Below are 70,350 nucleotides of genomic sequence, written 5' to 3'. Positions count from 1 at the left end.
ATGTGGAGGAGGAACAAGGGCATAGTTTTAGGAATGCAGGGTGAATTATCTCACGACAGAGAAACGAGATCAGTTTGGATAGGATGGACTGTTCATGCAGAAACGGAGAGAGAGATAAGGTACATAAGATTGTAAAAGGCACTGAACCAATTTTTAGGACAACTTTTATAATTTTCTAAGAATGAAAGAGACAAAGCCATTGGTATTTGGTACAATTAACCTAATTATTTGACATTATAGTCACGGATATACTGGAATGACTCGGGGAAAGACAAGATTAAAGTAGACTCACTAAAATCTAGTTTGATAGCAGTAAGTAAGACATATTTGAGAGGCATTTTTAAGGAGGTAGATAGATTCAGAGGACAAGGAAGAAGAAATAAAAAAATATAGTTCAGTGATCAAACTTTTAAAAGTTGGAATAAAAGAGTAGTAAAGATGGGAATAGGGAAGTTATGAGACAGAATCGGTTTTGGGGAAAAGGTAACATTCAGCTTAAATATGCAAATTTGGGTTGATATTAGTGTCCAAGTGAAAATATCTGGCAAACAGATGGAAATGTGGCACTAATGATTAGGAAAATTGCCAACCTAGAGATAAACTTGCAATTGTCATACGCACAGAAGGAATAATTAATTTTGCTTTAAAAATCTCATGATGTCATCTAAATGCACAGGGGAAGTGGTGTAATGTAGCTAAAAGTGTTAGTTCTAGAGCAGAGCCGTCCAATAGAACTTTCTGCAATAATAGAGATATTCTCCACACATCCAATATCCCAGCCACTACACATATGTGGCTATTAAGCGCTTTCAACGTGCCTAGTGAGGGAGCTGAATTTCAAATTTTATATAATTTTAATTAATTTATTTTATTTCTTCAGCTTTAATATGTATAATTGACAAATACGATTGTCTATATTTAAGGTTTACAACATGATGATGTGATATACATATACACTGTGAAATGATTACTGCAGTTAGCACATCCATCACTTCACATATTTAGGTGTGTGTGTGTGTGTGTGTCTGTGTCTGGTGAGAACGCTTAAGATCTACTCTCTGAGCAAATTTCAAATATACAATACAGAATTATTAACTGTAGTCACCATCCTGTACTTTAGACCCCCACAACGTATCCATCTTATAACTGGAAGTTTGTACCCTTTGACCAACATCTCCCCATTTCCTCCACCTCCTAGTCTCTGTTGTAACCACCATGCTGCTGTCTGCTTCTATGAGTTTGACTCTTTTAGATTTCACACATATCTCTGGCTTATTTCACAGAGCATAATGTCTTCCAGGTCCATCCATGTTGTCACAAATGACAAGGTTCCCTTCTTTTTCATAACTGAATAATATTGCTTTTCTCTATCGATTCATGTGTCAACAGACACTTTGGTTGTTTCAATATATTGGCTGGTGAGAATAACGCTGCAATGAACAGGGGAGTGAAGATACCTCTTCGAAATACTGATTTCATTTCCCTAGGGTATACACCTAGAAGTGAGATTGCTGGATCAGATGACAATTCTGTTTTTAATTTTTTTAGGAAACTTGATGCTGTTTTCCGTAATGGCAGTACCAATTGACATTCCCACCAAAAGTACACAAGGTTCCCTTTTTCCATAACCCCTGTTACCTCTTATCTTTTTTATAATAGCCATTCTAAAGTTGGAAGGTGATATCCCATTGTGTTTTTTATTTGTATTTTTCTGATGTTGAGCAGCTTTTCATGTACCTGTTGGCTGTTTATATGTCTTACTTGGGAAAAATATATCTATTTGGGTCTTGCCTACTTTTAAATGGAATTATTTGTCTTTTTGTTATTGAGTTGTATGAGTTTCTTATATATTTTGGGTGTTAACATGTTATTCAAAATGTGGTTTGCAAATATTTTCTTCCATTGTGTACATTGCCTTTTCTTTTCTTGTTTTTGAAATGGAGTCTTTCTCTGTTGCCCAGGCAGAGTATCTCACTCAGTAGAGATGGGTTTCACCATGTTGGCCAGGATGGTCTCGAACTCCTGACCTCATGTAATCTGCCGGCCTCAGTGTCCCAAAGTGCTGGAATTACAGGTGTGAGCCACCGCGCTTGGCCCCTCTTCATTTTGTTCCTTGCTTTCTTTGCTGTGCAGAGCTTTTAAGTTTGATGTAGTCCCACTTGTTTGCCTTTGTTGCCTGTGCTTTTGGTGTTATATTCAAAACATCACTGCCAAGATCAATGTCAAGGAGTTTTTCTCTATGTTTTCTTCTAGGACTTTTATAGTTTTAGGTTTTAACTTAAGTCTTAATTCATTTTGAGTTAGTTTCTGTGAGTGGTGTAAAATTGGGGTCTAATTTCATTACTTTGCATGAGAATATCTGTTTTCTCAAGACTGTGTATTGAAGAGATTCTCTTTCCTCCACTGTGTATTCTTGGCATCTTGTTAAAGATCAATTGACCATTTGCATGTGGATTTATATGTAGTTGTAGTTTGTTCATTGTAATTGTTGAATAATATTTCATCTTGTGAATATACTACCATTTAATTTTTCATTCTACTACTGTTGGTGGACATTTGGGTCATTTCTGGGCTTGGAGTATTAGGAAGAGTGCTGTTATGAATACTATCATGCATGATTTTTGGTAAACATATTATTTTTGTTGGATATATACAAAGGTGAAATTGCTAGGTCATAGGATATGTACGTGTTTAACTTTAGCTGAAGGAGCCAAATAGTTTGTCAAAGTGCTTGCACACTCTATGTGCTCACCAGCAGTGCATGAGATATCCACTTGCTCCACATTCTCAACGATGTTTGGCATAATGATTCTTTTCAATAGTCATTATGGTGGGTGCAGTGGTGTATGGTTTTGCTGTGTCCCCACCGAAATCTCATCTTGAATTGTAATCCCCACGTGTTGAGGGAGGGACCTGTAATCCCAACATATTGAGGGAGGGAGGTGATTGGATCATGGGGAAGGTTTCCCCCATTATCTTCTCATGATAGTGAGTCCTCATGAGAACTGATGGTTTTATAATTGTTTGGAAGTTCCTACTTCATTCTTCTCTCTCTCCTGCCACCCTGTGAAGGTGCCTGCTTCCCCTTCCACCATGATTGTAAGTTTCCTGAGGCCTCTCCAGCCAGGTGGAACTGTAAGTCAATTAAACCTCTTTTTTTTTTTTTTTTTTTTTTTTTTTTTTTTTTTTTGAGACGGAGTCTCGCTCTGTCGCCCAGACTGGAGTGCAGTGGCCGGATCTCAGCTCACTGCAAGCTCCGCCTCCCGGGTTTACGCTATTCTCCTGCCTCAGCCTCCCGAGTAGCTGGGACTACAGGCGCCAGCCACCTCGCCCGGCTAGTTTTTTGTATTTTTTAGTAGAGACGGGGTTTCACCGTGTTAGCCAGGATGGTCTCCATCTCCTGACCTCGTGATCCGCCCGTCTCGGCCTCCCAAAGTGCTGGGATTACAGGCTTGAGCCACCGCGCCCGGCCAATTAAACCTCTTTCCTTTATAAATTACCCAGTCTCAGGTAGTTCTTTATAGGAGTGTGAAAATGGACTAATACAAGTGGTATTTACATTGAAGTTTTGTTGCTTTCCTTGGTAATTTATAAAGTTAAGCACTCTTTCATGTATTTATTATTGGCTGTTTGGATATCTTTTTGTGCGGTGCCTGTTCAATCAGTCTTCTGCTCATTACTATATTGTGCTACTGGAGATTTTCTTATTGATTTGTAGGAGTATTTTAAGTGGACCCTATATGATTTCTTTGTTGGAAATATGAATTGCAAATGTTTTTCCAATTCTGTGGAGTACATTACTTTTCTCTTGATGTTTTTATCTTGATGAATATATATTCTCCAACAATATAGTGCTATATGTTATTTTTTTCTCTTACAGTTAGCCCCTTTTTTTTCCTGTTAAAGAAATCTTTGTTTATTCCAAGGTCACCAAGATGTTATCTTACATTTTCTTGTATAGGTTCATGTTTGAGCGTTCACATTTTGATCTAAAATCCATCCAAAATTAATTTTTGTGTGAGGTAGATACTTTTTTCCTCAATAAGAATATTCAGTTGACCCAACACCTTTTATGACAGAGATTCTTCTTTCCTAACTACCTTAATATGTCATCTTTGTTACAAGTGATACATATGTGTGGGCTGGCTTTGTTCTATTGCTCTATTTCTCTGTCCTTGTCCTGTCTTCATTACTATAGCTTTGTAATAGGTCTTCGCTTCTGTTGTTTAAGTTCTACAGTTGTGTTCTTCTTTAGATTGCCTCGATTATGCTTGGTCTCTTTGTTTTCAATATAAATTTTAAGATGAAACACTCCTTTTCCACAAATAAATTACTTCTGGCATTTTAACTGAATTAAATTTGTAGATATGTTTAAAAAATTGATATATGTATAATATAGCATTTTTCAATCCATAAACATAATGTATTTTTTCATTTATTTAAGTCTTCTGTACTTTTCTAAGTAACGCTTTATAGTTTTGACTGTAGCTGTCTTACACATACATCGTTAGATTTTCCCATAGGTATCTGATATTCTTTGATGTTGGCTTATGTGTTTTTTCTTAAAAATTATTTTCTGATTGTGGTTGGCACACAGAACTAATTGATTTCTATAATACAGAAAATTTTTAAATTGATTTTTATGTTAACTTTGTATCTAGTAATTCAGTTACTGTATCTAACAGTTCGCTGATTTTTTTTATTTTCTGTAATGCCAATTTTGTTTATTAACTATAAAATCCTATGTTTTGATTTTTTGCATTATTACATTTGGTAGGTTGTTCTGTTTAATTTTTAATAGAACTGATGATAGCAAGTATCTTGTCTCAAGCTTTTTTCTCAGAGAGATAGCTTATAATATTTTATAATTAAATGTAACTTTTACTGTAACTTTTGGGAACTATCCTTTCCCAGATTAAGAAAGTTTCCTTTCATTTCTAATTTGCTAAGAGTTTCAAATTATAATTGTATGGTAAAATTCATCCAATTCTTTTTCTGCCTCTATGGATATAACCACATATTATTTTTCTCCTTTATTCTTTCGATGCGGTAAATTATAACATTTGATTTTTAAAATATCCTTTTTATTTTGTAATATGTTTAGATTTACAAAAGAAATTGTGAAGATAGGATAGAGAGTTCCTATAGGATAGAGAATTCCTATATAACCCTTTCCCCACATGCACACAATTTCCCATTATTATTTTTAGCATTGTTTTCCAATCTTATCCTTACTTTTTACAAACTTTATTTCTTGAAAAAATTTTAATTTTTTTTTGACAAATTATAACCGTATATAATTATGGGGTACACAGTGATGTTATGATATATGTATACATTTAATTTAATTTTTGGAGTGATTGAAGCAAGCTAATTAACATAGCCATCACCTTAAATACTTGTCATTTATTCCTCCTAACTGCAACTTTGCATCCTTTGATCAATATCTCCCCATTTCTCCTTATCCCCATAGCCTCTGATAACCACCATTCTACTCTTTGGTTCTATGAGTTTGGTCGTTTTATAATTCACATGAGATTCCTCATGTAAGGTTTTTGTCTTTCTGTGCCTGGCCTATTTTACTTCGCATAATGTCCTCCAGGTTTCTCCATGTTGTTTTAAATGACAGAACTCCTTTTTAAATGACAGAACTTCTTTTTCAAAAAGACTGAATAGTATTCCCTTGTATACATACCACATAGTCTTTATCCATTCATCTGATGATGGATATTTAGGTTGATTTCATCACTTGGTTATTGTGAATAATGCTACAATGAACATGGGAGTGCAAATATCTGTTTGACATACTGATTTGAAGTCCTTGGGATATATCTCCAACAGTGAAATTGCTGGATCATATAGTAATTCTATCATTAGTTTTTTTTTAATCATACCATTTTCCATAATGGTTGTACTAATTTGCATTACCACCAATAGTGTACAGGCATTCCTTTTTCTCCACCCCACTATTATTAACATCTTACATTACAGCAATTGATTTTTGATTGTTAAACATCTCTGCATTTCCAGAATAAACCATGCTTGGTCAAGATATTTATCTTTTTTTTTTTTTTTTTTTTTTTTTTTGAGACGGAGTCTCACTCTGTCGCCCAGGCTGGAGTGCAGTGGCGCCATCTCGGCTCACTGCAAGCTCCGCCTCCCGGGTTCACGCCATTCTCCTGCCTCAGCCTCCCGAGTAGCTGGGACTACAGGCGCCCACAACCGCGCCCGGCTAATTTTTTGTATTTTTAGTAGAGACGGGGTTTCACCGTGGTCTCGATCTCCTGACCTTGTGATCCGCCCGCCTCGGCCTCCCAAAGTGCTGGGATTACAGGCGTGAGCCACCGCGCCCGGCAAGATATTTATCTTTTTTATGTACGGTTAATTTTCAAATATTTTCTTTATATATGTTTTCCTTGTATTTTCTTTATATATGGTTATGTTTCATATGCTATTATTTTGTTTATGATTTTTGCATCTATGCTCACAAGAAATTTGTCTGTAAATTTTCTTTTGGTGATGTTTTTATCTAATTATAATGGTTTCATAAAAAGAGTTGGGAAATATTCCCTCTTTACTCCCTGAAAAAGTTTATAGGTTATAGGAAAAAAAAAAAGTTTATAGGAAAAACAGTGTTATTTCTTTCTTAAATATTTGGAAGAGTGTAGTAACGAGGTCCTGTGGGTCTGGAGGTGTTTTGTTGAAGTTTTTTAACACTGGATTTCAACTCTTTAGTAAGAATTTGGTTATTCAAATTTTCTGTTTCTTCTTGTGTCAGTTTTTGGTGAGATGCATTTCAAAAGGAATTTCTCCAAATTTTGAATTTTATCTTTTAAATTACTTATAATATCCTGTTTTTATCTTTTTAATGTATAAAGGATACTTTTTAAATTTCTAACATTGGTGACTTGTACTATAAGGCGAATCACTTGAACCCAGGAGGTAGAGACTGCAGTGAGCTGAGATCATGCCACTGCATTCCAGCCTGGGTGACAGAGCGAAATTCCAACTGAAAAAAAAAATTGTTACTTGATTGAAAGATACAGTAAAATACAAACAAAATGGTATTATTCTTTTAAATTTTATAAAGTTATTGGATATAAAAATTAAGAATGTTAACTTCATTATTATAAACATACTGAACTTTTAAGTTTTAAACTATATTTGGGCCATGATTTCATCCAAGAAAATGTCCCACTTGGAATTCTTCACAATGCATGAAAAAGAATTAAGAGCAGGGTATGTTTGTGACCTAAAATATTCCTAAAGATTAGAAACCCCAAAATCATATATATTTTTAGATGTAATAAAAATAGAAAAGCTATGAAGAAAATAAGAAAATACTAGAGAAACAAGTTTTTGTCTTCCACTTATCTCAGATAAATATCTGTTTAATAAAGCAGATAAGTTGTATAGTGACTGCAGGAGCTATTAGCAGCTGGCAGTGTTTGAAAATTGTGATTGTTCACTTTATATTAGACTTTTAAATTTTTACTACCCTGTCAACAACAATATGTAGATATTCTTTGATACTGAAAGCTCATTTTATGATTTGACATTCAGCAAAACATCAATTTGATCACACAGTATTTTGGCATTGATACAAAGAATGTATATATATATGCATACAAAGTATGTATGTATATACACTTAAATGTATATACACTATATGTATTTTCAAGTATATATATACACTACCTATTTGAAGCATATACTATACTATATATACCTTGAATGTATTATAGTATATACTTTATACAAAGTATATGTAGTATATACTTTATACAAAGCATATATATATAAATACATTCAATGTGTGTGTATATATACACTTTGAATGTATGGGTGTGTATGTATATGTGTATATATAGATAGAAACTATCCATGTGTTAATATATTCAAAACAACTCTAATATTATGGGAACATAAAGGAGTAAAAAATTTTTTAAATGTCTTTGTGAGAAAGTTTCTTTTAATGTCACCATAGTCCTACTACCACTTTATGGCCCACAATATCAAGCAAATTCTCCGTAGACTCTGCCTACCACATTTCCTCTGAATTCTAACCCTTGTCTTGCTAAAAATCTATGGGAATAGGATGGTCAGTTTACTTTGGTTTGAGCCTAAACAAGCTCTTTAAAGAATCCCTTTAAAGAAACCCATTAAAAACTCTCCCACCCACCCTGAAGTGTTCTGCCAAGACTAACTCAAAGCCACAACAGATTTAGGGTTGTTTCTAAATTGGAACCTATAAGAACTGTGTGGGCCTTTAACTCAGCAAAAATCCATCTTTAACAGAAATGCAGAATATTAAACATAAGAACACAAAGCAATTTTCCAGACTCAAGAGAATTTGGGACAAAACCATGAAACTCTGCAAGGGAATTCCCCAAATGAAAGTTTTTTATTTTAAGTGAAATGAAAGAATCATAGTGATCTCTGGAGGAGGGTTGGGTCTTGGACAGGGCAGAAATCCAACTATGCCACAGAGTCATTTTGTGATCTGAACCTAGCTACGTAGTCTATTCATGTTTACTCTGTTTCTTAATAAAGTAAGCAAGTATGATGATGACTAATCATTTATCCATTAGCTCTCTGTTTACATTAGGAAAAAATTTATTGCTTTCCTGTTAAAGTTAACAATAATAATAATGATTCCCACTAGAAGCACTTACTCTGAGTTATGTACTGTGAAAAAATTTTATAGATGCTTCAATAAATATTAAATATTATTACTATTATGCCAGTGCTGTCATTAATCATTGATTTATTAGCTCCATTGTTACAAGAGGCAATTGAGGCTTAGATGACTTAAGTAGTGTTGCCTAGTTAACACAACTATTAAAGTAGCAGAACCAAATTTGTCTACTTTAAAAATCAAAGCTCTTGGCCAGGCGCGGTGGCTCATGCCTGTAATCCCAGCACTTTGGGAGGCCAAGGTGGGCAGATCACCTGAGGTCAGGAGTTTAAGACCTGCCCGACCAACATGGCGAAACCCGGTATCTACTAAAAATATAAAAATTAGCCAGGCATGGTGGTGGGTGCCTGTAATCCCAGCTACTCAGGAGGCTGAGGCAGGAGAATTGCTTGAACCTAGGAGATGGAGATTGCAGTGAGCCAAGATGGTGCCACTGTACTCCAGCCTGGGTGACAGAGCAAGACTCCGTCTCTAAATAAATAAATAATAAAATAAAATAACCCAGGACTTGCTTTAATCAGATGTGGTAAGACACACAGAACTAAAAATGGCTATCATGAAGGAAGAAGTTTATACTTACAGATCCCTGGAAACAGAAAGCATGGCCACCACGTAGAGCCACATGGGCAACCACTGGGGTTTGTCAGGAGGCAGAGTAAATGGGGAAAACTTGAGCAAGAACCTTTATTGTGCTTTCCTCTGGAAAGGCAGGGCAAGGTAAACAGGTTTAGGATCGGCTAGTTTGAATAATGTCTCCAGTTGCCTGGTAACTGGCCCTGCAGTGATTAGGGCAGGGGGATAGTGTGAAAGCCTGATAAAGGATGTGGTTGAGAATATAGGCTCTGGATTGGTTGGCTTCCATATAAAAGGTATATTCCTGGGGAATGAGTTGTTTTCTATCTCTAGGCCCTAGGATAGCGAAGCATCAGAAAACACAGAAAATAAAAAACCTAATTAGTACAAGGGGAAGCTCCTGTGCTGTCACTATAAAACAGGACAAATGCTTGAATTCATACATTAGATGTACTTGTTGCGTGTGTGTGTGTGCTGGGGATGGGGGTTGGTGGTTTCTTATACACTAGCCTTATTCTGATGTAATATGTTAATATTCTATCACTTTTTTTTAGGAATTAAAAGGCACTCTTTAGCAGCTTTAAATTCTTGATAGACTAAGTATTATAAAGGCATTTTAAATTTGGAGCCAGAAAAAATTGAACTCTATGGCAACATCTGGCATCCAAGTCCATGTGTTCTGCAATTCCATGTGTGGCCAAAGAGAAGTAATAATTGGTTTTCTTCCTTGGAACACCAAGCACTCAAATATCGTGAGTGGAGACCTGAGAAAATTTATAAATGAAGAACTGTATCCCAACAGTTGCCACTACAGGCATGGAAGCAGGAGGTTAGCTAAGATCTCACTGGTTCCTGATAAAAACGATAATTTTCCACACAGACCTAATACTGTCTAGTGAGCCTCTGAGAAAAGTGGGTCTGGGTAGAGGCCCCAGCTATAGGGTAGAAGTGATCAGGATACAGACAAAAGAGGAGGGAGGGGTCAGAGAATGGAATGCCAAGAAGGAAGGCTCTTTGAGCACAGCCATTATCCCATTTTTCAAATGGCCTCATCTGATCAGAATGGTGGTTTTCCTTTTACCTCCCCCAACACCTATGGTAGATTTTCTGCTTCTTGGAATTCTGGCTTCTAGAACTACAGAAACATGTATAGGTGACTGAAAGGCTTCAACATGAAGGGCAGCAGAGGTATGGCATGACTTGTTTTAGCATTTGTGTAAATGAAGTTAACCTATATGTTTTAGAAAGACTCTCTTGACAGATGGGATGGCTAATTGGTGCAGCCACAGGACAAGATGTACCCATATCAGTAATACGACTTTTGCCAAGAATCTTAGGAATGTTTGCTTGAAATTATTTTTAAAATATTTTGAGCCATAGAATTGTGATAGTCACCTCACATCTCTAAGCTTTGATTTGCTCATCAGCAAAATAAGGAAGTTGCCTGTATGTCAGTGGGCCCTTACAAATTCTATGATTCTAAAATTCTATGACGTAAAATTCTAAAATTCAATGTTCCATTGCAGTCTCAGGGGTGCAATGGATCACACACCATGTTAGTCATAAGATCTGGGTCAGAACATATTTTCTACTTGTTTGCCGCATCACTTTATGTCCACAGTTCTTAGCTAGAAGTTACTCTGTCCCCCAGCAGAGGATATCTGGAAAAGTCTGGAGACATTTTAGGTTGTTATAATTGGCAGGGGCTGAGGAGAAGGTGCACTAGTGGTAGAATAAAAAGATGCTGCTAAACATGCCACATTGCACAGGACAGAGCCCACAACAAAGAATTATCCAGCACAATAATGCCGAAGTTAGGAAACCCTAATTTAGATAAATCAGCTCAATTTTTATGATTCTTGGCTTTTGTATTAAATACTTGTGTTTTTGAGGATAGTAAATGAGATTGCTATGAAAGCACAAAGTAAGTGATAAAGCATGGTGACATCTGTGGTCATTGATCTAGGGTGTTGCCTCTGCAGGGATAATAGCAGAGAGGGAGGTCTGCTGGTGGGGCAGAGCTGGCTGGCACACAGCAGTGAGGGGTAACCACTGACATTTTGCAACTTGGGAGGTGTTACAAAGTGAAATTTATTGCTTCCTTGACACTTTTATTATCATTGGCTTTTCCTCTTTCTTTTCCTATGGTCTTTTTGATGGAATTTCCTGGAAGGCTTAGGGAACACTGATGTCTGGACAGTGTAGTGGCTGAGATCCCGAGCTTTGAAGTTAGGCAGATGTAAGCATGAATCCTACTTTATCATTTCTGGGCTGTGTAATTTAACTTTTCTGGCACCTAGATCTTTCATCATTAAGGTGGTTGCAACATTTCCTACATTATTAGGCTGTCCTGAAGATTCAAAGAGATATTTCATGTTAAACCAAGTATTTGATCACAGAATAAATGGGAGCCTTCATCATCACCACCGTCATCACTATTGTCCGCAGTTAGTGCTATATAGTCACTTGAAGCACCTTTGCTCTTTACTTTTCTGTCACCTAACTCTTTCTCCAGTGGAGAAAATTTTCCTTGGTTTACTTGTGAGCAAGTCAGTACCCACTCCTTTTCCCTGGTAAAATTAGCCATCTAAATTTGTATTAGATTGGAATACAAATAATAGTTTCAAATATAAAGTTGCACAAGCAATGCAACAAAAATTCCTCTGTGGAGGCTAAAGTGACTCCATCTTGCTGCTAATCCGCCATGTTGACTTCTGGGAATGCCTAAAGATTTCTATTTTCCTGTACTTACTGTAAATCCTGCTTTTAGGTCAAAACAACCTTGATATTATCCTAAAGACATACTTGCCATAAATTCTGTCCTTAACTAAATTCTTGCCATTCTGATTCTTACCAGTTGAAGAGATTGACTTTGATTGTCATATACATTCCTTTGCTACTCTATATAAGCCCTGGTTCTCAGTGCTAACAGTATGGGTGGGAATCCAGCATCTTGTCTCTCAGCTGCCTGTGACATGGCCTCTGTTCATAAGCCCCCATTAAATGTTTCTTTCTGAGAAACCAGATATGTCAGCCTCTTTCTTTGGCCTCTCAGCTTCTGTGGACTTTGTGGTGAAGTTTGCATAGATGTGCTCACCAAAGAACACCCTTCCTCCCTGCAAAAACAACAGAAAGAGGCGGGAAGGGGGGAAGTTACTGACTATAAGTTACAGAATTTTGTTGCTAAAAAGAATCCTATAGCACAGGGATTCCCTACCTAGTTTTACATCAGAATCTCCTGGGGATCTTTTTTAAAATGCAGAATCTGGAACTCTAACCAAGCCCTGCTGAATCAGAATCTTTGGGATAAGACCAAGAAGTGTGCACTTTCTGAGAGTTTTCTGGGTTTCTGAGTGACTAGGTTTGGAAACCATTGATCAGAACTTAACCAGAGTGCCTCTCAATCCTGGAGCATGTAAACGATACAGACACCAGGGTTCCATATGATACCTATTGGACGGAATCTCTGAAAGTGGTCGTCCTTGACGTAATCATAGATAGGCTTGACTTCACTGCAATCCTGAGACTAGGCTGGAAAGGATTATTATATCCGATTTTTGGTTGAGTCTGAGGACTAAGAAACCTTAAGCAATCTGCTTATGTTGAATAAATGTGGCATATTTCATTATTTGTCCAAATTATTTGCTGCCCCTCCTTACTATACCCTCTCTGAAGCCCCTTCCATTGCGAGGAGTATACTTACTCTCCGATTGACCTCTGGCTTAGCCTTGTAACTTGCTTTGACTGATGAATGTGACTGGAAGAGGCCTGTGTCTTTTCTAAGCAGAAACTTAAAGAGTCATCTCATCTGTCAATTAGTTGTTTTCCCTCTGTCATCAGAATAGCATGTCCTTATTAGCAGTTGTTTCTTCAGCCTGAATCCCAGAAGGAAGAAGTATTAGAATAGAGATGCAGCCAAACTGCAATGGTCATTAATGTGAGCGTGAAACAGATCTAGGTTGTTTTCACCCCTGAGATTTTGGGATGACTAACACTCCTCATGGGCCACCACCCACCAATAATGGAAGAGTGAGAATTAGAGCCAGGTTTTCTGTCCATTTCCCCACCCCTGTGCCGCCCTCCTGTGGTTTCTGTTATAATACTGAGAAGGAGAGGAAGATGGTTGAATTTGTCTTAAGTGGAGAGAGGATTATTTGCTCCCACATCAGAGCTGAAACTGAGAGAAGGTGTGTTTTTTCTCTACTCACTTAGAATTTAGAATGGAGACCTCAAATTTCTTCTAGCGCAGAAATTCTATTATTCTGTATTCCCAAAGGAACATCACTCCATTTTTGCTACCTATGCCAGTCCTATTTGTGGAGTTACGTAATTGAAGCCTGTCTGTGGCATTAATCTGTGGGATTGGCTGTGAAATAAACCATTGTATATAATAATACTTAACATAAGAAAAATGTTTGCTACATTCCAAATAATAAGCAAAAAAGTAAACTTTTGAAACAAGATCTTGCTTTACCTTAGGTTCAGGTAAAGCTTAGAAGACCAACATGATGTTTTCTAAGGAAACACGTTTTATAAGGGTGATTGTGATTCCCGTGCTGCCCACAGGGGGGCCACAGAAATCAGGACTGCACAATATTTTCTTGCGATCAATTTGTTTACATATTTATTCCTAGGCCTGTTTTCTCCTGCCACAAAGCCAGGTTCCTTGAGTTAAAAGGGTCACTTTTTCAACGGTTATATATAACAATAATTATAGTCTGCTCCAGTTCTTCTACATCCTTCATCATTATTCAGATTTTGAGGTCTATGGCAGATTAGAATTCCTACGTAATTTTCAGAGATTTGAGATATTTTCCTCAGCCTCATTATTTTGCAGCATAAACATCGGAAATCAGAAGCAACGAGGTAATTTAAATGAGGATCAGAATGAGTTATTGACAATTTCAGATAAAAAAACAGATTTTTGGTTTTAAAAAATATCGCATTGGAAAGAGGAGGACAATTATTTCCAGTAAAATGTAAAGCCACAGGAATAGCTATTATTTATGGGCTACCTGCTCCAGACCGAAATCTTACTATATGGGATTGCATGGAATCCTCCCCCAAGCCGCCCGGTAGGCTGTATAGACGTCGCCTTCGATGTTTGGGATGTGAAGATGGCGTTCCAGAGACGTCAGTCTGTGATAACGATCACGTGACTTTATGGGAAGACCTGGCATCCGATCCCAAGTCCGTCAGAAGCCAAAGCCCACAAACTTCCTCTACGCCACACTGACTTTCTCTCATTTGGCTTTCAAGTGCGTTTCTACTCTGGCTATCATATTTATCACCTCAAGTTTCCTACTCAATTACATACTTTATTTCCAAAATAAATATTTATCCACATAAACCTCTATCTTCACAGGAAGCAGAAAGTTGAAAATCGCATAATCTCCATGAAAATTTCTGGTGATCTTCCTACGGGAAAGGGAAGTTGCGGTTTGCAAGGAGCTCACGCAGAGACCTCTTACCAGCAGTTTGTGGGTCGTTGGACCACAGGAGGATGGGGGAAGCCTTTGGGCAGGCAGAACACATAAATCCATATTTGAAATACCTTCATAAGCAGTGTACTTGGTGGGAATAACTTGGGTTCATTAAATATTCTGTAATATTCTCTTTCTAAATGCCTTGTCTAATTATTAAGGTCGGAAGAAACCATGCAACCTATCAACCACTAGATGTCACTGTTGCTCATGAAATAGAATGACTCATTCTGCAGTGTTTGTGTGTAGATCCTTGAATGATTCCTGTCCTCTTCCCTGAAGTTTACCCTTTAACTAAGAGCTATGAGTAATATAGAACTTGTGGCTCCTGATCACAAAAAAACTTGTGTCCTTGATGGAAGCACGATAAACCTATCTGAACAGTTACAGAATGCAAATGTGCATTCATTTATGACCAGTTACACATATGAAGAATAGAGGTAACAAGAGCTCTCAGATCCCAGAGAGAGAAATAAATGTAAACTGCACTGGCTGTGGAAACTTCCAGAGTTGTGGGATCTGGGTGCTGTTCTAATGGATGAGTAAGAGTAGGGCAGGAAGAAAGCAAGATCATTTCAAGAAAGAGGCGTGCCATGAGCATTCGTGTGATGGTGGGAAAAAAAAATACTGACTTTGGGTGAAGTAGAAGATTCATTCTGGGAAGAGTAGAGCTGGTGGTGAGGGTGACAGATCATATAGGAACAGAAAAAACGGAGGAAGTGCTTGAATTTACCTTCCATCCTGAATTTGCCTCTAGAAGTTTCTGAGGAGAGTGATGTGATGAAAATTGCACTTTAGGAAGATGAAGTGTCAGCGGTGTATAGATCCCGGAGAAAGGAAGAGTCATGTTAGGGAGATCACATACACTGCAGAAAGTGGACGATGGCTGTAGTGTCCAGGTAACAAACTATAGCAGAAGACCAGTAAGGGGAACACAAAAAAACGACTGGGCTACCCTGATGTGGCTTTCTGTAGTTGAGGAAGACCTGCTCCTGAATGGAACAAATTAAAATATCTGGAGCCTTAAACCTTGTGAATGGCCCTTCGTTGTTCTCAGGACAAGGCCCCCCGCCCCGGTCATCTAGGGCCACAGGTCCAAGCATCCTGGTGCTATGCCGTTTTCTTCTTTCAGTTCCTTGAGCTCATCACATGCCTCCTGCTTCAGGCTCTTGCCTGAGTTGTTCTCTGTCTCCATCTCCTCTTCCTCCACCCTTCCTCCCCTTACTTGAAGACTTCTCTACACATACATCAGTTTCTTTACAATACACTCTCACAGAACCAGGAGCTTTTGCATCACAACATTTATCCCTTTTCATTTATATTTCATACTTATGTAATTGTGTGATTAACGTCTGTCACTCCTTCTAAAATGTAAATTCTGTGGTAAAAGGGCTTATGTCTGCATTTGCTCTCCATCATGTCTATTCTCATCACTGTGGGAGAAAGAGAAGAATCATTGCTTCTCTACTGGGTCTCTGATGAGCCCATAGAGGGGAGGGGCGGTGACTAAGAAGCTGAGGATTTAGAGTTAAACGACTCTAGAAGAGATGCTTCTAATCATTTTAGTGTCACTCCAGGTTGCCCGAGCGTAGTAACTTTACAGTTCATTGACATGGCCTGCAGTATGGAGCCATTTGCACCCTGGGCCTTGTAGGATGTAGCATTTTACAATCCATTACAATTAAATAGCATGGAGCTATGATTGTTGGACCTGGTAACTGAGATGAAGTAAGAGATTCAAGTCATTTTGAAGATATTTCCACAAATAATAAGGACCTTTACTGAAATGGCTCTGCAAAATCATTAGAGATTTTTGGTCAAGATTTATTAACACTGCCTTTAGTAAAAGAGGTCCCTGTGGTGGCTGGGACAAATAGCTTAAAATGGTCTTTCAATTGCAAGAATACATTCATGGCCTTCTGACAATTTCTAGATCAGTCTTTGTTACAGAAAGTTTATGAATGGTTATTTGCCATGTGGCCAAGAAAACACAACAAGCATTTTGTGCGGTGATGACAGGATTTCCTGTGTTTAGCCTACTGTGTGGATAATTCATGCTGATGCCTGGCAAGTGACTTAAATTCTTTTCTTGGCTTTTTGCTAGTAACCCCCTCTTAGTAAGCAATGAGTCAATCAATGATCTCATGCAGCTAATAGAATGATTAGATCAAGAAAGACACAGTATAGCTATGGAAAGTGACTGTATTTGCATTTTGTATTGTTCTTTTATGTTTAGAGTTATACTATATTGTGTATTTGAAAAATGACCACAGTCGTATTTCCACGTCTACGTGCTTTTCTAAAACACCGCTCTGCCCTCTCAGGGTTGAAGCCTTTTCTCTTATCCTTGAAATTGGGTGCATTTTGTGACTGTTTCAACAAATTGAATATGGTGGAAGTGACACTGCATGACTTACAAGGCTAAGTCAAAAATGTGTTACGAATGTATTGTACATTTCAAAACAGTTAGAAGTGAGGACCTCAAATGTTCTCAGTGCGTAGAAATGATAAATGCTCATGGGATGGATGTCCTAAATACTCTGTCTTAATCATTACACATTTTATTTGTGTAACAAAATATTGCATGCACCCCATAAATATGTACAAATATTATGTATTAATAAAAATAAAATAAATTTTAAAATGTGTTACAGCTTCCATGTGGTTTATTATCTCCCGGGATGCTCACTTTTGCAACCCGGCCAACATGCTGTGAGGAAGCCCAGCCACGTGAGCCATCCAGGCCTACCTCGGATTCTTAGCCCACAGACTCAGCTAGGGTCTCAATCTACTGCCAATGTCAACTCACATGTAAATGAGCCTTCAGTTGATTCAGTCCCAGCCTTTGAGCTATCCTCGATGATGCCAGACAGGACATAGATGAATTATTCCCACCAGGTTCCATCTAAATTGCAGGTTTATGAGCACGACGACTATTGTTATAAGGTATGAAATTTTGGGTCACTTGTAGGTAACTGGAGAAATAGCCTAAAACAGAGAGTAAAACATTCTATTTCAGCTTGCCCTTGTGCTTTTGTTCATGCTATTCCTAGGCCCTGAAATACCCTTCTTTCCCTTCCTCTTTTTTTTTTTTTTTTTTCACTTGTCTAACTTTTCTGCTTATCCTTCGTGAATCAACTCAGGTGTGAATCTCTGTAGGAAGTCTTCCCTAACCCTTAGTTAAATGGCCATCCTATGTGTGTAAACCTCAATAATAGTCCCAGCCAAATGGGCCACCAAGATTCATTTACATGTTTGATGCTTACACCAGTCGATGCAGTCATCTTTGTATCATTAATCTACATACATTCACAGACTAACACAGTGCTGGTTCCGCCACCTACTACCTTTGTGAACTTCATCAAGTTAATCAATGTCTCTAAGACTCCCCTTTGTTATCAGTGAAAAAAGATAAAAGCTTCAACTCATAGTGTTTCTGTGAGGACTGAAGGTTAAAGTCATGGAAGTTGCTGGCATATACTAAATGCAACATAAATTAGCATAATTTCCAAATAGGAGGAAACACTCAGCATTCCAGAAAGCAGGTCTAACAAAAAGCATGTTGAGATCCATTATTCAGAGTTCTCGACACCTCCTTCCTGCTCCTCCACTGGGCAGCACTTGGCTCTCAGGGGGAGAGCAGGTACTGCTTAGAAAGGCGACATTAGTTGGATTGATGGATGGGTTTTAAAACTCATAGCAAAGGCAAAAGTCTTAAAAGCCAAGTGCTTAAGACAGATAACGTGTTTCAAAGTTCAAATGCTTGGCCTTGAATATCCGAATAAAAAATCTTGAAGGTAAAAAGGCATGCAGATTATGTCCAAATCAGCACAACACATGGTGATGTAAGATTTAGTGGGAGAAATCCTGCCCAGCCCTCCCTGTCCTCCCCACCTCCCAAACAGAAAGGAATGGATGTGTTGTATCCTAGAGTATCCTACCTGTTGCATAGCCAGGGGAGACTAGAAGCCTGTTAGAATCCCTTGGTGATCATGGAGTTGGAATAGCAGATCAGTCACGGAATGATGAAGAGCCTGGACTGAAAGCCCTGAGGGCCTCCTCACAGAGCCCTTGTGTACCCCAAGGATGAAAGAAAGCATCCAAGGGGGGTGTAGAGTATGGAAAGAGATCCAATTGATTTGAAAAAAACCTAGGGCAAGATAAGGAAGACACCGTGTGTGTGTGTGTGTGTGTGTGTGTGTGTGTGTGTGTGTGTGTGTGTATGTTGGAGGCGGTTAATGCCTCAAGGGCATTATCATCAGTGTCTCTCAGCCCATAACAACAAGCACCTGTTGAAGAGATTTACAGCTCAGCAGACACCAGACGCTGCACTAGCTACATTTTATTTTGGTATGATTGGCGTAAATTCCGAGGTGTAGGTGAATAATTTGAATACAACTTATTTAGGTAGAGATTCCCTTTTTCTTCAATTACTCCTGCCTTAGAATGGAAGGGGTCTGATAGTCTTCAAGTGGGTAGACAGCCTGGTTATGCCCAGACAGAATGGCAACAGTGCCCCCTCTGCAAGCTCCGTGGGTTTAGGGCAATTTATTGACCATTTCCTGTTGACGACCTTTCCAACAGCATGAATCCCATGGATGTGGTTTTCCAGCAGTTCCAGCCAGTTGCTCCCTAAAAAGCCAATGCACAGTACTCAGCAGAGGCCAGCGGAAATGTCCCTCTCCCTGAGAAGGGCTGCTGCATCAGGACTTGCGGCTCTCAGCAACATCAACCTTCTTATCACTGTAATCTGGAGGAGCACATGCTGTTCTCGATGATCTTGACAACGGGCTTTCTGAGAAAATGCCGTGGAAGTTGTCCTTTCCAGTTATAGCTAAACCACCAGGGTCAAATTTTATTTTGCACTCAAGATCCACAGATGAATACTATTGCAAAGCCAGGAATATCCAGAGAGAAAGTGCTCCACCCTCTGAATCATGTGCAATTCAGAAGGGAAGCACAATGAAGGAGTAGTTCTAAGAGGGAGTATTGATGGGACGGCTTAGGTTCTCATCCCAGCTTCAACATTTACCAGCTCTAAGATCTGCAAAAGTATTTTAATCTTCGTTCTTCAGTTTTCCTTTCTGTGACATAGGCAATCATATGCTTACCTCGTAGGACTTGGGAATTAAATAAGAAAACACATAAGAAGCACAGGGCCTGTCATTTTCTGAGCTCTTAATGAATGCTGGCTTTGTCATGACGTTTATTACTGCCGGCATTTATGGTGGCAGAAAACGTTGGTTGGCTGCCCTACAGGCATTTCCTGCTGCTCTGTCTTCCTTCTAATCAGAGTGCTAATTTTGTATATTTATCTGGGAACCACATGCTGATGAATTTTGATTGAACTTGCTTGTTAATAAGTGGCTCTCCTATTTCTGAGTATTCAGGGCATGGCACAATTTGCTTAAAGGGAGACCTGGGCATGTGACTTGCTGTGGCCAGTGAAATATGAGATGCTTGAAGCTACAACAATGACATTCATACTACATGTCTGTCACATTACCCTCTCTTGAGACTTCCGATAAAAATCAGTGAGCTTTTCACTTCAAATCACAGAAAGACTAAAGTGTGGTTGCTATCTGTTACCATACCATTACTGAGTCCATCTTGGCTGGTATTAAAAGCAAACTGCATGAAACCTGTTTCACTGTTTGATAACTATTTTGCATGGCATCTTTTTGTCTCTTAATTTAAAAAAATTTTTAATTTTAGTTTTCAGAAGTTGCTTTCGCTGCCGTCAACTTTTTTGGTGGAAATTACTGGAAATTCTGGAAATTATTAAATCATAGTTCATATCAAACTGTGTTAATTGAGCTGTTGCCATTGTGAGTTTTCTTTTATGGTTATTATTTCTCTTTTTTAAACTTTGGAGTTCAGGGGAAAATGTGCAGGTTTGTTACATAGGTAAACTTGTGTCATGGGGGTTTGTTGTATGGATCATTTCATCACCCAGGCACTAAGCCTAGTACCCAACAGTTACTTTTCCTGATTCTCTCTCTCCTTCCACCCTCTATCCTCCCATAGGCCCCAGTGTGTGTTGTTCTCCTCCATGTGTCCATGTGTTCTCATTATTCAGCTCCGACCTAAAAGTGAGAACCTGTGGGGTTTGGTTTTCTGTTCCTATGTTCGTTTGCTAAGGGTAATGGCCTCCAGCTCCACCCATATCCCTGCAAAAACCACGATCTTATTCTAACAAGTTTAACTTGATTGTGCTAAATTCTGCAGATCTAAATTCTGATAAGGTGATGTAAATTTGTAATTTTCTAATCAATAATAAAGGATTATTAGAAAGAAGGCAGAGCATCGAACAGACTCTAGAATGAGACTGATGAGTTCCAACTCTGGCTCTGTCACTGCTTACTGTGCCACTTGGGGCAAGTTACTTAACTTCTCTGTTTCCTTTTCATCTGTGAAAAAGGATCATATTAGTATTAGCATCTAACTCATAAAATATTTTATGAGAGTAAATCAGTTACTTTTTTAAAAAAGCTCTTAAAACAGTGCCTGCAACAATAAAAGCTATGTATGTATATATAGATAGATATATAGATAGATACATATACACACACACACACATATATACACACACATATATATACACACACACATATATGCGTGTATATATATATAAAATATATATATTTTTTGAGATAGAGTTTCACTATTTGTTGCCCACTGGAGTGCAATGTTGCAATCTCTGCTTACTGCAGCCTCTGCCTCCTGGGTTCAAGCAATTCTCCTGCCTCAGCCTCCTGAGTAGCTGGGATTACAGGCATGCACCACCACGGCCAGCTAATTTTGAATTTTTAGTAGAGACGGGGTTTCGCCATGTTGGTCAGGCTGGTCTTGAACTCCCCACCTCAGGTGATCCACCCGCCTTGGCCTCCCAAAGTTCTGGAATTACAGGCGTGAGCCACTGTGCCTGGCCCGTAAATATTTTTAAGTGACTAAAATGTACAGGTTTAACTATTAACTTTATTTTTATTGACTATTTATATAAAGTATACTTATTACTTGCTCTATTCTTGTGGGTGTAAATTATATGTATATTATTTAATTTAAATATATGTATTTTAAAGAGAAGTTTATTGGTCTTTAAATGGCTCAAATTGCAACTAAACAAATCGGGTAGTGGCATCAGCCTAAGACACATGATGCATCTTTGTCAGTTGGCCTCACAGCACCTCAGTACACAGGAAAGGAAAGGTCTCAAAGCAAAGTCACAATGTTAGTGGTTAGGACCTCTGGTTAAATAAGACTGTAATGAGTACACATGGAGATTTCTGGGCCCGCTGGCCAGTGTTACACTGGTAACTTGAATTCTGCACACGGCATAGCCTATGAGAAATACAAAATGAAAGATGTGTGTCTCAAACCCTTTAAGGACAAATACTTAACATGAGAAATTGGATGTAATATCTAAGGAGTGAGTTCCTAGAAAGCCTATTTTTAACTTTACCTACACACCTGTTACCTGGAATGCCTGAACACATCTTTCACCTGTTTAAGTCAGGACTGAGCAAAAGGAAAAAAATACTCTGTTGAATCAACTGTCATAGTTCCACTGCCAAAAGGAAAACAATATCGGACAGCGGCATATTTTCCACTGAAATTATGTCCCCAAATAGCATGCTAGAGTTCTTCCTGCAGGAACACCACACAATGGTGACACAGCCTGATGTTTGGCCAGTGTATGACAAACATGTTTTCTGCACTGTGCGCAGGTTTGACTGCTTGATGTTAACTTCTGAAAATGTAGCTACAGTGTTCTTCATTCAACAGTGCAAAATGCATTAGCACTATTGACACTTTCTTCCTGTGCCCTGCTCCCAGGAGATCAAAAACTTAACACTGACATGCTCACCACTGGCAGAAAGTGATTTCCAGGGACCAGCATCTTAGAGAAAAACAGGGTTCATTCAAACGTAACTGGTGCTGAATCCTTGCAGTTGAAATTATCTGACAAGTATATGCTGGCACTTCATTTTAAATGAACTTGAAGTTTATTAAAAACTATCAAAGAGCTCTAGAATCTTATTTTCAAGAACCAGAGTATGGCACACATTTTAAATTTGGACAGGCTCCTAGCAGGCAGTTACTTCTCAAGACTCTTCTATACAAAAGCTGTCCTCCATGCTGGGCATATATTTTCTCACCAGGACACATGGGGCAGTGGACCCCTGGTGTCAGTAAGAACACACCCAGAATGATATAACCAGGTATTTTTCTGTTTCTAAATTAAGGCATATTCAAAAATTTCCATGTACAAGTTTACACCACTTCACTCAGTGAATCACCAGGTAATTAAATCAGATTCACAGATGAATTACTCTCAGTTTAACTATATGCAACAACCATTCCAATAACTTTTTCTTCTAAATTTTGCATAACAATGGTTTGAAAAAGTGGTACAGTTTATCATGTTCACAATTGTCATTTTTCAAGGCAGTAGAAGACCAAGATATTTTAATATGATATTAAATGTAAGCTTTATAACAAAATGCCAGAGGAAGTCCTCTTTCTTTCTCCTCTTCACCACCATCTCACCTCTTTAATATTTCAGGAAAGACTGCCCGAGAAACAGGCTCACACTCTACATTCAGGACCATGATAATCGTTGGCAGTTACTAAACAAGTTGAACTTTGCTTCTTGGTGAAGCCACATTAATTTCTTTTTTAAGTAAATTTGAATTTCACTGTAGTTCCAATTCATGCTTTCAGTGATATACAACAGTTACCAAAATGTTAAAGTAATTTCAATCAATTGAGCCTTCAGTGGCAATACTTATAAATTATATTTATTAGTATAGTCAAGATAAGAGAGATTTGATTATAAAAATGCAGCATCTTTCTCTGATTGTCTTGGCTAAACTTTTCCTCTTCTTTTTCCACTCTTTTCTTTGCTGTCTTCCATCTTTCTCACTTGAATTTCTCTCATTAAGTCAAAAAATATCTTGTCAACATTAGCTCGTGTTTTAGCAGATGTTTCCACATAGTTAACACTCCACTAGTCAGTTCTGTTTTTTGTCTCTTCTACGGAAATCCGCCTTTTATCTTCTAAATCTGATTTGTTAGCAACCAGTAGAAATGGAATAATCACATCTTCTTTTACTCTTAAATCTGTTCCCGAAGCCAACTGTAGCTGCAAAGGATTCCATTTCTGTAATAGAGAAGACACAGAGGAGGTAGTTGTCTTTAATTGCAGCCGTAGTCCTCCTGCCCAGTTCTATCTACGGTATAGAGCCGTACTTCTTCCCCATCCTGAGCTCCCTTCTGATAGCTGTCTGCTTTGGTAGGCTCATATTCCTCCACAAACTCATTGTACATGAACTGTAGATGAGAGGTGAAGCCAGCTGGACTTCCTGGGTGGAGTGGGGACTTGGAGAACTTTTCTGTCTTACAAGAGGTTTGTAAACTGCACCAATCAGCACTCTGTAGCTAGATAGAGGTTTGTAAAATGGACCAATCAGCACTCTGTAAAATGGACCAGTCAGCATTCTGTAAAATGGACCAATCAGGAGGACACGGGAGGGGACAAATAAGGGAATAAAAGCTGGCCACCCCTTCTAGCAGCGGCAACCCGCTTGGATTGTTTTCTGCGCTATGGAAGTTTTGTTCTTTTGCTCTTCACAATAAATCTTGTTGCAGCTCATTCTTTAGATCTGTGCCACCTTTAAGAGCTGTAACACTCACCGCGAAGGTCCCCAGCTTCATTCTTGAAGTCAGAGATAACAGGAACCCACAGGAAGGAGCCAACTCTGGACACACAGAGTCAGAGCTGACTTGCCCACACTGCTGCTGTCTACCATGATGACCTTGTGTAAGGCCAAAGAGTTCTGACCCTTGGGCTTATTTGTGGCCATCTTGTGTCACAGTTTTCATCAAAGGATTAGGAAGAATCAGCCAGTCTGCTGCCCCAAGGGCTCTGGAAGTCACGGCTGCATGGCTCCCTCCAGAGGGTACTCGGCCCTCATCACCTGGGAGGCCCCGGGCAGGGAATGGCGGAAGAAGGACTCTGATGGGTGGCGGAGGAACCTGGGAGGCTGGAGGAGGACGACGATTCCGATGTTCCACCCTGGGGAGATCCAGCGTCCTCCGTGGTATCAATTATACTGATGAAATATAGGTTTTGTCAGTTTTAAACTATAAAAAATTTTCCCATGAGTAGAATATTTGGATTATTTTTACTAATAATATTAATTATATGTGATTTGTTTATTTAAATACATTTTAGGGGATACAAGTACAGTTTGGTTACATGAACATATTGCATAGTGGTTAAGTCTAAGCTTTCACTGTGACCATCACCCAAATAGTGTACATTGTACCCATTAGGTAATTTCTCATCCCTAAACCCTGTCCCATCCTCCTCCTCTTCTGAATTTCCTGTGTCTATTTCACTGTCTATGTCCCTGTTTAGCTGTTTAGCTCCCACTTATAAGTGAGACTATGTGGTATCTGGTTTTCTGTTTGAGTTATTTCACTTAGAATAACAGCCTTCAGTTCCATTCATGTTGTTGCAAAAGACGTATTTTATGGCTGAGTTGTGTTTCATGATGTGTGTGTATATATGTGTATGTGTGTGTGTGTGTGTATATATATATCTCCCTCACCTTTTTTTAATCCAGTCATTCTTTGATAGACACTTAGGTTGATTCCATATCTTTGCTATTATGAATAGTAGTGCTGTGATAAACATACGAATGCAGGTATCTTTTTGGAAAAATGATTTTTTTTTTTCTTTTGGGTAGATATGCAGTGTTGGGATTCTGGATTGAATGGTACTTCTATTTTTGGTTCTTTGAGAACTCTCCATACTGCTTTTCATCGGAGTTGTACTATAGTTATACATGATTTAAAGTGTTATATTTAAATTTTATCAAAACCATAAGAAAACTGTGAATAATCTTCCACAAATATTTTAGGATTATTTTATATCCAGGGTTGGCTCATGGCATTACAAATCTAATCGTCTATATATGTTGAATCACTTTATTGTGGGTCCTGTTGAAGCAAAAAGCAAACAGCAGGGTTAAAATGTCAGGCTAAATAGCACTGGGGTCAAAGCGGCAGGACAGAAAGAGTGAAGTCAAAGTTGCCTACTTCCTCTTTCACAAATGTTTCTTCTACACATTGATCTTTGTGATTCGTTCCATAATTCTTAAGTTGTCCAACAGATGGTAATTAAGGGCCTCCTACATTCTAGGCACTGAAGATTCAGCAGGGAACAAAGGACAAAGCCCTTGCCTCACAGAGCTTACATCTTCAAGCAAACAGACAAATGCATATATTTAGGCGGTAATAAGTGCTCCAGAGAAAAAAAAAGCAGAGTAAAGCAGTTTGGCAAGGCACAGGTGTGAATTTAGGAAGTCCTCACTGGACTTTGCTCAGGAATCTGAAGGAAGAGAGAGGGCGAGACAAATGTATACATGGAAGATGAGTGTTCTTGGCAGAGGGATGGATCAAAGACCCTGAGATGGGAGAATTCATGGTTTGTCTAAGGTAGACCAGTGACATGTGACTCTAGTAAGCCCTTTGGGGACTCGGACTTTCACTCTGTGTGAAATGTGAAGATGATGGGTGTTCTCAGGCAAGACAGTGACATGTTCTGAGTGAATGCAGTCTGGAGCTAAGGCTGCCAGGGTTGAGTCCTGGTTTTCCGACCTGTTAGCTGGGTGACTTTGGGCAAATTATTATTATTTTCTCTGTGCCTCTGTTTTCTTTCCTGTAAAGTGGGATAATCATGGTCCCCGCTACATAGGATTAGAATAAGTATTAAAATAGTTAATATTTGTAAAGTGTTTTGAGCAGTTCCTGGCACAAACTAATGCATGGAAGTGTGTGCTACATAAATAAGTAAAGGTATTTTATAGTATTGTTTTTACTGTGGTGTAAATAATTGTGTGTGTGTGTGTGTGTGTGTGTGTGTTGGGAATCATGAAAGGGTATTCAAGTTGGAAGCATGAAGACCTATTAGGAAACTAATCTAACGTGGCAATGATGCCGACTTAGACCCAGATGGGAATAGTGAAGGTAGTAAGCAGTGATTAGATTTGAAGTATATTTGAAAATAAAACTGATAGACTAGAAGTGGAGTGTGAGTGAAGGAGAAGAGTGGAGGCTATCTCTAAGGTTTTCAGACTGAGCTACTGGAAGAACAACACTGCCATTTTCTGAGGTAAGGAACACTATAGGAAGAACTGTGGAGAGTTGCTGATCCAATAAAAGTTATATCCTTGGACCAGTGATCAAAAAAGAGTTGGTGTAGATTCTGAGTGCAGACATCTGAATGTTTAATGGACTTAAAAATATAAAACTCCTATTAATATATTTTCAAGACAGTTAGAGTGCAAGTCGATCCATTAGGTATGGAACTCAGTGGGGTATAGAAAATCCCAGGGAATTCAAGATACTGTACTGTAATCTTTAGGAATTCAGTGATGAGCTATGAAATACTGAACCAGTGTGTTCCTGAGTGTATCTTGAAAACAGATCTTGAAATAAAGTTTCAGAAGGCCTTTGGAAGATAGGGCTCATAGAAAATGAAAAATGGGCAAACCCGTGATCTGTGGACACAGTCAAATAACAACCAACACAACAAACGACAACACAACAGATAAGCTTTCTTTTACTTTCAGTTGCTAAACTTTGTGGAAAATACATTATGTCCAAGGATAAAGAAGAAGTTGCACTGATCTTTTATAGTACCTGACTCAAATTTACTAATCATAGAATTTTGTATAGCTGAAATTATTAGTTCTGAAGGCCTTAAACTATATATTAAGATACACTGAGGAAAATAAATTTTGCTAATTTGAGAAGACATACAAAGATAATATATTGAAGTTGAATTCCTTTGCCAAATCTAGTGTTCTTCCCAAAGTTTTCCAAGATAATTTAAAATAGCCAAAGATAGCCCACCTCGAATTGAAATAAAATTAATTCAGCAATATATATTTATTTGTAATTTGCATGACTATGAACCTACAAAAAAAGGACTTACTTGAAATACAAAGGATCCTTGTGATTACTTGTATTTAGAACTTACCTCTAATTTGTTCTCTGCTTAAGTACAAAATACAAACATTTTTCTAGTGACCATTTTTATTTCAGAGTGCAGAGGTGCAGAAGCATCATTATTCCTTTGCAGTGAATAAGCATCTATTTTCATTCATGGTGCTTCTCATTGCTGATTTAATATCTTATCCCTATCTCTAATTCCAGGGTTACTGAACTTAGATCAGTGTGGCTATGACATAGAAAACACCTGTGAATATCATTTAGCTCCATTGTTAATTAAATATGGATTGGAGTATGATTAAAAAATTAGTAAAGACATACTTAAGAAGGTACTATAGAAAGAAGGATGAACTTGGGACTGGAACACTTAAAATTATGCAGCTACCTTTTCACTCAGGTTCTGACTTATCCAAAATGATGTACCTGGGCTAAGGATTGGGGCAATATTTGGGTTCTGCAAATTTCCATATTTAGAATCAAAGTTAGATAATACAAGATGTATTTTTAAATAAATGATTTAAAGTAGAGAGAAGGGTAGTGTCTTTGCTTGTGGCTTTTTTGGGTTGAATATTGTGGCAGTGGAGCTGGGGAGGGGGCTGCCATAGCAAATCCAGATGCATATTGGGAAAGCTGAGGGTGTTGGGGCTGGTTGTCTGCTTTCCCTGGCAGATCCTCCAGAGCAACCTACACATTTACTTGAGTAAGACATCATGATTTAGAGCTGTAATTCAATATTAGCAGAAGTAGCTTTTGAGGCATAAACTTGAGGTTCCTGGTGCCTCATGGCCAACCCTGACATGCAAGGCATTCAGAGATTCCCTCTGCTATCCCAACCTCCACGAGTGTGTTTGTGTGTTTGTGTGTTGGGCATTGTGGTTTAGAGATGATGGTAAGACACGCGAAGTAGTTCAGACCTGAGGTCAGGATGAAGAGTGTAGAGATTTTCCTTCTGGTGGCAAATGGCTGAGGACAATAACAGGTGCCACCATGAGACCCCAGTGAGCCAGACCAACTAGCAACAACTTAGCAGCACCAAAACAGGACAATAACAGGTGCCACCATGAGACCCCAGTGAGCCAGACCAACTAGCAACAACTTAGCAGCACCAAAACAAGTCATCTGAGATGTTGAGAGGTGAAACCAGCTGGGCTTCTGAGTCCATGGGGACTTGGAGAATTTTTGTGTCTAGCTAAAGGATTGTAAATGCACCAATCAGTGCTCTGTGTCTAGCTAAAGGATTGTAAATGCACCAATCAGCACTCTGTAAAAATGCACCAATCAGCACACTGTAAAATGGACCAATCAGCACTCTGTAAAATGGACAAATCAGTGAGACATGGGAGGGGCCAAATAAGGGAATGAAAGCTGGCCACCCCAACCAGTAGCGGCAATCCCCTTGGTTCCCCTTCTGCAATGTGGAAGCTTTGTTCTTTCTCTAGTCAAAATAAATTTTGCTGCTGCTCACTCTTCGGGTCCGCACTACCTTTATGAGCTGTAACACTCACTGCGGCGGTCTGCAGCTTCACTCTTGAAGCCAGTGAGACCACGAACCCACCGGGAGGAATGAACGACTCCGGATGTGCCACCTTTAAGAGCTATAACACTCACTGCAAAGGTCTGTGGCTTCACTCCTGAAGTCAGCAAGACCATGAACCCACCAGAAGGAGGAACTCTGGACACATCTAAACATCCGAAGGAACAAACTCTGGACACACCATCTTTAAGAACTGTAACACTGTGAGGGTCCGTGGCTTCATTCTTGATGTCAGTGAGACCAAGAACCCACTGGAAGGAACTAATTCCAGACACAATGTGACCGTGGTAGGCCACCTAACCATGGATATAAGCAAAATCCTCAAATCCCGGAGATAGCACACACGGGCCTGAAGTGTGGAGTGAAAGCCCCCTGTCCCTCAGCACAAAAATTTCCCATAAACTGCATCATATGCCCAGATGCCAGAGGAGGAAAGAACTGTGAAAGACTGAGCATTTACTTTAAATAAATTATTTTCTGCTCAGACTCTTTTAAAGAAAAAAATTATTTAATGAAGGTTTCAAACATCAAAACATTAAAGAAAATAGTGTAATGAACTACCATATATTCTGATTCTAGAATCATCAATTTGTTGCCATGGACACAAAACCTATCTTTCTTTTTCTCTTTCTTTTTTTCCTCATTAAACTTTGCTTTAATGGGTCTCAAAATTCTGTGACAGATTTTTGTTTTTTTCTATTAAAATGTACTGATTTTGAAAACTAATAACTTAAAACTGCCTCATGAAAAAGAAACCAAAATGGTTCACAAAACATTCTCCTTTCCTTCTGAAGATTTTACAAGGCAATGTTATCATTAACTGGTCTTTTATTATTAAAGTTAAATGGCTAGTTGAAAGAAATAGTTCTGAGACTGTTCTTCCACCATTGATTAAGACTGAAGTGTCAGGTAGTAGAGATAATATGCATTTAGCCTTCTGAGCTTTCTGGGCAGACTTGGTGACCTAGCTTCCTCCAGCAGCCCTCTTGTCTGCTGCTTTGATGACACCCACAGCAATGATCTGTTTCATATGACAAACTGCAAAATGACCCAAAGAGGGACAGTCAGAGAATCTCTCAACCCACCTGGGTTTGCCAGAAACAATTTCAGTGACAACAGCTTCTCCCAATTTCAAGAATGTAGGGCCATCTTCCAGCTTCTTACAAGAATGGTGATCAATCTTTCCCCTCAACTCAGCAAAATTGCAAGCAATGTGAACTGTTTGACAATCCAGAATAGCGGCATAGCCAGCACTGATTTGGCCTGGATAGTGGAGGATAATCACCTGAGCAGTGAAGCTAGTTGCTCCCACTGATGGGTCATTTTTCCTGTCACCAGCAACATTGCCATGACAGACATTTTTGACAGATATGTTCTTGGCATTGAGGCCCACATTGTCCCCAGGAAGAGCTTCACTCGAAGCTTCATGGTGCATTTCAACAGACTTTACTTCAGTTGTAACGTCGACTGGAGCAAAGGTGAGCACTGTGCTGGGTTTGGGAACCCCAATCTCCACTCAGGCTGCAGAAAGAGTTCCAATACCACCAATTCTGTAGACATCCTGGAGAGGCAGACTCAAGGTCTTGTCAGTTGGATGAATTGTTGGTAGGATGCATTGCAGAGTTTCAAGAAAGCAGCATGGTTCCGCTGGCATTGCCATCTTTAGAGGTGACTTTTTGTCCCTTGAACCAAAGCATATTAGCACTTGGCTCCAGCACGTTCTCACCATTCCAACTAGAAATTGGCACACATGCTACTGTGTCAGGGTTGTAGCCAGTTTTTGTAATGTACATGCTGACTTCCTTAATGATTCCCTCTTACCTCTTATGGCTGTAGGGTGGCTCAGTGGAATCCATTTTGTTAACATCAATAATTCGTTGTTTCACTCATTTAAAATCTGAGATACTTGAAGGAGCCCTCTCCAATCTCAGCAGCCTCCTTCTCAAACTTTTCAATGGTTCTTTTGTTGATCACCCCACACTTGTAGGTCAGATGGCCAGTAGTGGTGGACTTACCCTAATCTACATGTCTATTAATGATGATGCTGATATGAGTCATTTCTTTCTCGTTTTGGCTTTGATTTAGTGGTAATTTTCACAACACTCATGTTCTGGCTTCAAACTCATTATGAAAAAGCTTTTTTTTGTTTCTATTTCTTTTTCTTTTTCTCCTATGCCCTCCCCCGTTCTGCTCTGCCCTCCCCTCCCCCGCCCCCACACCTTCCTATTCTTGCAAAAATATTTTAAAGCAAATCTGGGTATCATACCACTTTAATTTCTATATATTTCATTCTTCCCTCTAAAAAATGCAAACCTTGTATAACTACTCCTTAGACCAGAAGAAACTTAACACTTTTACTTGGAAAACTTAACATTTTTTTCCTCTTGATATCCAGCAGTGTGTGGCTTAAGAACAACATTAGATCAGTAATAGAAAAAAAACCCACTATTTTTTCTTTGCACATTTCCTTTTAAGATAAAAGGTTGTTAGATATCTCCAATATAGCCATCTTATATTTAAGTAAGCAATTTATAAGATTTCGCTTCTCTTCCTCATTGAGATAGTGATCATACAAGCCAGTATTTTTGTGTGTGTTTTGAAAGGGAGCTACATATTAGTCAACTTGGAAATCTCAAAAAACACTTTCAGCAACTCCATAGAGTACAGACATTTACCATACTTGACGTCTTATAATAGTAAGTATAGAAACATGAACAATTTTTGGATCATGTAAATTGGTGGCAGAAGATGACATGTGCATATATTTATGTATGCATACACACACAAACATACACTTTCACCCAAGCATTTCACTTATAATTCCCTAAAAGTGTATCTACCTTAGAAAGCATTGATTCCTAGCATTTTGGGGTCATTCAATTATTTTTAAAATAATCTTATGAAAGTTAAAGACCCTGTCTCCAAAATTGAACACTCACACACTCACACAATTTTGAATACATTTTTGTTGATTCAAATGCAGCCGTGTATCTACAGGATACCCTTCTAGCAGCCATAATCAAACCATTTTCATCTTACTTTTTGGCCTTGCGTACATTTTGACTTTATGTTAACTGACGTATTTTTGTATCTGTTTTGCTACAAGCTTCAGTGCCAGGAATATCTTTTATCAGTAATGCTGAGAAATGTTCATTTTTCCAGGAAGATCACTGGGGCCTCCCCCTGCTTGGCACTTATTGCTCTGTATTCTCCTTGCCAATTCAAATACCTGTCTCTCCTTCTAAACCCTGAACCTCTCAAGGGCAGAGACAAGGTCTCGTTTAGAGGAGTGCAGCCTCCAAGATCATGTCTAGTTTTAACAGCCCCTAAATAATTACTTATTGGATTTTGTGCAAGTGTTATTCTCATTAAACACTTATGAAGATATGTGAAGTTCAGTGATTTGCCCAAAATCAAACAGTGGATAAGTGGTGTAGTGGATATGACTCTCAAGACAGCTGACTTTCAGTCCAAAGATATTTCCAATACATTACCTGTCAAGGATTAAAAAAAAAAAAAATAGCTGCAGTGCAAGTCACTACCAATATGTGAACTCTTGTCAGAGATAAGGTCTCGCTAGCTTGGGGATGACCCTGAGAATGGAGCATAACTGTTCAGAGCCTCATGATATGGGTCTCAAAGAGGAAAAGAATGGAAATCTTGAGGTAGAGAGAGGCTTCCAGAGAGCAAGACAATATGTATCTTAGGGAAACTCTGTTATAGTCATCAAAATGATGGCACATTTTAGGATGTGTAGATTAGCGGGTACTTTAAGAAACATTCTTGCAACCTAGGATATCAGATTGCAAGCCCAGGTAGCTAGTTAACTGGTTGACCGCAGTTCAGTATTATTATTGGCTCATGCCTTCCTATCCACTTCTCCCTCCCAGCTGCCAATTTCTCATTTCAATCAAATAAATCTCATTAATGTCTTTTGTTCATGATATGTCTGTGTTGTTTCTGTAACTCTTTTTGTAGAAAAATAATCTGTTATTTTTTGTTTTATAAGTGAAAAAGTTGGATGTTTGTGAAAATATAAGATGGACTTTACTGATGGTTTAGCCATTATCAACTTCTTAATCAACTTAATCAACTTAAATGGTGACTTTATGGTGAATGGCACAGAAGACCTAAAGTATCTGGTTTAATAGCTGAAACAACCCTTTGAGTCACTGATTTATTTTTTCATTTTATTCCATTTAAATTTTTATAATATAGGCTTTCTGAAATTTGCCACATCTCTGAAAGTAGAAAACAAGTCAATAGAAGACGTTTCTAAGAAAAGCCAGCAACCAGCGTGAGCAGAATAAATTTGAACATGTTAACTATAAGTTCATACTCAAAGAGTGAACTCATTTATTGTGGACAACTTCTAAATAGGAAAGATTGAGGGAATATGTTCAGAGAATAGCCTAACTTTTAGAGAAATTGCAGTTATTTTCTGTTTTGGGGGATACATGAAATATTCAGGAAAGCTGTGCTTCTGTTGACTTTGATTGAAAAATCTATTACAGGGTCTTTTTAGTTTTCTTGGATGATTCATTTTGAAATCTGACATTAAGAGAGCATTAAGAAAATACTGTGGAAAGAGAATCTAGCCCTAAGGCATTTGAAAATCTTCTCTTTATCTTTTTATGTTAATTTCTTAATTTTTTTAAAAAGTCAAATGCTGATAGTAAATATTCATCCCCCCAAAACAGCATTTGTGAAATATCTCTTATGTATAAGTATGTTCATACCATGGGATCGTGGATAAATTTGTATTTAGGGTTGAACTAAGCCATAGATAATGCAAGTATTTTGGGGGAAGACACCCTTGTTAAGGTATGTCACAAGATTTCTTATTGAGAGGCCCATCTCATGCCACCCTCTTCCAATTACCTGAGATTGACACTGTTGCCTTCCTAAAGAAGATACCACTTATTGTTAATGGGTGTAGGAGATTGCAATGCTCTGTGTGCACACATGCATGCACACACACATACACACGCACTTGTTAAGATACCTACAGCAAAGGAAAAAAAGGAAAAAGAAATCATGTGTTATCAAAGACTTAAAGTCATTTCAGGGATGTGTCAAAGTTCCAAGGTTGGCCTAAAATTAACATTTTTTTGTTTGTTTCTTGCTAGGGTGAAAAATTAAGCCATGGGTTTCTATTAGCTGAACAGCACAATTGGTTTGCAAGACTAGATGACCAATACCAGGTCAGATGAGGGCACTGATGAAAAATAACACAGAGCAGGTAAGTTTATTTATTTATATTTGGCGAGACCTAGGAGAAGCCGAATGAGAAAGGGTATACTTGGCAGCCCAGATTTTACAGCTCTGCATGGGGATCAAAGGTTACAGTGAAGGAACGGGAGATTCCAAGAGAGAAGTAGGCAATCACCAACATGGTTTTCTTTGACACTGTACTGAGCTCTGGCCTGCAGAGAAGGTAGACCTCAACAGGAAGACAAGTGGGACTTGAGTGAGTTTAGCAGGGCTCACTAACTCTGTGGAGATGTGGCAGCATCACTGTCACATTCTAATTATTTGCTATGGAGGTGGAAAAAGTATTGCGAAAGAGCAATTCGAATAATAACAAAAATGGAGGAATGCAGATGAACTGAGAGAAACAGGGCTTCCCATATAAGCCACTAACAGAACATACTTGAGGAAAAAAGATCTTTAAGATAGTCACGGGGGTAGTGACAATGTGTTAAGCACTTTTACAAGTTTTTTTCTCATAAAATTCTTAAGATAACCCTATGAAGTGGATCCTATTATTATCTCCATGTTACAGAGGGAAACACTGAGGCTTGAAGACGTTGAATAAGTTTCCCAGGATCTCACAGCTAGCAAGTAGCAGAGTTCAGATTGAAATCTAAGGAAAGGCAAGGTAGTTTAAAATAAATATTCAAAGAGGAAAGTCATGTGAAGGTTTTTTGTTTTTGTTTTTTTTTAAATCAAGTATAGCTCTGGAGGGCAGAACTAATGGGAAGTTAAAGAAAAAGGTAAATTTCAGTAAGTTGTAAGCTTTCTGAATTTTAGAACTAACCCTGGGGGAAGAACTCCTTCATGAAATCATGAGCTGTATATACTAGAATCATTCAAGTGCAGCTAAAATGGCCACGTGTCAGAGAAGCTGTAGAGGGATTTCAGATTTGAGTGGGAATGTTAGACCAAGTGACCTTTAAATCCCTGTGGTTTAAAATTACTATGATATGAGTTAGTTCCTCAACATCTGGATTACATGTATTTTCAGGCCTGAAAAATAAGAGTTCAATCTCAGTTAACTCTGATTTCCCTGGAAGCCAAAACAGAAAGGGAAACTATATGCTGAATTTGATAAAAAGGTAGAAAGTTAGTTTATGAGGAATAGCAAACTTTTCCTTTGCTTTCATTTCAGAGGGCAATTGAATACAAAGGTCGGTGTTTATTTGTTAAGCTCCCTCATTAGAGGAAGTATGACATAACAGGGGCTTTAAGGTGGTTTTAAAATATAAATATTGCCAACTTCATTTGCATTTATATCCTTGTGTCATTGATCATTACCATCTTTAATTGCCATCCATGGTCTAGTTTTTGACACAGGTCTAGGAATCTATGGGTCCCATAAAACATTTGTAATCTTTAAAAGCCATGCACTTATCACATATTTATCAATTAATCCAAATCTAGTAACAATAATTATTTTTTTTCTTACCACTAAGTATAGTTTTAACAGCAAAGTGATAAAAAGAATTAAAAGTTCTTAACTCAGTTGAGATTTTGATCTCTTTAAAACCCACAGTGGCATGGTAGTCTCAGCAGGTGGAAGACCAAAAATACTTCTTGTCATATTATTACTTGTGAGCTGCTCTCAAAACTAGCAGTTAAAAAAAGAGAAACCACTCTCACCCTCCTTGTAAGATTTTTCTTTTTTTTTCTTTTTTTTTTTGAGACGGAGTCTTTGCTCTGTCACCCAGGCTGGGGTGCAGTGGCGCGAACTCGGCTCACTACAAGCTCCGCCTCCTGGGTTTACGCCATTCTCCAACCTCAGCCTCCCAAGTAGCTGGGACTACAGGCGCCCGCCACCTCGCCCGGCTAGTTTTTTTTGTACTTTTAGTAGAGACGGGGTTTCACCGTGTTAGCCAGGATGGTCTCGATCTCCTGACCTTGTGATCCGCCCGTCTCGGCCTCCCAAAGTGCTGGGATTACAGGCGTGAGCCACCGCGCCCGGCCCTAGATTTTTCTTATTCATACAGTAAAGATGTTGGAAAATGAAGACCTATAAAATCAAGGATAGACTAACTTTACAAAACAAAGAAAAGAAAGAATCATATTCAATCCTGCTTGGTTAAGCAAAATACAACAGTGAACATGTATCTTATGGGCTATGTATCCAAGACCAGGAAGTTTACATAGTTGTTGTAGAAGTAAAGCAAATGGAATATAATGCACATATAAAGACCAGAAACATAATTATAATTCCATTTTTTTGGCAATTGATTAGAAAATAAAAAATTTCTTTTTGATAAGATTCCCAAGGAATAGGAATGCTTATACTCAATCATCTTATTAGGAGTGAGACCTACTGATTTAGTTCAACTAGGTGAATTAAAAAGTTATTCTGCATAAAATCTTAAACTTGGTGCTGAAGAAATCATAAAATGAGACACAATCTTTAAAGAGTTTACTATCGGGCACACATCAGTCAAATGAGCCAAGAACTATAATAAAAGGCAATATATTATGCATATTGTAACTGAGGTATAAACAAAGTACAGTGGATTCAAAGGAGAAACTGCTCACTTCCTATTTGGGGTGGAGAAAAGGTAAGGCTTCCTAGGAGAAATGACATTTGAAAAATGGGTGAAATATTTTCAGGTTAAAAAAAAGGAGGAAGAATGTACCAGGCAGATAGATGATTAAAGGTGTGATGACAGGCAAGTGTGAGTCCTGAGAAAGTATAGCAGAGGAGTGGAGCAGACCCATGTGAGGAGGTGAGGCATAGACGCTGCTACTGGAGATGCAGGCTGAAGTCAAGTGTGGTGCATCTCCTCACAAGGCTAACAGGTCTGCACTTATTTTCACAGGTGATAAGGAGTCATTTAATGTATGGAGTTAAGGGATGACAGGATCACAGGGCAACCTTCAGTGTTGTGTGCAGATTGTGCACTGCAAAATCTTAGAGAGTGCCATTCACCTGGTGACCCTGTTGATTTAGGTATTTCATAGTACCATATTTTAGTCATTATAAGTGTGTTATGTAATGAGAAGTTTCTTGACAGACGGAAGTCAAGTGTCTTGTAGATGGGATGCCTTTCCTGATTTGTACAAATGCACCACGTGGGGGCAATGGTAGCTCATGACAGCTGTGCTCTGGGTAGGCACATCTTAGAGCAGAAGGTAGAACTGATTGCTACAAGGAGAGTCTGGACACTTTGACAACTGTACACACAAAAACAGGAGCTTCACTTGGAAGGGAGGCTGATAGAGAGTCTAGGTGGGAGGCAATGAAAGAAGAACCCATACATGACTTCAGTGATGGGTGACAGATAATGGTGGCCAACAGGAAATAGAAAAGTGAGAAGGGAGATTTATTAAGGCAAGGGAAAGGGAGGCAGGGAGAGGGCAGAGGTGCACACACTTTGGAGCCAGCATTGTTGGCAGAACATCCAGGTGGAAGTGTCAAGTGTGAGGCAGAAGTGCTGGTCTGGAGGGCAGGGCAGGAGCTGGGCCAGAACCATCCACATAAATGTGATTGCTGGGTCTCAGGGAATTCATGAGATAAAGACAGAGCTCTAGAGAGAGGCGAGCAGAGTGTAAGTGGTATCAAACAATCCTCGTTCTTATCACATTTTGCTCTCTAACCCCAAAAGAATTAGGAATAAATCTTGTAAAAGGAGCCTGCCTTCTTAGTAATGTGGTTGTTGGATAGCTTGTTTTATTTCTAGCTCCTGCCAACCGTCCAATGCAGTCAGAAAGCAAGCTTTTATCCAAAAACATGCCATTTATTTTTTCATTATAAGATTAGATAAGAGTGACAGCAGGAGAAGCTTTCTGACCCAAGGCAGAATCGTTGATGACCTGGTAATGTTTCAGTGGTGAAATGGAAACACATGAATCAATTATGAATGCAATCAACTCTTCACTCAAGAAAGAAAGCAATGGCAAAAACTACCTAAAAGTATCCTTATTTGATCTTCTTATGCACTATATGTGACTCCATATTTTCATTTCCGTTTTTCCTAACCTGATACTAAAATTAATTTACATTTCATAAAGCCATAAAATTAATGATAAGACAAAATTGTCAAGAAGTGCATCAGGTAGCAGAGAAGGAATCCTGAGATAAGAATGTCTGCATTGTGTAAGTCTTACACAGAGAGTGAGGGCTTATTCTAGCCATCCTGAACTGCTCATCTCATAGTTTCAGACTGGCTGGAACACTTCCTGGTATCAGTGCGCTCATACTTACTTCGTTATGAAGATCCCAGCTGCCAACAAGGTATCAATGTTCCAAATGTTATGTAGAAGTTGACTATTAAATAAAACATATCTCCAACTTGCCTACCCCTTTACTTGCCATTTTAACTATTTTAATAGACTTGGGGGTCCAATCTAAGCTGGGAGTCATAAAATATTGGTTCTTCTGGGTCTTCAAGTAAGTTTAAAAAAGAGAGCAACATTTGGGTCAACATCAATATTTCCTTAATGTATCATTTTAAATTCCTACCATGACTATACTTTGTTTTCTGCACTTTTCAGAGAAGAAGTGTATTATGTGCCCGTGTCTCCAGGATGATGGAGAAGAGTTTGATAGTCTAGTAATCCATTTGAAAGTTAACATTCTGATCCCCTCATCTGAATATAACTATTACTGATATTCAGTTTGATAGCTGATATTCTCATTGAACTAGAATGATTTTTAATGTAGTGAGCTATATTTAAGGATGTCATTGGTGTATTAGAGAGATAATTGTTTATTCAGCACTTTGATCTACAAATAAAAATATATAATATGTAATTTTTAAAAGAACATTCAGTGTAGATGAATATTTGCAAGACAAAGGCCCAGAAAAACGTGGGCCTTTACAAAGAGTATTTGGGGTGTAAAATTTATGAATTTGATTATACTTTAAAAAGTATAGTGAGAAACATTAAATCTATCTAAACAAAGATGTCCTTAGTATGGGAGACGGTTCTCTCAAATATCATGTAAATTTGAACAATCTTGTTTTCTCCTCCATTTAGATACTGTTCTAAATTATTATCCCATATTAGTTCATTTTACTGATTAAAAGATGTGCCCAATCTCGTATTACTGAAAAGCACATATATTAAATACATAGCTCTTCATAGAGAGCTGTGTTTTTTCTCAATACTGTAAATTTTCATTAAAAGAAGCTAAACCAACAAATAAACACACATACTAATATACACTTAAACATACCAATTAGGCCCTTGAATTAAAGACAGCCCCTGATCTGTAATTTGTCAGAAATAAAATATGTGTGCTTGGCCGGGCGCGGTGGCTCAAGCCTGTAATCCCAGCACTTTGGGAGGCCGAGACGGGCGGATCACAAGGTCAGGAGATCGAGACCATCCTGGCTAACACGGCGAAACCCCGTCTCTACTAAAAACACAAAAAATTAGCCGGGCAAGGTGGCGGCGCCTGTGGTCCCAGCTACTCGGGAGGCTGAGGCAGGAGAATGGCGGGAACCCGGGAGGCGGAGCTTGCAGTGAGCTGAGATCTGGCCACTGCACTCCAGCCTGGGCGACAGAGCGAGACTCCGTCTAAAAAAAAAAAAAAAAAAATGTGTGCTCAGTTAATGCAGCTTATTTAGCTAGTTTGTTATAAATATTTACTGATGTCAGACGACAACTGAGAAATTTAATCAGTGCGTACAAGAACATAGTTTTCTTATGAATGTAAATCAGGTAAAAATTCAGAAGGGAAAATGTATGGCTGTTGAAGATCTTACAGAAATGACTTTAAAATGAACCTGGGAAAAAAGAAAACAAATTTAATTTCATTTTCATCTAGAATATTTTTTAAATGTTGTGAAATGTTTGTAACTTTCTTTTATTTTATTTTAAATACTTAGGGACTTCCCAGTCTAGAGTAAATCTGGAGTCCAGAATATTAAAACTTTTTGAGGAAAAGTTTTGCTCTCAGACTTGCCCCACAATGTTATAAAATCTCTTGGGAATAAACTTGCAGAATTATAAAGATGTTCTTCTAAAGTTTCACTTGGCTTCAACGGCCTGCTTTTTTATTTTTATGTTTTCTGCTATTGAGTAAAACGTAAAACAGCCCACCAATCAACCAGTCGACCAAACAAAAAAGACTGGATATCTAGAAATGTATAATATGTAAAACTGTGAATGTTAATAGTGAATACCTCAAAAAATATGGTTGGAAGGATAAGTAGATAGTGATGCAAAAACATAAAAGGATTATAGTCTCTTATTTTCTCTGGTTGATAGCATGCACAAGTAACTAGGAAAGTCAACTCAACTCAATGTGCAATTGCTGAAGACTGAATTGTTTCCCTCCCAAATTCATATATTGAAGTCCTAACTCCTAGTATGCCTCAGAATGTGACTATGTGGAGACAAGGAATTTGAGGTAAAGAAAGTTAGATCAGGCTGTTATGTTGGGATCCTAATCCAATTTGACTGGCGGTCTTATAAAAAGAGGGAATTAGGATATACAGAGATATAAGAGATGAATGTGTTTAAAGAGATGGTCATGTGAGGACACAGGGGACTGGTGTCCATCTGCAAGCCATGGAGAGTGCTCAGAATTGCCAGAAAATACCAGTTTGTGGTATTTTGCTATGGTAGCCTTGGAAAACTAACACAGTGATAATGAAGTAAATACTGAGTCTTTGAAGGAAACGCATTTTTGAATCATTTGAATGTCTTATAAGTGTACATATTCTGGCATTTGAACTACAGGCCCCTGTATATATTGGTACTTACTCAACATCTCTCGCTTTCTATCACTGTTAACTGTCATTTAACAAATTTATCTATCGAGCTCTCCTTCATCTGCCCACTTCTTTTTTTTTTTTTTGTGATCTTAGCAGTGGTTCTTTTTTATTATTATTATATTTTATTATACTTTAAGTTCTAGGGTACATGTGTGCAACGTGCAGGTGTGTTACATATGTATATATGTGCCATGTTGGTGTGCTACACCCATTAACTCATCATTTACATTAGGTATATCTCCTAATGCTATCCCTCCCCTTTCCTCCCACCCCATGACAGGCCCTGGTGTGTGATGTTCCCCATCCTGTGTCCAAGTGTCCTCATTGTTTAATTCCCACCTATGAGTGAGAACATGCGGTGTTTGGTTTTCTGTCCTTGTGATAGTTTGCTGAGAATGAGGGTTTCCAGTTTCATCCATGTTCCTACAAAATACATGAACTCATCCTTTCTTATGGCTGCATAGTATTCCATGATGTATATGTGCCACATTTTCTTAATCCAGTCTATTATTGATGGACATTTGGGTTGGTTCCAAGTCTTTGCTATAGTGAATAGTGCCACAATAAACATATGTGTGCATGTGTTTTTATAACAGCATGATTTATAATCCTTTGGGTATATACCCAGTAATGGGATGGCTGGGTCAAATGGTATTTCTAGTTCTAGATCCTTGAGGAATCACCACACTGTCTTCCACAATGGTTGAACTAGTTTACAGTCCCACCAACAGTGTAAAATCATTCCTATTTCTCCACATCCTCTCCAGCACCTGTTGTTTCCTGACTTTTTAATGATCGCCATTCTAACTGATATGAGATGGTATCTCATTGTGGTTTTGATTTGCATTTCTCTGATGGCCGGTGATGATGAGCATTTTTTCATGTGTCTGTTGGCTGCATAAATGTCTTCTTTTTTTTTTTTTTTTTTTTTTTTTGAGGCGGAGTCTCGCTCTGTCGCCCAGGCTGGAGTGCAGTGGCGCGATCTCGGCTCACTGCAAGCTCCGCCTCCCGGGTTCACGCCATTCTCCTGCCTCAGCCTCCCGAGTAGCTGGGACTACAGGCGCCCACCACCGCGCCCGGCTAATTTTTTGTATTTTTAGTAGAGACGGGGTTTCACCGTGGTCTCGATCTCCTGACCTTGTGATCCGCCCGCCTCGGCCTCCCAAAGTGCTGGGATTACAGGCGTGAGCCACCGCGCCCGGCCAAATGTCTTCTTTTGAGAAGTGTCTATTCATGTCCTTCGCCCACTTTTTGATGGGGTTGTTTGATTTTTTCTTGTAAATTTGTTTGAGTTCTTTGTAAATTCTGGATATTAGCCCTTTGTCAGATGGGTAGATTGCAAACATTTTCTCCCATTCTGTAGGTTGCCTGTTCACTCTACTGGTAGTTTCTTTTGCTGTGCAGAAGCTGTTTAGTTTAATTAGATCTCATTTGTCAATTTTGGCTTTTGTTGCCATTGCTTTTGGTGTTTTAGTCATGAAGTCCTTGCCCATGCCAGATAGCTGTGCCATACTTCCATGATTACATTTAACCATTGGTTGTGCTTAATAAATAGTAGTTAATGTTATTTTTAATTATGTAAGAAAAATTTCTCCCATGTAGATCACAAATTCTTTTTTCATGATTTTTCAAAGGAATCACAAACTCTAAGCATCACACTCATTATCAGTATTCAGTTATTAGAAAATTTTAACCTTCTACTGTTTTGTCTCTTACTGTTTTTGTATAATTTTGCTCCTGGTTTTATGGCTCTTCTGTGCACATGGTTAACTCAGTAAGAATAGATTACTTTCATAAGCCTTTCCTTATTGATTTCTTAGTAGATGGATACCTTACTAGTAGACTTTTCTCTTAAGTGTTTTTCTGACTGTACTTTCTAGTAAGTGGAACCATTCCATGGTCATTCCATACATTATGGGACACTGTTTTTGTATAACTGTCCTGTAAATCTAAAGAACTTGAGTAAAGCAAAAGTTTACTCATTCCTTGTGTACCTGCTTTTAGCAGATGTGGTTTCAATTTAATTTTTAGGATGAAATAAATACAGCTTTTTTTTTTCTGGCCTTCTTTTTATGTGTATTGGTAGAGAAGGCTCTTGTTTGATTTATAACTTGATTAAGCATAGCTGAGTTTTAATTTTGACCTGATTAAGTGGTCTGTAAACAATCATAGGCATAGATAATACACATTAAAATTTTTCTTATTAAATCTCAACCCCAAACTAGTGTTGGCTTTGATTCTCTTGGTGGAAAACTGTGTATAATGAGTTTTAATGGCATTGTTGTTAACCTCTAATTGTTCTGTGAATCATGGGACAGTAAAACATTTATCCTTGGAGGGAGAAAAATGGTATCTGGGTATATAGAGAGAAAAGATAATATTATTGAACATTAAAAAAAGTTATATAAGGTAATCACAAAACTTAATAAATTTAGCATCTTCTTTCTTGGATCTTATTTTCTAGTTTAAAGTTATTCAAGGGTAATATTGCAGACACTTGATTTAGAATTGTAGCCATCAGCTTCTGCTGTCAACAAACAACCCCTAAATTTCAGAGGCTTACAACAAACATTACATTTTTATTACTTTTCTGTGTTTATTACAATAAACAATAAACATTAATTTCTTGCTCATGTTACCAGAAGGCTGTGGGTTGACTGTAGTTTTGTTGGTCTCACTGGGCTTCACATGTCTTCCAATTCCTGGGCCTTGGCTGATGAGTCCCCACTTGCTGGGGCATGCTTGTCTCATCATGAAGAGAGGCCAAAAAAAGCATGTAAGACACTCACATTCCACTGTCCAAAGTGGGTCACAAGGCCAAGCCCCAATCAATGGGGCAAGAAAGTGAATTATGCCTCCAGGAAAGCACAGCAAGGTTTGGACAGGAATGAATAATCATGAGCAATAATTCAACCTACTACAAGAACCTATTGTGCCCTTTCATTTATTCATATATCGTATTCATTCTGTCCCCAGAGAACTCTGACTAATACACCCTATCTTGGAAACACTGTGGACCTTTTCTGTGAAATCTCATAAAAAGCTCAACATGATAATTCATACTAGAAATAAATCATTTCTAAGTCAGAGAATTTTAGAATATTATATTTTGAGGCCTCAAAGTAAATAGATTAAAGATTTCATTAAAGGTATTAAAAATCTATTAAAGATTAAAGGATCTATTATCTTTAAAGAATATTATATTTTGAGCACCCAGAGTAAAAAGGTTGAATTGGGGCTTGGGGTCCCAATATCCTGCCTGCTGACTGCTTCCTTTCCACCTTCCTGCTCTCCACTTCTTACCACATTTTCTAGCAATCCCTAAAAGAATTCCAGAGAGCATAGTTTGAAAATCACCAGTACAGCACTCTCAATGAAGTCTCCACAGATGGTAAGGGGTGTTAGGTTACAAAAACATGTAAAACATTTTGTGTGGGTTGAACAAAGTTAAGCAGAACTGTAGGAATTCTCAGAAACTTCACTGTGTTAATAATGTTCTTGTGAACCTCCAAGAAGGGGATGTATATCTCAGAATTGCTCAAAATTTTATTGAAACAATTTAGTGCTTTGAAACACATCTAAGAAAAACCTGCATTAGACAATGCTTTTTTATTTATAAAATTATATCTAGGGCAGAGGCTCAAGATAGGACAGTTGGCTGAGTTTTCTCTTTTAGTTAGTTGGAAAGATCAGATCAAAATTCAGGTCTTCCTTCCCTCTTCCAGGAGTCTTTGGCCATGTTGTTGAGTTTGTTTCCATGACCTGGACATACTTTGGCAATGATGTAGTCATTCATGGGGTATTTTAACCTTTGAGAACAATAGTCCTGGTCAATGCCTCTGTTAGGATTCAATATGAAGGAAATTGAGTGACCATGAGTAACTAGTTTCACAAACAAAGTGAATGAAGGATTGATTGTATGATCTGAAGCAAGTGTTGGAACAAACAGCAACATTAGAAAATACTCAGGGATTTTTTTTCTCTTCAATGACTTTAAGGCTGCATTCACGAAAAAGATAATGGATGTCGAAATCTGTAATTTTCCACAGTACACAAACTCTGCCTTTCACTTTCCTTTTCTTTTTTTCACAAGTAAATGATTTCTGTAAATCTGTTTAATTAATATCATAGGTTACTACTTAAAACGTTTTCTAAGAGTGATGATATATCACTTAGGAGACAAATTTGAGCCCAGTTATTGCCTAGAGCTTCATAACTGCTACACATTCAAAGGGGAATTAACTACTAATTAAAATATTCATCAATTTTCTGTATCTCAGGAAAATTCAAGGCATCAGTTGGTGGTGGGGGATAAAATGGAGAAGAGTCTTACTCCTAAATAATTATCCGTGACATGGAAATCCAAAATTTTAAGTAGATTACGATCTTAAAAATGTATTAGTAAATGGAAAATATTCAAAAGAGTAAGGATAGAAGATGTTGAAATCACTTGAAAGAAGTTGTTTCATGTCTCAAAATATCTGTGAAATACATAAAAAATAGAGAAAAGAACAAATGGGTCACAAGAGAGAGGAATACTTTAAAATTTAACTTAGATTGTTTCGTAAATATTGAGTAAGTGCAACTTCAGATTTTTCTCCATTGTTCTTGAGGAGAAAGTGATGGCAGCTGCGGCCCCTCTGAAATGGTTGCTGCAGAGACACTGCCTACAGCTGGGGAGGTGGGGCCAGGGCTAGGCAGGGCTATGCGCTCCGTGGAGCCAGCAGGAGCCAGGAACAGGCAGAAGCCCCACCCCTTCCTAGTTGGAGGGGCGGGATCCCCTCCCTCCCGGGCGCAGCTGCAGCCACCCAAGTGTGGCAGCGAACCTGGCATTCCTGTGCTCTTGGGGACCTAGGAAGGCCCCCCTGCCCCTGCAAGCTTGGAAATGCCTGCTCCCGCTGCCTGGCTCCTCCCCACTCCCAATACCCTCTCCGATTTCAGAGCAAAGTTGAGGCTGAGCGCTGGTGCTGTCATAACTTGGCCGGGTGTGCGCGTGCTGGGGGCAGCACTGACTTGCCAGTCTCCTACTCCCTCGGCCCCGTCTGGACTTTGGGTGCAAATGAGCACAAGAGGAAGGCCATGGGGTACTGAGGGTGGCTTGGTGTGGACCCGCAGACACCTTGTCACAAACAGCCTGGGTGCTGGTGGCCATAGGTTGAGGGTGGGAGGCAGACAGGCTCCTGGGCAGAAAGGGGCAGGCGCCTGGTGAAGCCCCACCTTCGGGCTGGGCTGCCAGTTCTGCCCACCGAACTGAGAACTTACGGTGCTTTTGCAAGCCTGCCATAACCACCTATAAACCAGTCAGCGCACACTTCCTTCCACCTGAAGCCCATGGAATCACCCAGATTCAGCCAGACTTGAGTAGAGCAGATGTCCAGGATGACCTGCCTGCAGAGAGGAGCTACCCATTTTTGGTCTCCTCTCAGTTGAGGGCTGAGCAGACATTACGACAAACTGCCTGTAGAGAGGAGCTTCACACTGTGGGTCTCCTCTCAGCTGAGGGCTGAGCAGATGTTGGGAGTACCTGCCTGCGGATAAGAGCTATCCACTTTAGGTCTCCTGAGAGCTGTACTGTCGCTCCATAAACCACCTCCTCACCTTATTCACCCTCCAGTTGTCCGAGTACCTCTTTCTTCCTGGGCATGGGAGAAGAACTTGGGACCCGCGGGATGGTGGGACTAAAACAGCTGTAACACAAACAGGGCTGAAACACGCCCCTTGCCCACCACCTTGCGGTGACAAGAAGGAGAGAAGAGAGAAGGAGAGGAGCTGTGGCCCTTCAGGGAGCCCAGACTTAGGAGCTCCCCGAGTCAGGGCTGTGACACCCTCTTTGGGGCTCTGCGGTTCCTGTAGTCTCCAAGCTTCTGGATGCCACCACGTTCCCCAGTGCCAGCAGTGGAAGCTGCTTGCAGTATGCTTGGTCCAGCCGCAACCTCACAGGGAGCCGACACCCGTGTTGGCGCCTAGAACTTCCTATCCCGCCGCAGCCAGCGCACCTGTCTGTGCACAGTGACCGGACCCCACGTTTGCTCACCAACACACCCCTTGCCACTCTGCATGTGGCTCACCCTTAGCAGGCATGGGATCCAGGTTGGCAGCATGAGGTGAGTGCAGCCTGCCGGGCAGAGTGGGCAGAATGAACCCAGCAGGCTCAAGCAAAACTCGGGCAAATGCACCACCGGTCAGAGAGCTTTTCCAGCTGGAAAAGCAACACCCCAAGGATCCTGTGACATAGCATCCAATTACTTTTCTTCTTTATTTATAACTGAAAGAAGCAAGTGCAGTGTTTACAGTTTTATGAGTAGTTGCCTTAGGCATCAGTGATTGAAATTGCAAAAGCACAAATAAAAAACTTTGCAGGTGTTGCAAATGAAGACCGTATGTGAGATAAAGCTATAATATGATTAGAATACAGATTAAAGGATGACACTGATTTTTAAAGGCTACAGTTACAGTGAAATTTTCTTTTAGGTAAATACAATGATTTCTGATTTTATTTGCTTTTGTGCACCTCTTGTACACCCCCCCTTGTATATTTATTTAAAATAAGTAATATACTTGGAACTGTCTTACCAACTAGTTTCCAATTTTGTAAAAGTTACTCTAAGCTTTCCTTTTAGGAGTTTGTTCTAGTATCCCAGATAAAGTTTCCCTGAACTTGATTTTTTCCCCCTCAAACTAAAAACAAAACAAAAACAACAAACGAGCCACTTTTAATTGGCATATAATATACAAACAGAAAAGTTTATGCAAATGATTCATGTACACTGAATAGATTTTCACAAATTGTACATGATACATAACTAGCAACTTAGAAGACCCCTTTATATTTCCTTCTAGATGCTCACAAACGTTTGTATACAAAAGGAAAATTAGCCCACTAACCTCCTGTTGCATCATTTCAAAGTTCAGAATTTTTACCCTCTTTTAGGAATTGACTACATTTTAAGTTGAACTGTGTATTATAGCAGAATGAATTTCTCCGCTTATTCTATAAACATTTGCAACTACATTGATATTCTTCTCAGAGCTAGGTGCAACCACTAGTGCGCAGAATGTTTTTATCAGCTTGGAAACTCTGCCCTTGAACATGAAGCCTATTTAAGTTTATTTACTCAGGTTTCAGCTGTTACATATTAAGATTGCATAAAGATTAACCAAGATTAAATATTTCTTTTGTAGAAACACATATGTATGAAAGTATATACATTTAGAAGTAAAATCTGGCAACTTCTTTTTCCTCTTTTCCTCTTGGGTCTTTAATTTTTTTTTAATGAAATATTAACTGTTATTCTATATGAGAAGAAAAGTAAGAGTCCAGTAATGGTGTTTCATATTTCATAGTATAAGCAGTTTTTTTTAAACTAGGCTTTAGTTGTCTGTCATTAGCTGTTGTTCAATAATCCTGTGTCTGTATATATTACTACGTATTACTACACACATAGCAAAAATATATATAATATATATAATATATAATAATAAACTTTGTTTATATTTAAAGTATTTGTTTATATTTAAAGCAATTAAAAGAATTGCTAATGTTTTCTTACTGCATGTTCTTAGAATACCTTAATATAACTTCCTGAAAAAGGTCATCTTTTAATCTCTTAATCTAAAGTACTTGGTTTCTTGGTTTTATTGTTCTCTCTCAGAGCAAGTATCCAGTCCTTTTCCCATATAGTACTTATGATAATGTGTGAGAAAAAATCTGAACTTACTACTTAATGTCAAGCTTCCTCAGTAGACTCAAGTTCATAGGTTAGAGACCTGATTGTGTTTGTTTTGCCCATGCATATATCTGTAGTGCTGAAACTATATTAATCATGTGGTACAGATTCAATGACATTTGTTGCATGAATGAATGCTTGAACAATATGATTATGTTTTCTTTTTAAAGGGAACACTGCAACTGTTGAGCCTAGGTAAAATTATGCAAGTTTAATTTTCTAACTTTCCAAGCCTGTTTGCTCCCTCTCCTTTCCCCCTGCTCTGCTCATTTCAGTGTCCTCTTCAAGTCTTTTCTTTACATAATCGGAGCCATCTGCCTTCTAAGCAGAGCTCAGTTACACTGGATCCCTCACTAACCCTGAGTCTGAACTTTAGGATCCTCTTCCTTCCCTCTAGCTCTGTCTTCAGGCCACATTTAGAGAACCAAGCTTCAGATTTTCTGCAGACTGGAACTTCCTATCTGTCATGTGGAGGTGGAGGGTTACAGATGTGGTGAATGGTCAGAGCCTTTGCTATGAGTAGCTTCATCCGTTTCTTCTCAGGGTAAAAATACCATGATTTTCTTTTTATAGCAAGATGTAAGGAAGTTGAGATGCACTGTCATAGCTCTGTTCTCTGTCAGAATAAGCTTGCAAAACCCTCAAAGAATAAATATTTGTGTTATTCTTCACAGCCTGGGACTCAGAGGCTGCAGCCTACTCTTAAGCCCTGGCTAGGTGGCTGGGGTGCTACTCTCTGCAGATAGTCCTCTCTGGTGTTAGCTGTTAGCCTTTCCACCTAAAAGTTGACCGTTGCTATCGGTGGGTTTCCTAGCAATGTTCAGCTTGTCTTATGGGATGCCCAATGGATTGCGATCAGATTCGTGCATGTGAACTGCTTACAAAGTGTGGTTGCTGTACTTCCTTGGCTGCCATATTAGTAGTCATTCCCTTTGAATTCACAGCTTGGTTTCACCTTCCCTAGGTAGTTCCAGCCCCAAATTGTGGTCCTCTTATGTATACCTTTTAGGCAGCAGGGCAGTAATGGGTGATGCTCGGAGATGTGACATTCATGTTGTTCATGTATTGTGTTCTTCACTTCTGCACCTCATTCATCACAATAGAAAAGCGTTCCAAATACATTTATGCTCAAATAGAATTGATTTAATTAGTTTCAAATATCAGTATTTCCAGTGTTGCCTGCATTTTGGCATGAGTCAAAGCCTTATATCATGAAGGCTTCCATAAAGTGAAACTTTAATAGTGAAAATACAAGCCTCTGCTTGGAAATAGGGAGCTGTTTTTCTGGACATTTGGCTTTCCTGTTACTTCTGAGATGCTCTCTGAGGTGCACTGCCTCCACAGCCCGTGTGGTTATGACACTTGATCTAGTGTTTTCAGTGCTTTGAGACACTGAAAGGGCCTGTGGCTCCAGATCCCTTTAAAAGAAGAGTTGTATTGGCCTGGTATTACCAATCTGCATATAAAAACAAATCCTCCAGAAGATGGCAATAAAGATTAAGTAAGCACGTGTGACCTAGCAGAAGCAACAAGCAAGGCAGGGAATCAGGTTTTGCAGACTCAGGCAGGACATCTTGCCACATTCGACTAATTATAGAATAGTTATTTAAAGGAAATACCATAAGTAAATTATTTATTAACAACATTACTACCAAATTAAAATTTTAAGAAATTGCTTTTAATACAATAATTGGATATGTTTGTTTTTATCTTCCTTAAGGTAACTGTGGGATGTGCCGCCTCTATTTTTTTTTTTATGCCTGTGCCAGGTTTCATGGAAGGCAGACTAATTGGCTTTTGTAGAAAACAAAAACAAAAACAAAAACTCACATGCTATCTCTTGCTGCTGAGACCAGGATCAGAGAGGCTTATGGAAGCTGATAAAGTAAGCAGCCTCAGGAGAGGTATAAATGTACACTACATAGAGTAAAAACAAAATATTCTGTTACAAGGGAATTTAATAACATTACTTAACATACTGTTCAAAGCTTTTTAAAGGAAATACGGCAGATGCTGTTGGTTATTTTTTTCCAACACCCATTCCCACCATCCCTTCCCTTGGGCACATTCACTATAGAAGCTGTGGAAGTGCAATAAATGCTAATTTTTCTAGCTTCTCTTAAAGCTAAGTATGTCATGTAGTTCCACCTAATGAGATCTAGGAGGTAACTAGGTAGAGAATACTGAAGTGATGATTGGAAATAAGGCAGCCATCTTGTGACCACGAGTTTACAGACGCGAGAAAAATGCCAGGAGCCTAACAGAGATGTGACCTTGATGTGACCTGAGTCACTGAGCCTGTGTGTGCCACCACCTACCTTCAGGCTCCTTGTTATATAAGTTCAAGATGTTGTCAGTTAAGAATTTGGTACTTGCAACCAAAAGCATGTATTACAGCAAAAGTAATACATTCTCTTGAATTTCATCCTCACAACAGTGTGAGCTAAGTATTATGTATGAATGAGGTAAAAGAGACTGGGAAAGGTTAAGATCTCTCTTTTGAAATCTTTCCCATATTAGAGTTGGAATTCAAACGCGAGTTGTCAGATTCTGGTACGTAATGCTGATGACTGCTTTGATGGAATTAATACAAACTTAAGCCTCTTTTGGAGTCCAAAAGCAGTAGAACATCTTTCATTGTATTTTCCCTCCCTAAATGGTGACCTGGCAAAGTCGTCCACATTTATGATATTATACTTTTGAAAACAAAATATAAAGATCTTCAATCTGCAGAAAAATGCACAGCAGAAGCATAGTGATCTAGGCTAGAATTTTTTTTTTTTTTATGAGTCAGAAAACAAACAAATAGTTGACATGAGTTTACTCAAAATGGCAGGTACTTTTGGTGAAAAGGACTGGTCAGGGCAGCTTAAGTAGTTCCAGAAACAGGGAACTCACCCTGTTTAACTTATAATGTTTGCTTGCAAGCTACTCTAGTTTGTAGTGAAGTCAGCTCCTACTCCTGATACTTTGTAGTGACATAGATTTTGTTTTTGTTTTTTTTTCTTTTTTTGAGATGGAGTCTTGCTCTGTCACCAGGCTGGAGTACAGTGGCATGATCTCGGCTCATCGCAACTTCTGCCTCACGGGTTCAAGCAATTCTCCTGCCTCAGCATCCCAAGTAGCTGAGACTACAGGCGTGCGCCACCCTGCCCAGCTAATTTTTGTATTTTTAGTAGAGATGGGGTTTCACCACATTGCCCAGGATGGTCTTGATTCTCTTGACCTCGTGATCCACCCACCTCGGCCTCCCAAAGTGTTGGGATTACAGGTCTGTGCCACTGCACCCGGCCTAGTGATACAGGTTTGAACAGCAGAAAGAAAACATGGGAATTTGAATTCTGTGGAGGTAAAACCAGAGAATGTAGCACTTACGCTTCATTCTTCTTAGTAAGTTTCACTCGAGTCCATGTAAAGAGACCACCAAACAGGCTTTGTGTGAGCAAGAAGGCTGTTTATCTCACCTGGGTGCAGACAGGCTGAGTCCGAAAAGAGAGTCAGCAAAGGGAGATAGGGGTGGGACCGTTTTATAAGATTTGGGCAGGTAAAGGAAAATTACAGTCAAAGGGGGTTGTTCTCTGGTGGGCAGGAGTGGGGGGTCACAAGGTACTCAGTGGGGGAGCTTTTTGAGCCAGGATGAGCCAGAAAAAGGAATTTCACAAGGTAATGTCATCAGTTAAGGCAGGAATAGGCCATTTTCACTTCTTTTGTGATTCTTCAGTTACTTCAGGCCATCTGGATGTATACATGCAGGTCACAGGGGATGTGATGGCTTAGCTTGGGCTCAGAGGCCTGACATTCCTGCCTTCTTATATTAATAAGAAAAATAACATAAAATAGTATTGAAGTGTTGGGCCAGCGAAAAAAAATTTTGGGGGGAGTGGCATGGAGAGAGAATGGACAATGTTTCTTAAGGCTGCTTCAAGCAGGATTGGGGTGGCGTGGGAACCTAGAGTGGGAGAGCTTAAGCTGAAGGAAGATTTCGTGGTAAGGGGTGATATTGTGGGGTTGTTAGAAGAAACATTTGTCATGTAGAATTATCAGCGATGTTCTGGATTTGGTTTTGTATGAATTGAAAAACTAAACAGAATAAGAGAAGGAGAAAAACAGATATCAAAGGACTTAGAATTGGGAGGACCCAGGACATCTAATTAGAGAGTGCCCAAGGAGGTTCAGCATAGCCCTGCCAGCAAAGATTATTTATTTACTTTAAGAGGGAGTTAAGAGTGGCAGTTTGGGGATAGCACCGGGAGATATCAGCTGTGATGGCTTGGAGAAACAGTGTAAACCGGCAGTGTAAACAAGAGCAGAGCATTTATGAGTACTTGAGAACAGTGAATAGGAGTATGACTAGACAGAAGATAGTACGGATGACAAGTTTTCTGGGGCACAGTCCAAGTTGGTCTGGTGTCTGGAATGAGGCTGGGGCTTAATAAAAAGGAGCATCTATACAGGAGCTTAAATGGGCTGTACCTTGGACCTTTCTGAGGACAGGCCTGAATTCTGAGAAGAGCAAGTGGTAAAAGTATTGTCAAGTCCTTTTTAAGTTGGTGGCTGAGTTTGGTGAGGTGTGTTTTTAAAAGACCATTAGTCTGTTCTACCTTTCTTGAAGATTGAGGACTGTAAGGGGTATGAAGGTTTCACTGAATACTAAGAGCCTGAGAAACTGCTTGGATGATTTGACTAGTAAAGGCTGATCCACTATTGGACTATATAGAGGTGGGAAGGCCAGACTGAGGAATTATGTCTGACAGAGGGGAAGAAATGACCGCAGTGGCCTTCTCAGACCCTGAGGGAAAGGCCTTCTACCTATCCAGTGAAAGTGTCTATCCACACCAAGAGGTATTTTAGTTTCCTGACTGGAGGCATGTGAGTAAAGTCAATTTGCCAGTCCTGGGCGGGGGCAAATCCCCGAGCTTGATTTGTATGGAAGGGAGGGGGCCTGAGAAATTCCTGAGGATTAGTAGAATAGCAGATGGAACACTGAAAAGTGATTTCCTTGAGGACAGATTTCCATGGAAAGGAAATGAGAGGTTCTAAGAGACGGGCTAGCAGCTTGTAACCTACATGGAAGAGGTTATGAAATAACGACAGAATAGAATGGACCTGTGAGTCTGGAAGGAGATATTTTCCTTGGTCTAAGAATCATTTGCCTTGTGTGGGAAGAGATTGATAGGTGGAAGTTTCAGCAGGGGAGTAGGTGGGAGTGACCAATGTGAAGGAGAAAAACTGACCATGAGGGACCGAAGTAGAATGCTAGCTGCTTTTTTAGCTAACTTATCAGCATAAGCATTGTCCTGAGTGATGGGATCTGATGCCTTTTTGATGGCCCTTGCACTGAATGACTCCAGTTTCCTTTGGAAGTAAAGCAGCTTTGAGAAGCGTTTTTATTAAAGAGGCATTAATGATGGAGGACCCTTGCATAGTGAGGAAATCTTTCAGCCCATATAACAGCATGGTGGTGCAGGATATGGAAGGCATATATAGAGTCAGTATAAATATTGACATGTAGTCCTTTTGCAAGAGCTAGGGCCTGAGTTAAGGCAACTAGTTCGGCTTGCTGAGAGGTAGTGGAGGGTGGCAGAGCAGTAGCCTCAATGATAGGTGTGGAAGATACCATAGCATAGCCTGCCTTTGCTGGTGAGTGGCAATTAGGCCTGGTGGAACTGCCATCAATAAACCAAGTGTGTTTAGTGTGAGGAACAGGAAAGAAGGAAATATGGGGAAATGGGATGAATGTCAGGTGGATCAGAGAGATACAGTCATGGGGGTCAGGTGTGGTATCAGGAATAATGTGGGAGGCTGGATTGAAGTCTGGGCCAGGAACAACGGTAATTGTGGGAGACTCAACAAAGAGTGAGTATAGCTGAAGGAGCCAGGGAACAGAAAGTATATGCATCAGATGTGAGGAAGAAAATAGATTTTGGAAGTTATGAGAACTGTAGAGAGTGAGTTGAGCATAGTTTGTGATTTTTAGGGCTTCCAAAATTATTAAAGCAGTGGCAGCCGCTGCACGCGGACATTAGAGCTAGGCTAAAACAGTAAGGTCAAGTTGTTTGGACAGAAAGGCTACAGGACGCGGTTCTGGCTCTTGTGTAAGAATTCTGACCCCACTAACCATACCTAGAAAGGAAAGGAGTTGTTTTGTAAAAGGGATTGGGGTTTGGGAGATTAGCCGGACATGATCAGCAGGGAGAGCACGTGTTTTTATGAGAATTATGCCAAGATAGGTAACAGATGAGGAAGAAATTTGGGCTTGACTGAAGTAATGGGGGCTGTCTGTGAAGCTTTGTGACAGTACAGCGCAGGTAATTTGCTGAACTTGATGGGTGTCAGGGTCCGTTCAAGTGAAAGCAAAGAGGCTGGGATGAAGGGTGCAAAGGAATAGTAAAGAAAGTATGTTTGAGATCTAGAACAGAATAATGGGTTGTGGAGGCAGGTATTGAGGATAGGAGAGTACATGGGTTTGGCACCATGGGGTGGATAGGCAAAACAATATGGTTGATAAGGTGCAGATCCTGAACTAACCTGTAAGGCTTGTCTGGGTCTAGGACAGGTAAAATGGGGGAATTGTAAGGAGAGTTTATAGGCTTTAAAAGGCCATGCTCTAACAGGTGAGTGATAACAGGCTTTAATTCTTTTAAAGCGTGCTGTGGGATGGGATATTGGCGTTGAGCAGGGTAAGGGTCATTATATTTTAATGGGATGGTAATGGGCATGTGATCAGTTGCCAGGGAGGGAGTAGAGATGTCCTATACTGTGGGGGATACGAGAGGAAGATGCAAAGGAGGCTCTGGGTTGAGAAGAAGGGTGGCAATGAGATGTGGCTGTAGTCCAGGAATAGTCAGGGAAGCAGATAATTTGGTTAAAATGTTTTGACCTAATAAGGGAGCTGGGCAGGTGGGGATAACTAAAAAGGAGTGCATTAAAGAATGTTGTCCAAGTTGGCACCAGAGTTGGGGAGTTTTAAGAGGTTTAGCAGCCTGGCCGTCAATACCCACAACAGTTAGGGAGGTAAAGGAAACAGGCCTTTGAAAAGAAGGTAATGTGAAGTGGGTAGCCTCCATATTGATTAAGAAGTGGACGGACTTGCCCTCCATTCTAAGTTACCTAAAGTGTCTGTGATGGTCCAGGAAGCTTCCAAGGCCGCTGGGCAGTGTCAGTCTTCAGCCGCTAAGCCGAGAAGATCTGGGAAGGAGGCACAGAGCCTTGGGCTAGAGTTCCAGGGGCTCTGGGAGTGGCTGCCGGGCGAGTTGAACAGTCCGATTTTCTGTGGGGTCCTGCACAGATGGGACACGGCTTAGGAGGAATCCCGGGCTGCGGACATTCCTTGGCCCTGTGGCCAGATTTCCAGCACTTGTAGCAAGCTCCTGGGGGAGGCGGTCCTAGAGGAACACCTGGCTGCTGCAGTTTAGGCGTTTGGAGTTCTTGTGTGCTGGAGATGTGGCTGGGGTTTCTCTCACAGTGGAGGCAAGGAATTGTAACTCAGAAATATGTTGCTACTTGGCTGCCTCTACTCTATTATTTTACACCTTGAAGGCGAGGTTAATTAAATCCTGTTGTGGGGTTTGAGGGCCAGAATTTAATTTTTGGAGCTTTATTTAATGTCGGGAGCAGATTGGGTAATAAAATAAAATGCATATTGAGAATAAGACGGCCTTCTGACTTTTCAGGGTCTAGGACTGTAAAGCATCTCAGGGTTGCTGCTAAATGGGCCATGAACTGGGCTGGGTTTTACATATTTTATGAAAAAGAGCCTAAATGCTAACTGATTTGGGAGAGGTTGGATAAAGAAAAGAGAGCATTAACCTTGACTATGCCTTTAGCTCCAGCCACCTTTTTAAGAGGAAATTGCTGCGCAGGTGGCAGAACGAAACTGTAAGCCGGACTGGGTATGAGGAGGGTTGGTGGTGAAAGGATTATAGGGTGGAGGAGCGGAGGCTGAGGAAGAATTGGGACCTAGCTCGGCCTGGCGAGGAGGGGAGAGGTCAGATGGGTCTATAGAAAAGGAAGATTAGAAAGACTCAGCGACGCTTGGGGTTGGGACTGAGGGGATAGGCAGGAGGGAAAGAAGGAAGATTTGGGATGAGTTGTATTGGGAACAGAGACTAGGGAGGGGCGGAGGTGTAAAAGAATGCCTGGACGTCAGGCACCTCAGACCGTTTGCCCATTTTATGACAAGAATCATTTAGATCTTGTAGGATGGAAAAATCGAAGGTGCCATTTTCTGGCTATTTGGAACCACTGTCGAGTTTGTATTGGGGTCAAGCGGCATTGTAGAAAAAGAAGGCGTTTAGGTTTTAGGTCAGGTGTGAGTTGAAGAGGTTTTAAGTTCTTGAGAACACAGGCTACGGGAGAAGAAGGAGGAATGGAGGGTGGAAGGTTGCCCATAGTGAAGGAGGAAAGCCCAGAGGAAAGAGGGTAGAGACATGGAGAGAAGAGATGGGGGGTGCTTGCCCCCCAGGAAAGTGGAGAAGGGGTAGAGATATGGAGATAAGGGATTGGGGGGTTCTTGCCCCCCAGAAAAGCAGAGAAGGAGTAGAGACATGGAGAGAAGGGGTAGGGGGTTCTTGCCCCCCAGAAAAGCGGTGTTTGCCACTAAGGGTGAAGGACCAAGGCAGGCGTCCCTGCGTGGTCAGACACCTCTGAAACGTGAGTGAATAATCAGGCAGGCGCCCCCATGTGACTAAACACCAAGGGAAGACTGTCTTCCCCAGTCCGTGACCAGTGCCGGAGTTTTGGGTTCACAGATAAAATGCGTCTCCTTTGTCTCTACCAGAAAAGGAAAGGAACTGAAATTAAGAGAAGGGAAAGATTGAAGTGTGGTGCCAAGATTGAAAGGAGAAAGAGGTTGAGGGATAGTGAGAGAGGTTGGAGAGGAGAGTAAAAAAAGGCCGCTTACTGGATTTAAAATTGGTGAGATGTTCCTTGGGCTGGTCGGTCTGAGGACCAGAGGTCATAGGTGGATCTTTCTCATGGAGCAAAGAGAAGGAGGACAGGGGATTGATCTCCCAAGGGAGGTCCCCCGATCTGAGTCATGGCACCAAAATTTCACTCATGTCCGTGTGAAGAGACCACCAAACAGGTTTTGTGTGAGCAACAAGGCTGTTTATTTCACCTGGGTGCAGGCAGGCTGAGTCTGAAAAGAGAGTCAGCAAAGGGAGATAAGTGTGGGGCCGTTTTATAGGATTTGGGTAGGTAAAGGAAAATTACAGTCAAAGGGGGGTTGTTCTCTGGTGGGCAGGAGTAGGGGTCACAAGGTGCTCAGTGGGGGAGCCCTTTGAGCCAGGATGAGCCAGGAAAAGGAATTTCACAAGACAATACCATCGCTTAAGGCAAGGACCGGCCATTTTCACTTCTTTTGTGGTTCTTCATCAGTTAAGGCGAGGCAGGGCATTTGCACTTCTTTTGTGATTCTTCAGTTACTTCAGGCCATCTGGGCGTATACGTGCAAGTCACAGGGGATGCGATGGCTTAGCTTGGGCTCAGAGGCCTGACATGTACTGTATTACATTTCTTCTCTTTCCCACATTATTTATGGGAATATGATGCAAAAATGAGGTATCACCATTTGGTTTGGTTTCAACATTTTGCTGTTTTGCTTTATTTAAAATTTCTTTTCTACAGGATGAACCTTATGTTACATTATTTGCCAAGCCCAATTAAATTGCTATCTTTATCTGTAAATTAGCTAATTGTACTTTTCTTAAAAACAAAATGATTTTAATAAAGGTATATATAATATATAATATAATAACACAAATTAAATAGAAAACTTCTTTATATAGCCACATAGGTGTAGTAAATGATTATAAATATTGTTTGCATAATTCCCAACTATTAGTTTTTTGAAAAAAGTGATATTTAAATGAAAGAAAAAATCTATTTAAATTAAGTCAGAAATACATAAGAAAAAATTTCTTATTAAATTTTTAAAAACTGACTAAATTACACACACAATTTTTTTAGGGGAGGGCTTAGATATCTATCTTTAAAAATTACCTTTTAAATTTTGAATTGGTAGAAAAGCTTTTAAATATATATGCAATTTTAAAGTGCAATAGCAATTGCAATGGAAAATTTCTTAGATGTAAATACTTACTGGGCACATATGCTTTATAAAGTTGTGCAACTTACATGTAGTATAGTATCATGATGTAATCAGCAGAGATACTCTTTTTTTTTAGCAACACAAGAGATTTCATTGTATATATGAATAAATTTGATATTTTAGTGACTGAAATTCTGAAAGTTTAAATAGAAATAAAAATTTTATCTAAGCAAATAAATAACAAACTGAGATTTTAAATATTTGGCACTTATAGAGCTATGTTCATCTTGAAAGGACACAAAGATAGATGTGTACCCGCCCCCCACCCGCTACACCCTTGTTCTGCTCTCTAATCTTTGCACATACCAGAGATTTCGTAAGTTCTGTGAGTACCTGGTTTTCTGCACGTACCAGAGATTTTGTTTTGCACATACCAGAGATTTTGTAAGTTCTGAGGCAAGGTCACAAGACGTGTTTAAGTAAGATAAACTCTTGCTGCCATAAACCTGCTCTCCCGCCTCAAAGTTTGAACCAAAATATCAGAAATGGCAGGAACCAATCATAGTTAGCCAAATCGCCTTGTTCAAACACTAGCCAATCATATATCTGATTTGTATAATAACTCCATGCCCACTTTTCTTAGACTATATAACATTGTTCGGAGCTGAGTGGGGGAGCTCTCCTGCCCGTCTCGTTTCACGAGCGAGGGAGAGTTCCAGGTTCGAACCTGTAATAAAGATCCTTGCTGCTTAGCTTTGACTCTGGACTCTGGTGGTCTTCTTCGGGGAATAAACGGTCTGGGCATAACAATCTCAGTATCATTGTAATTAGGTTACACTTTAGAGTCATGTTTGTTTGATTAGAATGTTCTAAATTAAAAGAATTAATTAAACATTGTATTTATGCATTTACAAAGTCAAATATTGTCCATTTTTTTTCTGAAAGCTGGTAGAATTTCCTGTTCCACAAGTCTTCTGTTTAAGGAAGTGGCCATAATGTCTGCATTTTGTACAGTTGTCTGGGATCAGCCTTAACATGAGTATGTGAATCTCTTGGGATATCTTCCCAATATGTCTTTTTCATACTGGGAAGATGTCCCAAGCGGTCTGAACAATCTGTACTGCCGTACAAAGAGTACTGTGGGTTTTCACATAGATTCTTCATAGCAGCATCGTTATTGACTGAACTGTTACCCCCACTCCTCCCTTATTGGTGATCTCATTGTGGATTGTCATGGCATGAAGGCTAGTTTTCAGGGTAAGCCCTAAGAAATCTTCAGGAGAAGGCAGTCTTCTTTTCCCCAAGCATTGTACTCAAATTTTAAGAGAAAAAAAAAAAAAAGAAAAAACCAAACCAAACCAATCTGCTCTTTGCTTGTGGTTCTTTGGCCTTTGTTATTCTACCGGCAGATCTTCATACTGTTAAACTTTGAAAAATGGCATTAGATTAGTTAAATTTATGAGCTGGTGAAGTTAGAATTCTACAGACTCTAAATATATTTGAATTAGTTCAAAGAAGCTTCAAGAGAAAAAAGGCCTTTCCACTTTTCTATGATTTTCATAGAGTAAAAGAATTAATTAAATATTAATTGTCCCTTATTTGTATATTCTCCTAGTTAACCCATTTCTAGTAGGTAGCTAAGATACTTACCTTAGTTAAGGATTTTTTTTTCCTACATGACAACAGAAGACATTATGTTTGGTCAACAAATTAGTAACACATCTATATTGGTACCTAGTGCATTCTGGAAAATAAAATGGTTATTTGCAATTTCTGATTGTCCACTGTTTCTTAAAGAAAATGGAACATCCAGATTATTTGTTAAGACTGCTGATTAGAAGTTGATGGGGCTGAATAACTGGTGAAATTTGAATATGAATTGTGGATTAGGTAATAGCATCAAGGTCAAATTTCCTAAAATTGTTCGTTGTACTGGAGCCATGTAAGAAAATATTCTTTTTTCAAGAGGCACAGACTGGAGTATTAAAGGAGTAAAGAGATATGAAGTCTAAAACTTATTCTCAAATGGCTCAGAATTTTTTTTATATGTACATATACGTCCATATAAATAGAGAGTGAGAGAGAGATGAAACACATGTGGCAATGTTAACAATTGGTGAATCTGGGTGAAAGGTACAAAAGTATTTTGTATAATTCTTACAACATTTCTCTAGGTTTGAAATTATTTCAGAATAAAAAAGTGAAATGTGCCTTTGAATTAAGGCTTAAACAAAAACAAGTGTGTGTTTCCAGCCACCTGAGAGACATGCTCCTTTTTCTCTAATCCGTGTCTTTTATTTCTGTGTTTTAAAATAAGGAGAAAGTGTATCCGTGACATTTTAAAACATCTAATAGCAAGAGGGATAGACACTTCCATAATGGCCATGGGGACTGTCCATAGAAGCTACAGGAAGCGGATTCCCTCAGCGTTTCCTTCCTGTCAGGAATGAAAACAGCAACCCTTGGAGAGCTGCCTCTTCAGTTATGTGCTTGGGGGAAGATAGAGGTTTTATTTATTTCTAGCTTTTTCCTTCTGGTTAGAAATCAATTATGTGAATGTGCTAATCGAATTCCTTCACACTCATACAATTATAATTATGAGGAATAAATAAGTGGAAGGCCTTACACACGTTATACCCTTTTGAGTACTCAAAAATCTTGGCTTTTGCCCAATATAAAAGCCTGCATTTAATTTAAGGTCTTGCACCTAATGATATCAAACAGTTTCAGTCAGTTATGCCTCAATAATTTGACTTTGAAGACTAGAGTAACTGTGATTAACTATCTGGGTTTTTCTGAACATCTACTTTATGTAATGTTATGCTTTTTAATAAAGATAATTCCTTACATACTTTGATAAATATATTTTAATCATATGCCTTTGCAATACTTTTCCAAAATTTAATGGAAAAAGTCCCCAGTAGATTGTTGGTCAGAGAAAGGACCATTGTGTCATTAGCTCCTATGAATTAAGTCAGGCAAGGTGGGGGGTAGCAATCAGCATTAAACAAAAGGGAAAATTCAGGCTCAGAGGGCTGAAATAACTTCTTCAAAGGCAATTCTATTTTAGTTTATAGTGTAATCGATGGCTTCAAGAATAGAGTTCTTCACAAAGCTATGAGTTTTCTTAATTATAGTGACTTCATACTTAGGCATATGTAGTCATCCTTGGTCATTTTTTCCATTTGTTTATGCTAATTTGCAATTCAAAAAACACTTTTTTTTTCTTTGCACTTGAAAGCTTCAGAATTTAAGCTGCTTTGTAATTACCAATGGCAAAATATTTTCAAGTCAAATTGCTGGGACTTGTTTGTTTGTTGGTTTATGATTATTTTAAAAAATATTTTTATTCATTTTTTGTTTTTTTATTATTTTGCTGGGACTTTAATAATGTTGTGATATTTTGATTTCTGTGACATCTTAACGGTTATGTTTTTAGCAATATAGTTTTGAGTGTTTTCCTGCTTAAATGCTTTAAAAATTATTACTTTGAGTATTGTTTCATTTCTTTTTTTTTTTTTTTTTGAGACGGAGTCTTGCTCTGTCGCCCAGGCTGGAGTGCAGTGGCCGGATCTCAGCTCACTGCAAGCTCCGCCTCCCGGGTTCACGCCTTTCTCCTGCCTCAGCCTCCCAAGTAGCTGGGACTACAGGCGCCCGCCACCACGCCTGGCTAGTTTTTTGTATTTTTTAGTAGAGACGGGGTTTCACCATGTTAGACAGGATGGTCTCGATCTCCTGACCTCGTGATCCACCCGTCTCGGCCTCCCAAAGTGCTGGGATTACAGGCTTGAGCCACCGCACCCGGCGTATTGTTTCATTTCTAAAATCAAAATATGATACAAGCCTATCACTCATTTCATGTTGCAAAAATCCTTGAAAGACTTGCTTTGTATGCTAAGGAAAGACCCCAGATTCCTCATATCTCTGAATGATGGTCTTTGGGGTTCAATCTTTCCCAAATCTCCATAACTGTTTTCTTACCCCTTTGCACCCCAAAACTTTCTTTAGGTATTGAAACCTAGAGTTCCTATTCTATGTCCCATATCCTCTGAGGAACCACCATTCTATTCTATGGAGTTCTATTTCTCCTCCCTCTCTTTATTTATCCTTGAATTTAAATTGAATTTCCTTCTTTACATCCATAAGCAAAACCCATTTACCCATATGGCATGTCATGCAGAATTAGGAATTCCATGAACAGATTACATAATGAAAAAAGATTAAGAGAGAAAATGTTCCATGGTGCCTCAGGCCAATCTTAATGAAGCCATAAATATTTTCCACTTTTAGCTGCTTTTTTCAACATCTACGTGGCTAAAAATCTTCCTAGCATTACCGTATTTAATATTTGAGCAATGCTGTAGTCAAACTGAATACCCAGCTGGGACCCTACGTAGCATACACTTAGCCTCTTAATGTAAGATTTGAGTATTGCAGCACATCTGAAACATAGCTTGGGAGGGAGGAGGAAGACGAAAAGGGAGAGAACGGAAGCTTAGTAAGGTAGTGGGACCCAAACACAAATGCCTTCACATTCCATGGTATGGGGGTTAAAAAAAAAAAAAAAAAGTATAAGTGCTAAAAGGAGAAACTTCCTAATTTCTATCAGAGTTACAGAGAAAGTCAATATTGTTGGATAGAACAAATGACATAATAACTGAACTAAACCTAACTATTAGATGATCAAAACCAGTTCTTTTCAAAGTTGATGCATATATAAATCATTTGGGATTCTTACTACAATACAGATTCTGATTTAATGGGTCTAGGATAGAACCTGAGATTGTGTGTCTTTAACAGGCTCCAAGGTGATGCTGCTGCTGCTGGATTATAGTCTACACTTGGCATAGTGAGGCTTTAGAATACCCTCATTTTTTGTGTGTGTGTGCAAAATACATGAAGGTCTTATATGAAAAATTAAAATATTTAATATAACTTCTAATATGTACACTCTGACCCCTTGTGTGTAGATTAAAAACAAAAAAACAATACAATGAAGAATCATCTGATAAAGCATGCATTTTTTAGGATTAAATTTAGATGACAAGAATCCAAAACAAAGCAATTAGATCTGAAATTCTGAGACTATTACCTTACATTTGTATCAAGGAAAACAGTCACAGCACACATTCTATTAATACATAATTTTGACTTCACAAGAAGAGGATCTGAATCATCTGTTCTCTTATGCTGTGCTGCCAAGGCTCATAAAAGCTCTCCAGCAGGCAAGCCTCTGTGTCCTGTCACACCACGGCCTTCCACCAACACAAGTGTTTGTCCTCTAGAAACTTTCAAGTTGAGCCCTGCAAAATTTGCACTTTTTGTCTTTCTAGGTTTGCAATATTGATATTCCTGAGTCCTATGTTTCTTTCACATTGTGTTTGGCAAAACTAAATAATAATATGTATTTGCATATATATTTACATAGTTCCATACACATATTTATTTACATTTGTATAATTCTTTAAGTTGATTTCCATATACTTTCCTTTAATCTTCTCAATGATTTTGTGAGTTTAGCTGTTTTCTCCATGTTACTAGTTAAAAAAACCAAAGCTTGAAGATGTCAGAAAACGTGCCCAGGATTTAATAAGTGGCAAAGTCAACACTCAAATCTAGGTCTTTGGGTGAAAATAATCTCAGTGTCTTTCCACCAGGTCTTACTTATTTTTATCATATGGAACATATGTAGAGGTGATGTCATTGTGAAACCAAGAGGATAATTGCTAAGATAGCTTAAATAAAGACTGCAGAGAAAGAACAAAGAGATATCTTTCCAAATACTGTGACCAAGTCAAATCTAGAATCCAGTTGCATGGCTAAAAGGGATATGTTAGCTCTGATTAAATAACAAGTTTTGACATGTAGCAGATGACAGACAACAGGAAGAGGCCCAGAGCGTGCAAGTGCGCAGACTTCCAGTCATTTTCAATAAATGACTGTGTCAGTGGAACATCAGTAACCCAGGATTTCCTTTAAAGTTCACTCTTTTAAAAATAAAAAAATAGGGACAGTTAAAAAAATTAATTATATTTTATTTTAAGTTCTGGGATACATGTGCAGGATGTGCAGGTTTGTTACGTAGGTAAACGTGTGCCATGGTAGTTTACTGCACCTATCAGCCCATTGCCTAGGTATTAAGCCCCATACACATTAGCTATTTATTCTGATGTTCTACTTCCCCCTGCCCACTTAACAGGCCCCAGTGTGTGTTGTTCCCTTTTCTGTGTCCTTGTGTTCTCATTGTTCAACTCTGACTTATAAGTGAGAGCATGTGATGTTTGGTTTTCTGTTACTGTGTATGTTTGCTGAGGATGATGACTTCCAGCTCCATCCATGTCCCTGCAAAGGACATGATCTTATTCCTTTTTATGGTTGCAGAGTATTCGGGGGGTGGTACATGTGTACCACATTTTCTTTACCCAGTCTATCATTGATGGGTATTTGGGTTGACTCTGTCTCTTTGCTATTGTGAATAGTGCTGCAATAAACATACGCGTGCATGTATCTTTGTAACAGAATGATTTGTATTCCTTTGGGTATACACCCAGTAAAGGGATAGCTGGGTCAAATGGTATTTCTGTTTCTAGGTCTTTGAGGAATTGCCACACCGTCTTCCACAATAGTTGAACTAATTTACATTCCTAACAACAGTATAAAAGTGCTCCTGTTTTTCCATAGCCTCACTAGCATCTGTTGTTTCTTGACTTTTTAATAATTGCTATCCTAACTGGTGTGAGATGGTATCTCATTGTAGTTTTGATTTGCATTTCTCTAATGATCAATGATGTTGAGCTTTTTTTCATATGTTTGTTGGCCACATAAATGTCTTCTTTTGAGAAGTGTCTGTTCATGTTCTTTGCCCACTTTTTAATGGGGTTGTTTTTTTCTTGTAAATTTGTTTAAGCTCCTTGTAGATTCTGGATAGTAGACATTTGTCAGATGGATAGTTTGCAAAATTTTTCTCCCATTCTGTAGGTTCTTTGTTCACTCTGATGACAGTTTCTTTTGCTGTGCAGAAGCTGTTTAGTTTAACTAGATCCCATTTGTCAATTTTTGCTTTTGCTGCAATTGCTTTTGATGTTTTCATCATGAAATCTTTGCCTGTGCCTATATCCTGAATGATATTGCCTAGCTTTTCTTCTAGGGTTTTTATAGTTTTGAGTTTTACATGTAAGTTTTTAATCCATCTTGAGTTAGTTTTTGTATAAGGCGTAAGGAAAAGGTCTAGTTTCAATTTTCTGCATATGGTTAGCCAGTTTTCCCAGAACCATTTATTAAACAGGGAATCCTTTCCCCATTGCTTGTTTTTGTCACGTTTGTCGAAGATCAAATGGTTGTAGATGTGCGTTCTTATTTCTGAGGTCTCTATTATGTTCAATTGGTCTATGTGTCTGTTTTTGTACCAGTACCTTGCTGTTTTGGTTACTGTAGTCTTGTAGTATTGTTTGAAGTTGGGTAGCGTGATGCTTCCAGCTTTGTTCTGTTTGCTTAGGACTGTCTTGGCTATATGGGCTCTCTTTTGCTTCCACATGAATTCTAAAGTTGTTTTTTCTAATTCTGTGAAGAATGTCAATGGTAGTTTAGTGGGAATAGCGTTGTATCTATAAATTACTTTAAGCATATGGACAGTTTCATGATATTGATTCTTCCTATCCATGAGGGTAGAATGTTTTTCTATTTGTTTGTGTCCTCTTTGAGCAATGGTTGGTAGTTCTTGAAGAGGGCTTTCACTTCCCTTGTTAGCTGTATTCCTAGGAATTTTATTCTCTTTGTAGCAATTGTGAATGGGCATTCATTCACGATTTGGCTCTCTACTTGTCTGTTGTTGCTATACAGGAATACTTGTGATTTTTGCACATTGATTTTCTATCCTGAGACTTTTCTGAAGTTGTTTATCAGCTTAAGAAGTTTTTGGGCTGAGTCGATGGGGTTTTCTAGATACAGGATTATATGACCTGCAAACAGGGACAGTTTGATTTCCTCTGTTACTATTTGAATACCCTTTATTTCTTTCCCTTGCCTGATTGCCCTGTCCAGGACTTCCAATACTGTGTTGAACAGGAATGGTGAGAGAGGGCATTCTTGTCTTGTGCTGGTTTTCAAAGGGAATGCTTCCAGCTTTTGCCCATTCGGTATGATACTGATTGTGAGTTTGTCATAAATGGCTCTTATTATTTTGAGGTATGTTCCATCAATACCTGGTTTATTGGGAGTTTTTAATGTGAAGGGATGTTTAATTTTATTGAAGGCCTTTTCTGCATCTATTGATATAACCATGTGGTTTTTGTCTTTAATTACGTTTATGTGATGAATTATGTTTATTAATAATTTAAAAATTATTTAAAATAGCAATGTTGGCTAAGTCAGGTAGCTGTTGCTATTTTTGTTGGTTTTTCATATCTTGTTTAAAACTGGAACTCCTGTAGTGTGGTGTGTGTTTGGGGGTGGGGGAGATTCACAGTTTAATACATATTTATCATGTAATTCAGAAATACCATATATTCTCCAATTAGTTTCTCTTTCATTTCCTGACTTGCTAAACTGTTGGAGACTTGAGCCTTGTTGAGCTTCACTTCCTCGTAAACACCTCTGCCACCTAGTGGGCTACTTGAAATCATTTAGGTTGGCTCTTTCTGGATGTGTTTACGCACCAGTATGTGAAGGGTTCAAATGTCACAGGGAGCGAACTAGGAAGTATAACCGGAGATGGTTGTGAAACCTGGATTTATGTGTTGACTCATGATAAGATGAATTGAGTGGTTAGCCTGTACTTACGTAAAATGTATTGTGTCTCCTGAGGTCTCCACACTCATAGGAACAGGCTTCCGCACTCTTAAGTAGTTGTTTTGGTTAGCGTATTAAGATGAGCTGCAAGGGGCATCTCATAAGAGGTGCAAGGAAAGACTCTTAGGACCAGGAGGAAGATGCTGGAAGAAGAGCTGGTCCTTGGGTATTGCCAATAGGAAATAATAAGACTCTCTGGGAAGCCAGCTGGAAATCTGCTTGAAGAGCCAGCCTTCGGGCCAAATATTTGTGACAGGTGTGATGAATTAAAACAATGGCCTTACTATTACCGCTTAATAAACAACAATTATTATTACTAGTTGAACTTATCATCTGATTTGCAGGTTCTGTTTTATCTTTGTGACCATAGGGTGGGCTGCTCTACAAGTTGCTGCCTTTTCATAATCTGAGATTAATTATCTTAAAAGTGCTGGGAGTGAAATCTTCCCAGCATTAGAATGAATTAGTATACTGATTCTATTAGTGCAAAGTTTAATTTCGGGCATCTCATTTTCAGAAAAATCAAGGAAATTCACAAGTGAGCAAAAAAGAAATACAGCCTATAAAGAAAATTAAACTGAATTGAGATTATTTTAATCTGGAGATAAAGATTGTAAATGCATTAAGTAATCATTTTCCCAGGATGAGTGTATTGGAAGAGTCTTTATAGTTTTGTAAGACATTAGCTGAGGAATTCCTCAGTGGGGTATAACCTGATCTTCTCCTTACAATATGCACAACAGAAGCACCCTAAAGATGGGGTCAAAAGTTTTGGTTTCAAGTTTAGAATTTAAATTTAGGTCATTGGTTTTCTCTAGAATTCAACATAGTTATTTTAAAATTACTTTCCTAATATGATTTCTGGAAAATTAGAACTCACCTAGAACTCTCCTAACATCTAACTTCTCCTAAGTCTCATAAAGAGTCATTAAGCAGTTCTGAACATATTGCAGGAATAACAGGATTTAAAAATTGATACAGATATATAAACCATATAAAAACAAGATGTGTAAGTAAATAATGTACATTTGTATGTATGTGTGGCTTGACTTAATTAATAAAACATTGGATTCATTAAGCATCATCAAATCAGAGTATTCCTCTACTGACCTTGGGAATATGGATTCTTAAGGTAAGAGTTTCTTGATTTAAAGTTTTATTGCCTTCGGGACACAACACCTCACACAGTTTGGGGGTTCTTTTGAGAGAGAAAAAAAACACAGAAAGGGAGAGAAAAGGGGGCCTTTTAACATGGAAAATATCACTGGGCAAGAAACAGTTTTCTTTCATGTTTTGGATTTTGACTCCGGACCCGTTGGTTACTGGGATGACCTGCAGTGTTCTCTATGTTCCTCGATTCTGAATCTGCTGTAGTTGTGCAGTTCCTAACTCACCTGGGGCCTGCTGTGCTCGTTTCCTCCTTGGTCCATGACTTGGCTCTTCTGGTGACTTGTCCCGGTTGGACACACTTGAACCCTCTGCCATAAATTTGGGAGTGAAATGTCAATATTGAATAGGCTACTTACTTATGAAGAGACAGTAGCCACTGCTTACACCCTGTTTTTTTAAATTTTATTATTTTAGTAATTTCTTTCTTTTCACAATAAGTGTATTCACAATAAGTAGAATATATCCATTACTAGAAATTTTGGAAAATATATTTAACTTCAAAGCAAATAATATACTGTGAGTCTGTACCACATGAAGAAAACTTCTGGTGAATTGAATTACAAACCAATTTTCCAGTAATAGAACTCATTTCACAATAAGTATATTCACAATAAGTATTAATATATCCATTACTAGAAATTTTAGAAAATAGATTTAACTTCAAAGCAAATAAACTACTGTAAGTCTATACCACATGAAAAAAAAACTTCTGGTGAATAGGATTACAAACTAATTTTCCAGTGAATAAGCACCACTTTTTAAACAGAAATAGGGCCACATTTTATATTTTTTCAGTTTAAGATATAATGCCCATTTACCCATGCCATTATGTTTTCTTACAATGCCATCTCTTAATGTCTGCAGAATAATCCATTGTAAATATATCTCATTAATCAGTTCCTTACTTTGGACAAATTTAGATTTTTAGATATTAGATCTTTTGTGAGAAAGACCACTAAGTTTGAAAAACTTTGATTATAATCAAAATGAGCAGAAAATTTATTATATGGTTTCTTTTTAGATTTAACATGCAAGTCATGGTTTTGATTTTTACTGTTTTATGCTTTCTTTCTTGGTTTGGTCTTTGTTTATTTTTGGATTTTTGTTTGTTGGTGGTCCAAAAAATAAAAATTCTTGAGGCAAGATATTTTTCTTTGCTAGAATCTGGTACAGAATTGATGGTATATGAAACAATACAGCATGTAAAATATCATGTCACTCTTATGTGGAGAATGTTGGAGTTTTGATTTATTTGGTCTTTTTCCTGTGAAAGTTTATTAAAATCTTCTCAAGCATATCTGAAACTGAAAACTAAAACAACAACCTCAGCATGTAGAG

At 38.8% G+C, this 70,350-nt stretch overlaps 2 pseudogenes; both read right to left on the bottom strand.

Moving 5' to 3' along the window:
• Positions 1-23,567: 23,567 nt before the first annotated feature.
• LOC105475919 (ras-related protein Ral-A-like) lies at positions 23,568-24,620 on the bottom strand (annotated as a pseudogene).
• Positions 24,621-25,818: 1,198 nt separating this feature from the next.
• Positions 25,819-31,191, bottom strand: LOC139362624 (elongation factor 1-alpha 1-like; annotated as a pseudogene).
• Positions 31,192-70,350: the final 39,159 nt, after the last annotated feature.

The sequence above is a fragment of the Macaca nemestrina genome, chromosome 4 (assembly GCF_043159975.1).
Source record: "Macaca nemestrina isolate mMacNem1 chromosome 4, mMacNem.hap1, whole genome shotgun sequence".
NCBI lineage: Eukaryota > Metazoa > Chordata > Mammalia > Primates > Cercopithecidae > Macaca > Macaca nemestrina.
This window is presented reverse-complemented; position numbering and strand designations above follow the sequence as displayed.